The sequence below is a fragment of the Cervus elaphus genome, chromosome 30 (assembly GCF_910594005.1).
Source record: "Cervus elaphus chromosome 30, mCerEla1.1, whole genome shotgun sequence".
Lineage (NCBI taxonomy): Eukaryota > Metazoa > Chordata > Mammalia > Artiodactyla > Cervidae > Cervus > Cervus elaphus.
In genome coordinates, this window is record NC_057844.1 from 8,164,090 (window position 1) to 8,236,178 (window position 72,089).

The following is a 72,089-nucleotide window of genomic DNA, read 5'->3' on the forward strand; positions in this document are numbered from 1 at the left end:
CAATAAGGCTGTAAGATGACTAACTATTTTGAAATACTAGCTCACCTATTTTTTTTTAATATTTGACATTCCACACACACACACACACACACACACTAACAATATACATTGCCATTATTGTTAAATTTTAACACTGTTGGATAAAACAAGCTTAGCTTCTTACTAACATGCCCCAGAGTATTTATACTGAGAGACACCCACTGCTCCAAATACATAGCAATGAGGGAAGAAAATATGAAAAGTAGAAAACAAGAAGACATAACTAACTTTAAATATACCAAAACAACTTTATGAAAGGAAAAATCACAATCAGCAAATGTTGCATGGTACTGACCTCTGGTTAATAAATAGGCAGTGGTAGCAGACAATATGACTCCCCAGGGAAAAGGAAGAAGGACTATCCACATAAGATTAGGAAATGAAAGGCAGGAGTGAAGTTTTTCTTGTGATGAAAAACTGTTGGAAAGTTAACAATATACTGACTTAGGTTAAGAGTGCATCAAAAAATATGGGCCAAAGGAGATAACAAAGAAAGACAGTCAGGAGACCAGTACGGGAGTCATTCTGTGCATTCTTCTCATGCAGTATCTGCAGAATCATCCACATCCCTGGAAAGCAGGGACCTGGTTCTATGTTACCATCTAGGAATTGTGGGACAGGAGCGATGGCAAAACTGCTAGCTAGGGGAGAGTGTATAGAAAATGGGAAAGGAGGATGGTGTTGAAGCAAGGAGGAGAGAGAAACTCCCAATCAAAACTGGGTTTGCAAGTAAACATTTACTACTCAGTAAACAAAAAAATTAAAAATGCTACTATGAAAGACAGGAATGAATCAATAACGTGAATGATATTTTGATACATAAACAATGTATTTATATGTGATTAATTAAACTGTTTATATTTTCAAAGAGAAAATATGACATCTTGAGATTAATTTTAACCAAACAGTAATTTTGAGAAAGAAAAAAAAAATGGAAATTGAGAAGACAAAATTAGACATAAATCCATAAGAACAAATTAGACATTTGGAAAACAAAAATTAAAATAAAAAAGAAATGGCATCTATTTTTAAATTCTTTGCTTGATACTATCAAAGATTCAAATAGTAAATTGCAGGAGTAAAATTAGAAATTTGCAAATTTCTGTGATAACTATTTGATGAAAAAAAAATGAAGATGATTTAAACATTCATGTTAACCAGCTGGAACATTTTTTGTTAACCTATTTGAACACTGTGAAGTTCATTTGGACATTGCACCTGAATATGTATATAAACACTTCATCCCTGCCTGTTGCTTTGTACTCAGGAATATCTATCCTTCTCTCTCTATGGCCCCATCTCTTTCTCTCTCCTTCTCTCAAACATCTGCCTTTATGTTGGCTTATGTACTTTCCATTCTACTGATGATTGGGGTTTTAGGGATAGATTTTGACAAGTTTCAAGACTACTTTTCTTTTCTTTTCTTTTTTTTTAATTTGTAATCCTAAAGCAAGAGAGAAACCTTTCTTTGTCATTATCTCTAAATCATGTTACATGAAAGGTTTGGTTTTCTGTTTCTGTTTTTTAGATGTTTTACGTGACCACCTCTTGTAAGTAACATCCTGTCCCTCCTGCAGGTCTATTGAATAGACCAAAACACCGCATTGCCAATGAACACACAATGCAGGACTCTTCAAGGCACCAGGGATACAGCAGTGAACCCACAAACAGAGAAATAAATACCATGCATTATGTAACTATTCATATTTGTCTCTCTGAATACATTCCTTATTACTGTTGCTGCTGCTGCTAAGTCGCTTCAGTCGTGTCTGACCCTGTGTGACCCCATAGACAGCAGCCCACTAGGTTCCCCCATCCCTGGGATTCTCCAGACAAGAACACTGGAGTGGGTTGCCATTTCCTTCTCCAATGCATGAAAGTGAAAAGTGAAAGTGAAGTCGCTCATTCCTGTCCGACTCTTCGCGACCCCATGGACTGCAGCCCACCAGGCTCCTCCGTCCATGGGATTTTCCAGGCAAGAGAACTGGAGTGGGGTGCCATTGCCTTCTCCATTCCCTACTACTAGGCCAACCCAAACTTTATGGCTGACAGATTCGATCTGATACTATTTTTGATACTACTTTTTCACCACATGCTTAAGAAAGAAGCTTGCCTGTTTAAAAATAAAAAGTAAAATTTTACTGATGTACAGGAACCAAATATCTTTAGACTGATGGTAACCTGTTTTAAAAAATTATAGAAGTTTGCTTTTATAACCAGATCATAATCAAGAATTACTTCAGAAGCCATAATCAAGAATAACTATCAGTTATAAAATTATAAAATAGAGTTTCTAATATTAATAAGTTGTTCCTGTTAACTTATTAAGAGCATGTAAAATGTCTCTTTTGGCATTCTTTATTTTGTGTTAAAAGTATACATTTACATCAGACTCTCTCATAATCTGAAACATTTTGTATTTCTCTTTCCCACTTCATTGCACAGACTCTGACCTGTGGTATATAAGCCTAGAGTGTGTATATATATTTAGTGTATATGTGTGTGTATACATGTGTGTGTCTATATATATATATAAAGAAAGTATATACAAATGAACAACTGAATTAATGCCTCCGCAATTTATCTTTTTAATGGCATTTGTTTTGAAAATTCAATGGTGATCCTGTCCACCAAAACTTTTCAATTATTTCATTCTTTTCTTAAAATTATTTCATTATTTTCTGTATATGATTTAGTATTATTCCATATAAGAGGCAAAGAAGCAGTGAGAGAAACATAATCATCCATTCAACAAATTCAGGAGAAGTGAACTACTTGGTTAATCCAATTCATAATATATTTTAAGGATAGAAATATTGTCAAGGGCAGAACTATGTTTAAATTATTATCTAGGTATCTATAATCATTCTGAAATGGCAAATTCAAGTATTTATTCACATTAATTCAGTTTTCTTCTCTGTTAATTTTCTAATATGTACAGGTTAATGTGTAGTGTACATTCTCTATGTGTTGCTAAAATTTACTTATATAAAATAAATGCTATAAGATCTAGGATTTGAGAATTGATTCAAAATTATCCAGCAGGGCAAGCAAGTGATGACTGGAACACAGAGATAGAAACAGCTTGGTCATGGTTGGTGATTATCAAAGCTGGTTGATATTGTCATGGAACTTCTTTTTGCTACTTTCACTGCTTTTGTTAATGTTTGAGATTTTCCTTTAGAAGATATTAAAATATATCAACTCCTGATAATACTAAAAAATATTTGATATGTGCTGACATTGTTTTCCCTTTATATATCCAAATGTCTGAAAGAGATGTGGGTATGTCATGTTTTAGGCTCAGATATTTCTTTCCATATTTGTCCTAGTATATGGGCATTTTTCTGTCTTCAAATGCCTACAGAAGATTGAAGAATAGGGAAGACATGTTTAATTTTCTACACCTTTCAGTCTAGTTCGATTTGCCCACATGACTTTGTCTAGGACTTTAATGGAGTATAGTGAGGAACAGTGTTAGAAAAAGAGATTGAAATGACACACATCAATTTCTCACCCTGTCTGTCCAGAGTCCTTTTAAAAATAATAGCACAACACAGAAGATCTACAGGATGTGAGTTTAGGACAGATACAAAAGTAAAAGGGGACAGTGACATTTATTAGACGTTTGGAAAACACAAATTTTATTAGAGAAAAATTGACATTAAGTAAGGAGGAGAAAACTGACACTAGATCTTTAATTGAGAATATAAATGTAAAGCGTTACATTTTAAAGTGATATATACAGTCTCAGATTAAATCAAAATATGTTATTCCTCTAGAACTACTTGGTAATCTCTTTTCATTTTTGCATCTGCAATTTAATAACAGACAATGAATTCTCTGCAATAACTTCATATGTAATTTTTAAAAAATGATTGAGGAGTGTAATAGGAAGCTGTATGTATAAGGTTAAAATAGTAAATCTTCAAATTTTTAACTTACTAATACAAAACTTCATTCACAATTTACATATCCACTTAAAATTTTAATTTTAAATCCCAATACTGGAACCATGGAAATAAAGAGGGTGTAATAAATACAGGAACAAATACAGGAATAGAGAAACAGAAAAAAAGAAAAAAGAAAGTGTGTGTGTGTTATGACTTATTCAGAAGGTTACGTAAGATTAGATAAATGACCCTTTGCACTCTCTGCTTTTATTCTTGGATTATGAATTCAAAATTACTATGAAAATAGAGCTTTTGAAATGCTAAGAAGCTATTTCACCCAGATGAAGAATGTTTTATTTTCCCATCCAGATTCCAGTACAGTGTGCTTCATACACATTATGATTTACAAAGAAAATATAGAAACACGTAATTGTTCATAGCTAGATTTGCTTTATCCTATTTCATATATTTTATAGAATAAATATTAATTTCATATTTAAACACCAATATATGCAATTACAGCCTCTCCTGTGGCTCAGTGGTAAAGAATTCCCCTGCTATGCAAGAGATGCAGGAGATGCAGGTGATGCAGATTTGATCCTTGGCTCAAGAAGATCCCTTTGAGGAGAAAAAGACAACCCATTCCAGTATTCTTGCAGGGAAAATGCCATGGAGAGAGGAGCCTGGGGGGCCGCAGCCCATGGGGTCAGAGAGTCAGACATGACTGAGCCACTGAGTCCACATATACAATAACAGAAACTGAAATAAAAGGCAAATATGAAACATGAAAATTATTATAAAGCATAAAATCTATAATCATACAAATTAGTAATTTTGTTACACATATTCTACTTTTTGCTCCCCCAAAATGAGAGTTAAATTGTTTATTATTGTCAATTTATAAAATGGGAATCAATTCATATAGTGAATGAACACTCATTGACTGCTTCCTATACTAAATATTGCTCAAAGAAAAAACTAATTTTTTGGTCTTATGCAGCTTATATTTATATATAGTGGGGAAAGACAGATGGTCAATGTATAAACAAATGAAAAGTCACCATAAGATCAGGCAATTATTAGGTGCTTCAATGTCAGTGAAAGCATATGGGAGGAGACAGAGGGAGATGGAGAGCAAAGATTGTCATGTGTTGACAGACCTTAGATCAAAACCAGATGACTGTTGGCAATCTTGTATGGTTCAACCTTGCATATTATATTGAGAGTTCAGATAAAGCCTTTCTTAAGTGGTAAAAATTGAGCAGTTAAAGAACTGAAGGAGAGAGCAACAAGGATTTCTTTAGGCAATCATTCCAGATGGAGGGATCAACTGCAAGGTGCAGAGACCAGAGCAAGTATACTGTTGAGAAGCTAAATGTTCCTTGAATGGAATGAGAAACAAGAGTATGTGAGATGATGGCAAGAGATTCACAAGAACCTTTTAGAAATTTCTCTGTGAGAAATTTGAATTATTATTTTAACTAATAAAAAGACTTTGAGAACTTTTAAGTGGAGATGTGAGGTGATTAGTAACATGTATTTAAATAACGACAGTGTTTTTTATGTACTGAATAATGTAGAAGGAAAATAACAGAAACAGGTAATCAAAATATTCAGTTATCTTAGCTGTCCTGGTGACAGATGATGGTTAATGTAGAAGAGATAGGAACTGAGATGGAGAAAGATGCATGCTATAGATGGACCATATAGGCTGTACTGTTGAATGAAACATAAAAATGAGAGAAAGAGAAAAGTTATAGACGACTCCAAGTTTAGAGGTCTGAGCCACTGAGTGAGTGGAGTTAGCATTCAATGAATCAAGGAATATTACTTACAGAGCAGATTCAGGAGAAGGATAGGAAGTTAGATTTTTGCCCATGCTAAGTTTATACAAGTGTTGAGATCATGGAAGAAGTTGGAAATGAAAAGACAGATATGGGAAGAGTCATCTTTATCTAGATAATATTTGATATTATTGTCTTGGGTGAGTAGGTCTGGGATGTGAGTTCCACACAGATAATGGGCCTTGTGGCATGATAACATACAGAGATTAGAAAAATGAAGATTATGTAACAAAGTTTTCTTGAGAAACTAGAGAGCGATGAGGGAAGCAAAGAGAAGCTAGTTTGCTCAAATATAAAACTATGTATCGTTTGATATGTTCATATGAACACTTAGAAAAGATTAGATAACTATAGCATCAAGACTCAAATATTTTCCTTGAAACTTAAAAAAAAAAAAACACCTTATGTTTTGGAATGAAGTCATAAAAATTATGAATTTATGCATGTGTGTATGTGTGTGCATACGTGTGCATGATCAGCTGTGTCCAACTCTGTGACTCCATGGACTGTAGTACACCAGGCTCCTCTGTCCATGGAATTTTCCATGCAAGAATACTGAAGTAGTTGCCACTTCCTCCTCTAAATGATCTTCCCAACTCAGGGATCAAACCTGCGTCTCCTGTGTCTCCGGTAGGCAGACAGATTCTGTACCACTAAGTCACCTGGGAAGTCTTATGCATTTATACTTTTATTAAAATGTGACCTGATGCAGATTATCATTCAATAGGGCTAAATGTTATCATGTGTAGAATGGCACAAACGACAGAGACAGTAATCTATTACACAACATTTTGAATCGATCTAGTAAATGGATTATTTTATTCTACATTGGTTCTCCACCTGTTTATTCTTAGTCCCAGCTGTGATATATGATAATAGAAATAAGTTTGCTTGGGCTTCCTCTCACTCATCCTCTTTTTCTACAAATTTTAACATACTCTACTTAGAGGTATTGTACCTCCAAGTCTTCATCAGCTAACAAACATGGTTCAAATATATGAGCTTAGACTATTCTTTTCTCTACTTATCTTTGCTAATTCTTAACTTACTTAACATATGTGACTTAATATTAATGAATGTAAGAGCAAAAGGAAATTATTGAATGGCTAGCCTAACCATGTTGAAGTTAAAAAGAAGAGATTTAAGAACAGAATACTGAGAAATGATTCTCAGTTTCTTGATTTGGATGACAAGCACATTTGGTGGTACTCCTGTATATCTTTTCTGTGATTTGTGTAATTGCAGCTATGTCCCAGATTTGCTATTTATTTATCATTTTTGAATCTGTGTGACAAAGTGGTGAAAAGACAGCTAATTTGGATATAAGACCTAAATAAGAGGTATTGTTTGCCTCATGCAAGCTATGTGATCTTGTTTACCTTGGACTTTGTTGAGTGGAGTAAGCCTCAGTTTTCTTCAATAGGAAAATGAGGACAATTAGGCAGAATTATATCTGCCTTTAAAACTTTATGTAAGGGTATGTAAACGTGGTTGATAGACGCTAAAAAATTTTAAAAAAAATTCTTTTCATAGAATTTAGGAAACATGTTTGCATTTCAGTCTCATGTTTTGTCACTTGAATATCTGATTTCATATAATAACAAGCTAAATTCCAGTAAGATTCTATTTGAATTTGATTAGGAAAAACATGACTTCTTTCTAGGTAGGTATGCATTTCTTCATAGTAAGTCATTGCCTAGAGTAGCATTTTGCAGATCCCATAATGATATGTCTGAAAGCCTGTATTGAAACTACCACTTTTGTTTTTATGTTTCTAATTTATAAAGCATATAAAGTGCAGGTGAATTTATTCCAATGTGTTTTATTATTTGAGAGTATAATAGGCTTCTTTTACACATATGAGGACTCTGAGAAGAGCCATTAAAGGATTGTGCTAACTTTATGATAATAAAAATAACCCATAAAGCAAAGTAAATAGAAAAACTGCATGTATTTAAGTGATTCAAGTATATACTCATGTTCCTTTGAAATACTGGATAAGTTTAAAATGAGTTGTTTTGGTTTTGCTTCCTAACATTAGAAAAATCTCTTCAAAATGTCAACCAATTGTTTTACAATCGGAAAAAGAAAACGGTGAATATGAAAGGATATACTGAAAAATAACTGAAAACTAATGTATAATTTGCTACTGATAAACATCATGAATGTAATGGATAATTTAAAATCAATGATTTTATTTTTCTGAGTTTGTGCATATTGGATACTATGTTGTCTTACTCCCAGATCTAGATCTTTCCATATAAAATATCTCTATCAGAACTCCATTAACTTAAATGAACATAGTAAATACTTATGCAGAAAGATTAAACATATAAAGTAAATGTCAATTCTCTTAAAAAAGAAATTAATATTTTTCCTTTTAGATAGAATCATACTTCTGAATTTTGGAGGTCATTGAAGAGTTACAATTATATTTGTGGCAACTGTGAAAACTAGAGACAGTTCTAAAAGAAGGACTTTATTTCTTTTAGGCAAATTAACAGAGGTAATTCTTGAAGAGAAATGACCTGTATTGTTTTTATCTTTGATGCATAATGGTAAAGAAAAGAGTGAGTTGGTACCTTGATGTGATTTCAGTCATGCACATATTTATAAACTGTTCGTACTTCTGTATTAATATTGTATGTATTCTAAATAGAACTCATAAAAAGGGAAAGGTGAAATAAGGATTATAATTTGTAATTATTATTTCACATTTAATTTATTTTATTTGAGTACCATCATACAATGATATATTAATTTTTGAAAATCTGAATTTAATTCTTTGTGATACATCAATCAATTCCTTCTATATTTAATTTTAATGGTGATCAAACCTAAAAATGATACACAGATTCAAAGATGCAAATTAAACAGCACATTTCTGAAAAAAGGAAAATATTAAAAACATATTTTCAGCATTCTTCTGCAGTAACGGACTTGTTTTGAAAGCAGTTCAACTCTTTTTATTGTCTTCTTTAGCTTAAAAGTACATATTGCTCAACCCTTTTTAAAAAATCTGCTAAGTAGTCTATACTGACAGTGAGTTATTATCACTAAAGAAGTCAGCACATTTGGAAATGTCTTTCTATAAAATTAAATAGCTCAAGCTTAAGTTCAATATGATATAGCCAGTGAACTTCCACAGAAAAGCTCTTCAGGGACACTACCTAATATATCACTGATATTGTAAGCAATCTATTTTAATTTCTCATTTTTATTAGTGCAACCATACCAATTATATAAAATATATTATAAAACACAGTTCAAATTTCCATGATGTACTAGAAAACAAAAAAAATGAGCAAAGTCTTATTCCTTGTAGATTTGCTATTCCTTTATGAAAGTAGTGCAATATGGCAGTTAGGGTTACGGTTAGAAGAAAAGATTAGTCAGTGAAAAAAGCTGTGATAAGAATTATGGAAAATAAAACACAAAGAGAACAAAAGAGAGATTTAAAAATGAATAGATCTTTAATGACACATAGCACTTCAAATGATCCTATTTATATTGAATTTATTGAATTGCTATTCCTAAAGGATGGAAACATGAGAACAATAACATCAAATATTAAAAACATATCAAAATGTATATGCATATATACAAAATATTTGAAGGTATAATGGCTGAACATGTTCCAGATTCTCAGAGAACAATAAACCCTGAGATTCATGAAGGTCAGTAAGATCCAATCATAGGAAATGTGAGTAAAACTAACCGCAAGCACATCTTAATTGAATTGTTTATAAAACAGTGGAAATGTATGAAGAGAAAAATGTTAAAAGTAGACAGGGTGGGGGGGGAATAAGTAAAGAGAAATAAAAATATAGATGACAGCATCTTTACCGGAAAATATGCACATGAGAAAGAAACGGAGCAATGACTCAGTGCTGAAAAAGATTTGAAAAATAATATCTAGTGAAATATCTTTCACAGATAAAGATAGAGAAAATTTCAGACATATGAAAGCAACTTTTATCACTAATGAAGAGTCTGGCTCCACAACAATATCATCTATGTGATTTTTCAAATCTGACTATACGTTCTTGTCTTACAGGCTTATTCAGGGAAACCTACCCATGACCTGGCCTTTCATAATCTAAGCATTTATAAAATATATGTCCTTTTTTTAAGCTTTCAAACACTTGCCTTGTTCAAGAGTTAACTTAGAACAAAGCCTAAACTTTTTTTCCTAACTTCAGTTTTCCCCTCCTTGAACACATCCTCTGCCTTTGCAGTCAGAAAGTTTAAAGTATAATTTTGATTTTACATGCCCTCTACTAAAGACACTTCAGCAATTTCCCATTGTTTACAGAATCCCTAAAGTTATAATATGCAATTCAGGACACCCACTATACCACCTTTCTTTTTACTTATTTATTTATTTGTCATTTACTTATATTAGTTGGAGGCTAATTACTTTACAATATTGTAGTGGTTTTTGTCATACCTTGATATGAATGAGCCATTAAGATATCCTTCCACTGTGGTCTCACACTTACCTCTCCCTACACATCAGGGTACTGCAGATCCTGGCATACAACATACTATGCTACACCCCTATGCCTTTAACTATGCACTTCCTTCTGCCAAGAATACTCCCAAATATTTTTGTCCCCTTACCAGGCACAACTAATTTCAAGCTTCACTCTTCTTTGAAAATCTTGACTAAATACTATCCTTTTGTATTATTACATACTTATTCTTGCTTCACCATTAGTGGGGTATTGATCAAATTGCCTGTCAGTATTTACTTCCTAAAGGACATCACACTTTCTGAATTTGGAAAATATACTTACAGTTTTTTGTTTTTGTTTTTTCCCCCCTCTGCTCCTGGAGTATAATAAACACTCAATAATGTGCTTTTGATATAAACTGATCCTTACTACTGGCAAGAAACTCTGCTAGCTGGACATGTAGAAGTAACAGGTCAGCCTGTGTTGATTAGAGGATGAACATACTATCTCAGGAAAACACAGTTTTAAATATATTATAAAAATAGTGAAAGTCGCTCAGTTGTATCTGACTCTTTGCAACCTCATGGACAAAAAAGACCATAGACATCTCCAGGTCAGAATACTGGAGCTGTTCCTTTCTCCAGGGGATCTTCCCAACCCAGGGATTGAACCCAGGTATCCCACATTGCATGTGGATTCTTTACAAGCTGAACCACCAGGAAAGCCCTGAATAGTTTAAGTGTGATTCAGGACACAGCTTTGGAGCAACATCTAATTTGGGAAGTTGGTGGTGGCCATCGGATATTTGCATTTTTGCGGCTGTAACAGTGTGATAGGCCAGGAAGAGTTGTCCTTACACTAACTGAGACGCAGCTACAGGGCCACCACTTTCATTTGCACAAGTTGTGGTATCTTTCAAACGACTACAGTGATGTTAGACTATCGTTATTTTGGTTAATATCTTAAGAGCAGTTATTTTTATTATATCAAATAACAAGATAAGGAGAAGCTTGAGGTTAGCTGTCACTAACAGGGGCTATAATCAACCTGCAATTACTAGAAAAAGATTATTATAAAGGACACATCTATATCAGTCAGAGAGGAGACCTATCACAGGAAATAAACTATGCACTTGCAAATCACATTGTTCTTCCATTATACCTGGTTCTCACAGCTGATTAGAAGAAGACAAATGAACTAGAAAATGTTAAGCTTGTTATTTTTTTCACATTGAGTAAGGTCATGGGTTGCTTAAGTGAATGTTTTCCTTGATGAGTAGTCTAAAAAAGAGTTAGCTGAGGAAACAAGCTTACTATGGAGCTGATATCAACAAAGAACCAATGAAACCTATACCCAGGTTAGATAAAACAAGGCCCTCAACACAAAAACACACAGGCCCTTTGATGCCAGAAGATAGTATTCCATTTAACATTCTGTTTAAAGTCCATGGAAAACTGGAGATGATAATAACAGAATTTTTGTATTAAAATAATGCTTTAACATTGTTAAATTATAATAAAGCCTTCAATTTAATAATAACTGAGTAAGCACAACTCATCATCATTATCATCATCAATACTGTTAAGAAATAATTAATTTCCAATGAAGTGTAAGGAAATCAGTCCTGAATATTCATTGGAAGGACTGATGCTGAAGCTGAGACTACAATACTTCAGCCATCTGATGCGAAGAACTGACTCATTTGAAAAGACCCTAATGCTGGGAAAGATTGAAGGTGGGAGGAAAAGGGGAGGGCAGAGGATGAGATGGCTGGATAGCATCACCAATTCAATGGATGTGAGTTTGAGTAAACTCCAGGAATTGATGATGGACAGGGAGATCTGGTGTGCTGCAGTCCATGGGGTTGCAAAGAGTAGGACACGACTGAGCGACTGAAACGAACAGGAGTGTAAGAAAACAGCTAAATAATATCATTTTTATAATTTTCTATTAAGATAGTAGTTTATTGAAAATTGTACAGAGATTGGAGTGATAGGTGGCTAATGTCCCTGATCTAGCACTTACATTAGTAAATAAATATCATATGAAAAATCTATTAACTTTTGCAAAACCCCATTTTGTCTATTGAAAAATATGAATAATAATGTCTATCATATGTTTCCCAAAGCTTATTATGTGTTTTACATACACATACAGAATATAAAGTGTTTTATTTTTTCTGTGGTATTTACATAGTCTTTATGCTCTGAAGTCTGTGCTTAAATATGAAAGGAAAATAAAATATGCAACAGCTAAATTATGAGGTAAATATTATACATATTAAAAACTCAAGAATGTGCAATTGCTAAAGATAAAGTTCTTACAGTTATTAAAATTAGACTATGGGGACACAAAGAGATAATTGTGGTTCATCATCACTTGTCTAACTATATATCTCAGAATATAACTCAACTGCTGACCTTTGGTCAGAAGCCTGCAATCCTCACACTTCATTCTGAATTGAAATTTATAAATTTCGATAAGCCAACTTTTATTATTAGTCCTATTGTTTAAATTTAGGCTGGGTCATGGTGATCACAAGTTGCTGCCATCTGGCAGCTGTGTGCCAGCCTTTGTGAAATAAGTTTTTCATCAGATTCAAGTTCTAAGTGGGCAGATGGTCACTGAAAAATGACCATGATGTTTGTAACTAATTGATATCGTTTCTGGGAGACTCAGTTAAGAAACCAAGTCTTAGATGAATACTGAGACTGAACTCACTAGCCTAGAAAAAGATAGCAGCTGTAGATAAGAAAATCTAGATCTGAGACTCTGCAGAGAGTTGAGAAAAGCAGCTTCTTTGAGTAAGGCTTTTCTATATACATACATACCACATGCTCACTTGTACTATTATTATAGTAGTAACTAGTAATAAATCAAAAGTAAACACTTTTTTCCATCTTTCTAAATGAAATATATTAAAATTATAGTTAAACTAATTTAATGATAATCTGTTTTGTCAAAGTTGTTTTTTTTACTTTAGCCTTACCAGCAATCCCCAAACTTTTTGGCACCAGGGAGTGATTTCATGAAAGACAATTTTTCCAAGGACAAGGGTGGGGGGATGATTTTATGGTGATTCAAGTGCATTATATTTAATGTGCACTTTATTTCTAATCTCGTGCCACGCACTGATCTGACGGGGTCCGCGGCTCGGAGGTTGGGGCCCCGTGCATCACACGTTCGTTAAATACTAAGTCATAGTTAAATAAACTTCTTTTTTTCCGCTTCAATCCTTTGGTATCCTTGTCAATTAACCACTCTATTGTCAACACTGAGTTTGTAATAGCTTTATAAGAAGAACACCTTCTGGAAAATTCCTTGATGGTCCTGTACAGAGGTTAGGATTCAATGCTTTCACTGCCCGGCCTGGATTCAAATCTTGACCAGGAGCTAAGATTTCACAAGCTGCTTAGTACAGCCAAAAATAAAAAGAAGAAGAAGAAGAAGAATACCTTCTGTAATACCACATAGACGCTAAATCAAATTTAGTGCATAATTTTTCTGTCATCACAATTTTGTCTATAATCATTTACCTAGAGAACACACCTTAGTCTGTTTTCTATTTAGCATTAAGAGATTTTTAACATAGAAAAAGAAGCGGCTTACATATAAGAAATGATTATGGAGCCAAATTTCACATGATGTTTCTGAATAGTAAAACTTCTATACTCCTCAGGAGAATTATAACATTTAGGAAAAATAATCTTACTTTACTGTAACTTATAGTATTTCTCTAACTTAAAGACAGTTATTTTATCTTACAAATTGACATAGCAAGATGTTTTACAACTAAATATATTTAAATATAATCTAGGCACACATAGTTTTATTTTAAACTCTCCATATACTACATATACTATAATACATCAATTTTTAAAAGCTGAAAAACATACAGAAATTACCATTGGTGAAATAATGGGCATTATAGATCTTCCACTGAGATTTTCTGGTTTCTCAAATAACTGAAAAATATTGGTAAAATAATATGAACATCAAGTGCCGTAATAATGCTATTGAATCATCAGGGGTTTTAGTTTCATTACCACTAATAAACTTCAGAAAAAAAAATGTACACACACACACATATATATATATATATAGATGTTGTTCTTGATCTGTCCCTAAGTCACGTCTGAATCCATGGACTGCAACACGCCAGGCTCCTCTTTTCTTTATCTCCCGCAGTTTGCTCAGGTCCATGTCCATTGAGTCGGTGATGCCATCCAACCATCTCATTCTCTGCTGCCCCTTCCCCTTTTGCCTTCAATCTTTCCCAGCATCAGTCTTTTACAATGAGTCAGCTCTTCTCATCAGGTGGTGAAAGTATTGGAACTTCATCATCAGTCCTTCCAATGAATATTCAGGGTTGATTTATTTTAGGATTGACTGTCTTGATCTTCTTGCAGTCCAAGGGACTTTCAAGAGTCTATTCCAGCACCACAATCCAAAAGCATCCATTCTCTGATGCCCAGCCTTCTTTATGGTCCAATTCTTACATAGCTTTGATTATAAGAACTATTTTGTCAGCAAAGTTATGTCTTTGCTTTCTAGTATTCTGTCTAGTTTGTCATAGCTTTTCTTCCAAGGAGCAAATGTCTTTTAATTTCATGGCTGCAGTCACTGTCTGCAGTGGTTTTGGAGCCCAAGAAAATGAAATTTGCCACTGCTTCCACCTTTTCCCCTTCTATTTCCTGTGAAGTAATGGACTGAGATATCATATTAGTTTTTTGAGTATTGAGTTTTAACCAGCTTTTTTCACTCTCCTCTTTCACCCTCATCAAGAGGCTCTTTAGTTCCCCTTCACTTTCTATTAGAGGGGATCATCTGCATATCAGAGTTGTTGATATTTCTCCCAGAAGTCTTGATTCCAGCTTATGATTCATCCATATGTGTAAACTATAAGCATTCTAATATTTCATGTAGCATTATAATCTTTGTACTCCATAATTGACTGCAATTTCAACTGAAATAAGAGTCTGCTACTACAAGAAGTACACTCTAGCATCAAACAAAGTTTTAAATAAACTGAAGTTACATTATAGTAGCTACCATAACCCCAGTATCTCCTGTGTCAATAAAAGTTAAGAAAACTGAGATAATTATGGTATACCACCCTAATGGCAGAAAGCAAAGAGAAACTAAAGAGTCTCTTGATAAAAGTGAAAGAAGAGAAGAAAAGTTGGCTTAAAATTCAACGTTCAAAAAATGAAGATCATGGCATTCAGTCCCATCACTTCATGGCAAATAGATGGGGAAAAATGCAAACAGTGAGAATCTTTATTTTTGGTGGGGGGGAGGTCTCCAAAATCACTGCAGATGGTGACTGCAACCTTGAAATTAAAAGACTTTGCTCCTTGGAAGAAAAGCTATGACCAACCTAGACAGCATATTAAAAAGCAGAGGCATTACTTTGCCAACAAAGATCCATCTAGTCAAAGCTATGGTTTTTCCAGTAGTCAGGTATGTATGTGAGAGTTGGACTATAAAGAAAGATGAGCACTGAAGAGCTGTGCTTTTGAACTGTGGTGTTAGAGAAGGCTCTTGAGAGTCCCTTGGGCTGTAAGGAGATCCAATCAGTCAATCCTAAAAGAAATCAATTCTGAATATTCATTGGAAGGACTGATGCTGACGCTGAAACTCCAATACTTTGGCCACCTGATGCAAAGAACAGACTCACTGGAAAAGCCCCTGGTGCTGGGAAAGATTGAAGGCAGGAGGAGAAGGGGATGAGATGGTTGGATGGCATCACCAACTTGATGGACATGAATTTGAATGAGCTCCAGGAGTTGGAGCTGGCATGCTGCAGTCCATGGGGTCACAAAGAGTCAGAAATGACTGAATGACTGAACTGAACTGATGGTATTCACTTTTCATCGGACATAATGCTAGGTGTTTTATATATATAGAAACATTTATTGCTAATAACTAAAGATCAAGTTTCATTTTATCATAGTCATTAAAAATGACAGAGATATTAAGCAAATATCCCAAATCAGACAGTTAGTGGAAGCAAAGTTTAGCCTAGAAAGGAGCCCGTTTTCAAGGCAAAGTTCCTTCCCCAGGAACTTTGTTCTATATAACAACTCCAACACTTTCTACAAGTAGGCTGCCAAAGAATTATTGAAAGTTTGTTTTCAGTTAAGAAACAAACAAAAAAAGAATCCATTACACATTTATAGGACAATTATAAATCAATATCTCTCATGAATGCAAATGTAAAAACTTTCAATCAAATATTAGTGAATTTGAAACACCATGTATAAAAGAATTACACACCCTGAATAAGAGGAGTTTATTTCAGGTATGCAAAACTGGATCTCGATCAACTTTAAAAAAAAACTTTGAAAATACAACAAGTTGATGAATATAACACAAGAGAAACAGATTCACCGGTATAGAGAACAAACAAACAGATGGGTGTGAAGGGCAGTAACAGGAATGGGAGGGTGGGAGGTGCAAAGTACTGGCTGTAAGACAGGCTCAAGGTGTATTGTACAACTTGGGGAATATAGTCAGCATTGTGTAATAACTGTAAGTGGAAAAATTCTTTAAAACTGTATAAACAGCTTTTAAATTGTGAAAAAGATAACTAGCTAAATAAAAATCAATCAATATCATCCACCATATGAAATAGGAAAACTCATATGATATTATAAATTGGATCAGAAAAAAAAGAAAAAAATTTTTTACAAAATACAGTGCCATTTTTAATAAAAACTCCTAGCAAATTAGGCATATATGGGGACATCCTTAACCTGCTGATGAAGTACTATAAAAACTGTTATAGCTAACTTCATACTTAATGGTGAGAAATAGACACTTTTCCTTTAAGATCAAGAAAAATGAAAATGTCTTGCTCTTGGCACCCCTTTCAACATCACATTGAAAAAAATCAAAACAGTACTGAAGAAGCATAACATTAGAGAACTGATACTGTTTCAAGATTTACTCTAGGACTATATTAATCAAGACAACTTGATATTGGTGAGAAAGCAGACATATTGTCCAAATAAATAGAACAGGGAAACTATAAGAGAAATATAATAAATATAATAAACTTAAATTTTTGCAAAAGAGTAAAGATAATTCAATGGGGAAAGGATAATCTTTTCAAGAAATCATGCTGGGGAAACTGGACACCATTTTCATTTTAGCAAAAATGAAATCTCCATATAGACCATATTTCTTAAACAAAAAGTAACTCATAATAGATTTAGAGCTAAATGAAAATGTGAAACTATAAAATTTCAAGAATAAAGAATAGAAAAAAAATCCATGTGACCTCCATTTGAGGATACATTTTAAAACACAAGAATAAAATGATATTATTTATGAAAAAATTTATAATATGATTTTATTAAAATAAAAAAAAATCATGCTTCCATCAGAACATTTTAATCCAAAATAACAAAAACCCTTAAGACTCAACCATTTGAAAACAAGCAACTCACTTTAAAAACGGGGGAAAAATACAAACTGTTGCCTCACCCAAAAAATATACAAACAAGAAATAAGCAAAGACATGCTCAATAAGCTTTTTTTTCATTAGTGAAGTTTGAAAAGAATAAAATTTGATTTATGTTAAAATAGTTAAATTAAAATAATGAGATACTGCTACACTCTATTCATAGAATCAAAGTCCAGATTCTAACTACATTAACTGCTAGTGAGGATCCAGGGAAACAGGAATTCTTATTATGGAAATTCAAGCAGAGAAGCCATTTTGTAACAGAATCTATCATTTATCCCAAAGTTAAACATACTCTTTGCCCGTCATCCAGCAAAATGTTCTCTTAGCTAGATTTTAAAACCCATATCTACACAGAAACCTGCACATAAATATTTTATATAAATTTTATTCAGAATTATTCAAATCAAAACACTAAAGATATCTGCCAATAGGTAAATAAAGTTAGTGAATGCATGCAGTAGAATATTATTCAGCAATAAAAATAAATTCATTTTCAAGTAACAAAAAGATGTGAATGAATCATAAGTGTATAGCTCCAGGTGAAAGAAGCCAGTCTGAGAGTCACCTATTGTGTGATTAAAGTAATATGAAGCTTTGGGAAATGATAAGCAATAGAGACGGTAAACAGGTTAGTGGCTGCCAAAGGGCAGTGAATAGATGGAGCACAAGGGTTATGTTTAGGGTGGTGAGAACATTTTATACAGTACTATAATGGTAAGTACAAGGCATTAAACACTAATCAAAATTCAGAGAACTTCACAGCATGTACAGTAATTTTAAAACATGAAAACTAATAAAAATATCAGGTAGGAATCCAGCAGGATCTCAGAATGGAAGGTAGAATCTGACAAAGGAATCTAAATATGTTAAAAATGTGTGAAACAACTTCACTGAAGGGAATGGCCAAATAAAGCACTAAATTATAGAAATGTCAAAGTGATTGGAGTCTGTAAAGCCAAAGTAAAAGGACCTGTAGAAAAGCACCGAGTCTCATTGAAAAAGTCTGCCCTCCATACTGTGGGGATAGAAGGTAATAGTTCTGAAACTACTATATATGCATGATGGAGCCAAGAGTTAGTCACTCACTCATGTCTGACTCTGCAATCCCATGAAGTGTAGCCTGCCAGGCTCCTCTGTGCATGGGATCTTCCAGGCCCGAATACTGAAGTGACTTGCCATTCCCTTCTCCAAGGGATCTTTCGACTCAGGTATCGAACCTGGGCCACCTGCATTATGGGCAAATTCTTGACCCTCTAAGCCACCAGGGAAGCCCTAGTCTATGATGGAGCTGAATGATTAAGTAAATAAGTGGACATGTTGTGATTAAGATTTTTCACTGTTGGAGTGGAATGTTACAAGTAAGTTACAGAATGAAGTTAGAATAAACCATATGGTAAAGAATCATAAATCCATATTAAGTGCAATAATGATACAGATGAATACATATAAAACATTAATAGATATGTCTAAACACACAGGATAAACACAGGTTAGAATATAGACATGTATTTCTATGTTTTGTCAATTGAAGGGCCTTGAAACAGCAACATTCTATTAGCCTTGAGAATTTCTATCATCCAGACATGTGTTTTTAATACCATTTATCTTTAAAAGAAATGGATGGTCCTAGGACCGTAGCAGGAAATAAACAAATGAGCATAGTACATTGTCTAATACAAGAACATACTCAAAAAAACACATCTTAAAACTCCTTATATTAAAGGGGTTACATTAAAGTGATACAGAAACCAATCAATTAGTCCCAATATGAACTCTGAATGACTTGAGTGATAAAATAAAATTGTATGGTATTATAACTCAAAGTATCATATAAATATCATGAGTCCACACTGACATCAACAACTGATTAAACAAATAAATAACTGAGAGTGAAAAAACAAATCCCCCTTAGAGAAGAATTCCAAATATTTTATGTATATAGTGAAAGTGTTTTTATCTCAGTTGTGTCCAACTTTGTGCAACACCATGGACTGTAGCCTGTCAGGCTCCTCTGTCCATGGGATTTTTCAGGCAAAACTCCTGGAGTGGGTTGCCATTTCCTCCTCCAGAGGATCTTAATAACCCAGGAATCAAACCCAAGCCTGGCTTTTGAGGCAGATTCTTTATATTCTGAACCTGTGTATACTCTACCATTAAATGGTGAAGCATAATTTCCTACTCCTTAAGTGTCGACTGTGCATACTGACTTTCTTCGAGTATAGGATGGAAAATTAGTAAACGGCAGTAAGTTTACAGTAGTAAAAGTTAACAAGCACTACCTATACCAGGTAATTAACGTTTAGAGTGAATTATTTGGGGACTGTGCTCCCTTGTAATTTACTCCATGATTATCCTCTCCAATATCTGTTGCCCCAGTCTAGTAATAGAAAAAAAAAAAAAAAAAGCAAAATCCAATTGAAAAACAGTCTGCAAAAGAACTATCATGTTAGTACTTCTCAATGTGTTTCTGTTGGATCATAGAAAAAGCAAGAAAATTCCATGAAAACATCTACTTCTTCATTGACTATGCCAAAAGTTTTGACTGTGTGTATCACAACAACAAACTGGAAAATCATTCAAGAGATGGGTATTCCAGACCACCTTATCTGCTCCCAGAGAAACCTGTATGCAGGTCAAGAAGCAACAGTTAGAAACGTACGTGGAACAAGGGACTGGTTCCAGATTGGGCAAGGAGTACATCAAGGCTGTATATTGACACCCTGATTATTTAATGTATATGCAGAGTACATTATGTGAAATGCCAGGCTAGATGAAGCACAAGCTGGAATCAAGATTGCTGGGAGAAATATCAACGACTTCACATATGCAGATGACACCACCCTGATAGCAGAAAGCCAAGAGAAACTAAAAGCCTTACGATGAAGGTAAACAGGAGACTGAAAAAGCTGGGTTGAAACTCTCCATTCAAGAAATGAAGATCATGGCATCTGGTCCCATCACTTCATGGCAAATAGATGGGGAAAAATGCAAACAGTTGAAAGACTTTATTTTCTTGGGCTCCAAAATCACTGCAGATGGTGACTGCAGCCATAAAGCAAAAAGACCCTTGCTCCTTGGAAGAAAATCTGTGACCAACCTAGACAGCATATTAAAAAGTAGAGATATTATTTCCCAACAAGGTCTGTGTAGTCAGAGCTATGGTTTTTCCATTAGTCATGTGTGGATGTGAAGTTTGTACCATAAAGAAGGCTGAGCCCTGAAAAATTGACACTTTTGACCTGTGGTGTTGGAGAAGACTCTTGAGAGTCCCTTGGACTGCAAGGAGATCAAACTTCTCAATCCTAAAAATAATTCAATCCTGAATATTCATTGGAAGGACTGATGCTGAGGCTGAAACTTCAATGCTTTCGCCACCTGATGCAAAAAACTGACTCACTGAAAAAGACCTTGATGCTGGGAAGATTGAAGGCAGGAGGAGAAGGAGACGACAGAGGATGAGATGGTTGGATGGCATCACCAACTCAATGGATATGAGTTTCAGCAAGCTTTGGGAATGGTGATGGACAGGGAAGCCTGGCGTGTGTCCTTGGGGTTGCAAAGAGTCAGACATGACTGAGCGACTGAGTAACAACAGTACTTCTGTAAAGTCAAGGTCATTACAAACAGGAAACATCAGAGAAACCATCACAGAGAACTTTCCTGATGATGCATGAATAATAAATGAAGTGTGTTAACCTCAATGGGATCTTGAAACAGATAAAGACATTAGGGGAAAAAACAAGAGTCTGAAGAATGAATCAGCTTCAGTTGGTAACAGTTATCAAATTTTTATTCACTAGCAGAACAAAAGTATCATGCCAAGGAAAGATGCTAAAAATAAGGGAGACTGGATATGGGAATGCATCAAATCTGTGTTATCTTTGGAATAATTTTATAAATTTAAAACTGTTCTCAGTTCAGTCACTCAGTCATGTCCAACTCTTTGCGACCCCATGAAGCACAGCACGCCAGGCCTCCCTGTCCATCACCAACTCCAGGAGTTTACCCAAACCCATGTCCATTGAGTCGGTGATGCCATCCAACCATCTCATCTTCTGTCATCCCCTTCTCCTCCTGCCTTCAATCCCTCCCAGCATCAGGGTCTTTTCAAATGAGTCAGCTCTTCGTATCAGGTGGCCAAGTATTGGAGCTTCAGCTTCAGCATCAGTCCTTCCAATGAACACCCAGGACTGATCTCCTTTAGCATGGACTGGATGGATCTCCTTGCAGTCCAAGGGACTCTCAAGAGTCTTCTCCAACACCACAGTTCAAAAGCATCAATTCTTTGGTGCTCAGCTTTCTTTATAGTCCAACTCTCACATCTATACATGACTAGGGGAAAAACCATAGCCTTGACTAGATGGATCTTTGTTGAGAAAGTAATGTCTCTGCTTTTTAACATGCTGTCTAGGTTGGTGATAACTTTCCTTCCAATAAAACTGTTTATAAAAGTATTAACATAAATGTCAAAATATTTTAATGTGCTGCTATTAAATATCAATATATAAATGTAAGATATTATTATAGAAATAATTTAGATGTTTAAAATTTTGTATAAGAAAATAAAGCAAAATATGCTTCTACTGAATTAAAGTGGTTTATGTGCACTTTAATTTTAGAAGGAAAGTGATATACATATACATAACCTCTGAAATCAAATGCAGAACATAATTATTTATTTGATATCTCTATTCCATTAATAATCTTTTCCAGGTTTCCATCACTGCATTACCCACATTTGCTTTGTATTGTATATATGTGTGTATTGCTTTAACTAGTATATGATATTCTTTTCTTAATTTATTTTTAATTGGAGGAAAATTAATTTATAATATTGTGTTTGTTTCTGGCATATATCGACATGAATCAGCCATAGGTATATATATATGTGTGTGTGTGTCCTCCCTCTTAAACCTTTCTCCTAACTCCTAACCTATCCCACGCTCTAGGCTGTTGCAGAGCACCAGATCTGAGCTCCCCGTGTCACACACTGAATTTCCACCAGTCATCTCTTCTACATCTGGTGATGTATATGCTTCAATGCTACTCTCGCAATTCATCCCACCTTCTCCTTCCCCCACTGTCCACAAGTCTGTTCTTTGTGTATCCTTTGATGCCCTGCAAATAGGTTCATCAGTACCATCTTTCTGGATTATATATATATATACATTTTTTTTTCTCTTTCTGACTTAGTTCACTCTATTTAATAAGCTCTAGTTTCATTCACCTCATTAGAAATGACTCAAGATCTAAGAAGGATGTATTTTCAAACCTTACATTTCATTACTTAACATAATACAAAGCTTGTTGCTCAAGCAATATTTATTGAAAACATAACCAAATAAATGTAAAAGAATGGATTTTATAAGCCTGTAGCATAGAAGTACAATCAAAACATAAGCAGATATGATTATAGAATAGTTTAAATTATGAACCAATTATCTTTCATTGTAAATATCAAAAATATAACTTAATGTCTGTCATCTTATTAAATATCATATAGGATTTAAATTAGATTTTAAAACTTTATTTAAGAAAATAGATATAAATTTCAAATGAGTTAAAATGATTTACATACACATTAATTTTAGAGAGAAAAAACAAGATAAAATGTGACATGTATCTAAACTCTCAAATAGAATACAGAATATAGCTATATATGTATCTCATATGCTTCTTCCATTAATAATAAATGGAATAAATCAAACTGTCAATTTTTAAATGCTTAAGAAATTGAGATCAAGAAGAGAGCATAGCATATATTCATAAAATAGGTGTGTGCATCATATTTGTATATAAAGTATTAAATGTTTTATGTCTTTCAAAAAGCTACATGTATAAACACATAGTATTTTCTCTAGAGTTCATTTATTTTTGATGCAAAAACCAGTGGAAAAGATTCTATCAGTATTGATAAATCGAGATTTGTGTCATATAAAAATATATTTTTATATCCATTCTTGCAAGTAACACAATGACAACTTTTATAAGACAATTTTTACAGATTTTTAGCATATAGGTGTATTATATTACTTCAAAGTACCATTCAGCCAAAACTATTTATCCAAAAGTCCATATGAATTGGACTAATCATTTGCTTTACATAAGTTGGGTGAATGTAGCAATAGATCTTAGAATATAAGGAAAAATGGCTGGACTTAACATTTTATGTAATCTTCTCTTAATACCAGTTCTCTCGGTATTGCTTTTGAAAGGCATGAAGTTCAGTTCAGTAGCTCACTCGTGTCTGGCTCTTTGCAACTCCACGGACTGCAGCACGCCAGGCTTTCATCCATCACCAACACCTGGATCTTGCTCAAACTCATATCCATCGAGTTGGTGATGTCATCCAACCATCTCATCCTCTGTCTTCCCCTTCTCTTCCTGCCTTCATTCTTGCCCAGCATCAGGGTCTTTTCCAATGACTCCTTTCTTCAAATCAGGTGGCCAAAATATGGGAGCTACAGCTTCAGCATCAGTCTTTCCAATGAATTTCCAGGACTGATGTCCTTAAGGATGGACTGGCTTGATTTCCTTGTAGTCCAAGGGACTCTCAAGAGTCTTTTCAAACACCACAGTTCAAAAGCATCAGTTCTTTGGTGCTCAACTTTATGGTCCAACTCTCACATCCATATATGACTACTGGAAAAGCCATGGCTTTGACTAGATGGGCCTTTGTCAGTAAAGTATTGTCCTTGCTTTTTAATGTGTTCTCTAGACGGTCATAGCTTCTCTTCCAAGGAGTAAGTGTCTTTTAATTTCATGGCTGCAGTCACCATCTGGAGTAATTTTGGAGCCCAAGAAAATAAAGCCTGTCACTGTTTGCATTTTTCTCCATCAATTTTCCATGAAGTGATGGGACTGGATGCCATGATCTTCATTTTTTGAATGTTGAGTTTTAAGCCAGCTTTTTCACGCTCCTCTTTTCTTTTTTCATCAAGAGACTTTTTAGTTCCTCTTAGCTTTTGTCCATAAAGCTTGTGTCATTTGGATGCCTGAGGTGAGGTTATTGATATTTCTCCCTGGAATCTTGATTCCAGCTTGTGCTTCATCCATCCAGGCATTTCACATGATGTACTCAGCATAAAAGTTAAATAAACAGGGTAACAATATACAGCCTTGACAGACTCCTTTCCAAATATTGAACCAGCCTGTTTTTCTAAGCCAGGTCTAACTGCTTCCTGACCTGTATACAGCTTTCTCAAGAAGCAGGTAAGGGAGTGTGGTCTGGTATGCTCATCTCTTTAAGAATTTTCCAGTTTGTTGTGATTCACACAGTCAATGGCTTTGCTGGTCAATGAAGCAGAAGTAGATGTTTTTTTTCTGAAACTCTCTTGTTTTTTCAATGATCCAGCAAATGTTGGCAATTAGATCTCTGGTTCCTCTGCCTTTTCTAAATCCAGCTTCAACATCTGGAAATTCTTGGTTCAAGTACTGTTGAGGTCTCACTTGGAGAATTTTGAGCATTACTTAGCTAGAGTGTGAGATGAGTGCAATTGTGCAGTAGTTTGAGCATTCTTTGGCATTGCCTTTCTTTGGGATTGGAATGAAAACTGACCTTTTCCAGTCCTGTGGCCACTGCTGAGTTTTCCAAATTTGCTAGCATATTGAGTGCATCACTTTCACAGCATCAACTTTTAATATTTGAAATAGCTCAGTTGTAATTCCATAACCTCCACTAGCTTTGTTCATAGTGGTGCTTCCTAAGACTCACTTGACTCCTCATTCCAGGATGTCTGGCTCTAGTTTAGTGATCATACCATCATGGTTATCTTGGCCATGAAGATCTTTGTATAGTCCTGTGTATTCTTGCCACCTCTTCTTAATATCTTCTGCTTCTGTTAGGTCCACACCATTTCTGTCCTTTATTGAGCCCATCTTTGCATGAAATGTTCCCTTGGAATCTCTAATTTTCTTGATGAGATTGCTAGTCTTTCCCATTCTATTGTTTTCTTCTATTTCTTTGCATTGATCACTGAGAAAAGCTTTGTTTTATCTTCTTGCTACTCTTTAGAACTCTGCATTCAGATGGGTGTATCTTTCCTTTTCTCCTTTGCCTTTAGTTTGAAAGTCATTGGGAGATAACAATTTAGAGAATATAAACCTAACAAGTCCTATAATAAAATTAGTCTATGTTGTCCTTTCATAGAATGAACAATGAACTTATATGAAGTTGATAATCTTCTTGTAAAAATTAAAGAGTAATAAAAGACATATATCTACTTAGAAATAGATAAATGTTGTGAATATTAAATTTTTATCCAAACATGTTTGCATGTTTACTTACAATTAAGACACATGGAATGCTAATACCTTTGATTTCTATGTCATAGAGCATGGAGAAAAGAATTTATTCTGGAAGTATAAGACGACATGTATAATTAAAAAATAAAATCAGATGTTAATAACTGATACTAAAGTTTTCATAAAACATAAATCTGTAAACAATGTAATGTTCCATGGTACTCTTTAAATAAAAGAATTTGAAAAATATTGATCTAGGTAAGGAAATAATAAGTGCTATTATTATATAATTTACATGTGTATACATGTATAAGTGTATATGGTGTTATTAACCATAACCGTACATAACCCGTGTTGATGGGCACCTGACAAAAATTATGACTTTGATTTCTAAATAGTAGAGATCCACTTGTGGATGCTATTCTATTAAAGAAGAATGCTGGTGGTCTAAGAAGAAATGATTCTTTGAAAGTCATCTATACATAACTATTTTTCGGGTACATCATATGATCAATTCATCTTAAAGCTGTAGCAAATTTTCAGGAATTTATGACAAAAATAAGGACTGCACTTTCATTTCTATTTTAACCCTCTGTAAATGCTCTCTGATTTTTTTGCAAGAGAAAATTGCTTCCAACTCTGATTCTTGCAATCAGATTTCTGTCTCTGTTAATGGGATACCATCATTCTTAAGACTCAATCGGTAGCTTGATTGGCACACTTGAATTATCCTTCCCACATGCACAATCAGAGAGGCCACGAGTGAGATTTTTATTGTCTTCCTGTGATGTGCAATGTAAAACTGCTTTTAGAGCTTTTTTGTCACTATTGTGTGTTTGTCTCTGCTTCCCACTGGATTAGAGGCTCTATCAGATGATATCATATCTAATTACATTTCTTCTGGGTACTTGGCACAAGATCTGCCAATTTTACTTTCTCAATAACTATTTGTTGAATAAAAACAAGTCCTTATGTCTTGTGAACTCCAATTCATTAATCTATTTAAAACCCATTTGCCTCTCTCCACTCCTGTTATAGCCTCCTCCATGACTCTGCACTTCTAGGCTTAGTTCTTTCCAGTCTCTTCTCTTATTTCTCTGTATTGCAGCTAGAGTGTTTTTTCTAGCCAGTATCACTAGCTTCCACCCCAACAGATAAGAGCCCTCCGTGGATCACCCGTGCTCTTGGGATACAATTCACTTTTCCTTTTTTTTCTTCCTACCCCAATCTATCATCATTCACCTTGCCTCCTAGCTAACATTACTAGTTTCATCTTTTCACACCTAATATTTCACTTCTACACCCCAGACATATGAACCACCTTTATGTCCTTGAGCATGCCCCCCAGTTATTTACCTCTAAAGCTTGCACTCCCTTTTCTGTTTGAAACACTCTTTCCTTAATCTGTTCCAGGTTAACACCGAACCATTCTACGTGTCTCAGGTTAGAGATATGAGAATAAGTGCAGATGCAAGAAAATATTATGGAAAGGACATTTAGTTTGCTTCTCTGTCCTAACTATTGCAAAGAGTGCTGCAGAGGACATAGGGGTGCATGTCATCTCTTCAAATTATTCTTTTCTCCACGTATAGGACCAGGAGTGGAATTGTTGAATCTTGTGGTAGCTCTATTTTCAGTTTTTTAAAGAACATGCATACAGTTTTTCATAGTGGTTCTACCCATTTATATACCCACCAACAGTGTAGGAAGGTTCCCTTTCTCCACACTCTCTCCAGTATTTATTGTTTGTAGATTTTTTTAATGATGGCCATTCTGATGGGTGGGAGGGGATACCATATTTTTGATTTGCATTTCTCTAATAATTAGTAATATTGAGCATCTTTTCATCTGTATTTTAACCATCTGTTTGTCTTCTTAGGAAAAATGTCTATTTAGCTCTTCCACATATTTTTGATTGAAGTGTTGTTATTTTTTTTTTTATATAGAGCTATCTTTTGAGCTATATTTTATATTGAGCTTAATAAACATATAAAATATATTTTATATTGAATTATATTTATATTAAGCTGTTTGCATATTTTGGAGATTAACCCCCTGTCATTTGCTTTGTTTTCAAATATTTTCTCCTATTCTGAGGGTTGTCTTTTTCTGTTTGTTTGTTGATGGTTTTCTTTTGCTATGTAAAAGCTTTTAAATTTAATTAGATCCCATTTGTTTACTTTGGTTTTTATTTCCATTATAGTAGGTGGTGGATCAAAAAAGATCTTGCCATAATCTTTTAACTAAATTTTTGTTTATTATATTGGAATATAGTTCATTTACAACATTGCATTATATTTACAACAGACATACTGTTCGGTGGCTAGGTTATGTCTGACTCTTTGTGACCCCATGGACTGCAGCATGCCAGCCTTCCCTGTCCTTGACTACCTCCCAGAGTTTGCTCAAACTCATGTCCATCGAGTCAGTGATGGCATCCAACCATTACATCTACTGCCGCCCCCTTCTCCTCCCACCTTCAATCTTTCCTAGAATCAGGGTCTTTCCCAGTGAGTCAGTTCTCATCAGGTGACCAAAGAATTAGAGCTTCAGCTTCAGCATCAGTCCTTCCAATGATTATTCAAGGTTGATTTCCTTTAGGATTGCCTGACTTTATCACCTTTCTGTCCAAATAACTCTCAAGAGTATATACATACATCCATTCTATTCCAGATTATTTTCCCATTTAGGTTATTGCAGAATATTGAATAGGGTTACTTGGGCTATACAGTGAGTTCTCCTTGGCTATCTGTCTTATACATAGTACTGTAGGATGGGCTGGTATATGGAGGCAGTGGTGACCACCCCCCTTGCACACCTCTCAACAGTGGAGTTTCTTTCCTGGGTAGGCCATGCTTCCTCTAGGGGCATTCCCAGCCACAAAACCCCTAATTCCTTTCTACTCTGCTGTATCCATGCAGCCAACAGAGGTCCCTCACTGATCCACTCTCTTAACTCCATGCTTTAGGACTCAACCCTTGTCAGTATTGGTGGATTTCCATCTCAGAAAGGGGACCCAGAGTTGATTCCCAAGGAGACTTTGGGGTGGGTGGTGCGGACACTGGGGTCCATGCGGGCGGAGGAATACTTGGCTTGAGGGGCAGGCAAGTCGGCTCTGATGGCTTCCCCTCCCAGTGCCCTTGGAGACAGATGGTGGGAAAGGGGTTGCGATTGTACTGCACCTAGCATCGACACCTTGTTTCTATGGCGTTCCAGGCTTTTCCCACAAACTTTCTTACTTGTGGAGCTCCTTACTCCAGTTCCATTAGGAACAGTTCCACCAGGAACAGTTCTACCAAGGAACAGTTGTTCCTTCCCTGGATCGGTGCTCCCAACCTCACTTTTCAGCAACCAGTCCACCTCCACAACAGGAGACGTAGGCTGGGATGTGCAGGGCTGCAGCACAGACAATGTGTTCAATTTTCACTTTGTCCTGCCTTCAAAAGACCATCAGCTGTGTTATCCGTTGCTCTCCTGGAAATCTTTTTCTGTCGCAGCTGATTTCCCCACAATCAGGGTGTTATTATGTTGGGCTTTTTTGTTTGTTTGTTTGTTTGAGTGAGGGAGGGAGCTTTCTTCATCGTCAGCTTCCTGCCGGGTTGCTGGTCCTTTTTCTGATTCCTCTTTTCTTTATTTCATCCTGTCTGGTTGCAAAGGGATTTTTCTTGTCTTTTAGGTGTCTGAAGTCCTCAGCTAGTGTTCAGCAAGAGCTCTGTGAGAAATATTCCATTTGTAGATGCATTCTTGATGAAGTGATGAGGAGAGATGAATTCCTCATCCTCCTCTTCTGCCATCTTGAATGTGATTTATGTCAAACAGTGTTCTGTCTATGTTTTCCTCTAAGAATTTAAAGTATGCAGTCTTATATTTAGGTCTTTAATCCATTTTGAGTTTTGTGTATCATGTCAGGGAGTGTTCCAATTTCATTCATTAGCATGCAGCTGTCCAGTTTTCTCATCACTGTTTATTGAAGAGACTCTCTATTCTCCATCGTATGTTTTTGTCTTGTTCTTATAGGTTAGGTGACCACACACTTGTGAATTTACCTCTGAACCTTCTATCCTGTTCCCCTGAGGCATGAGTAAAGAAGTTGTGGTACATATAAACAATGGAATATTAGTCAGCCATAAAAAATAAACGCCATCTGTAGCAACAAGAATGGACCTAGAAATTGCCATACTGAGTGAAGTAAGTGCGACAGAGAAAGACAAATATATGGTATCACTTATATGTGGAATCTAAGATGAACTTACTTACCAAACAGAAATAGATTTGCAGGTGCAAAAACCAAACTTATGGATACCAGAGAGTAAGGGGGGGGGGGCGGTAAATTGGGAGATTGAGATGGACATATACTCACCACAATATGTAAAGTAGATAACTAATATAGCACAGGAAACTCTACCCAATACTCTGTAATGGCCCATATGGGAAAATAATCAAAAAGAGTGAATATTTCTATATGTATAACTGGTTCGTTTTGCTGTACACCTGAAACTAACAAAACATTTTAAATCAAATATACTCCATTTTTTCTAAAGAGTGAAAAAAAATGATATAAAAAGGAAAGAAAGAATTTCAGGTTTCTGGTTCCTCATGTAAGGCACTTGGAAGTCATCTCTCCATCTGTTCAAGCAAGTCAAAACTGAATCAACTGAAAAATGAACAACATTTTGGGTATCTGTAAGATAAAAGAGGACAGAGAAAACTGCTGTCCCTAAGACTGTCCAGACAAGTGAATACCAGGAGTCACAGATTTGGATATGTTTCCTCCTCTATTGTCTTAAAGTCCTGTGTAACTGTCCTTAAATGCTTAGAATTCACCAAGGATGTAGTGGAGTGGAGACTTCGTTGTTTAACATTTTCAGAAAGAGGTCCAAAGGTGCAAATTCCAGGTGTAGAATTAAGTACTTGGAAATCTCTGGCAGTCCAGTGGTTAAGACCTGGACTCTGACTGCCATGGATCTGGGTTCTATCCCTAGTTGGGGAACAAAGATACCATATGTTTCATGGTGCAAGAAAAAAAAAAAAAATGAAGTACTCTGAATGTAATGTATTCAGTTTAGTTCAGTCGCTCAGTCATGTCCAACTCCTTGTGACCCCATGAACCACAGCACGCCAGGCCTCCCTGTCCATCACCAACTCCTGGAATCCACCCAACCCATGTCCATTGAGTCAGTGATACCATCCAACCATCTCATCCTCTGTAGTCCCCTTCTCCTCCTGCCCCCAAATCCCTCCCAGCATCAGGGTCTTTTCCAATGAGTCAGTTATTTGCATCAGGTGGCCAAGTATTGGAGTTTCAGCTTCAGAATCAGTCCTTCTAATGAACACCCAGGACTGATCTTTTTAGCATGGACTGGTTGGATCTCCTTGTAGTGTAAGGGACTCTCAAGAGTCTTCTCCAACACTGCAGTTCAAAAGCATCAATTCTTTGGCAATCAGCTTTCTTAATAATCCAACTCTCACATCCATACACCACTGGAAAAACCATAGCCTTGACTAGACAGACCTTTGTTGGCAAAGTAATGTCTCTGCTTTTTAATATGCTGTCTGGGTTGGTCATAACTTTCCTTCCAAGATTTAGGCGTCCTTTAATTTCATGGCTGCAATCACCATCTGCAGTGATTTTGGAGCCCAGAAAAATAAAGTCAGCCACTGTTTCCACTGTCTCCCCCATCTATTTGCCATGAAGGGATGGGACTGGATGCCATGATCTTTGTATTCTGAATGTTGAGCTTTAAGACAACTTTTTCACTCTCTTCTCTCACTTTCATCAAGAGGCTCTTTAGTTCTTCTTCACTTTCTGCCATAAAGGTGGTGTCATCTGCATATCTGAGGTTATTGATATTTCTCCCGCAATCTTGATTCCACCTTGTGCTTCCTCCAGCCCAATATTTCTTATGACGTACTCTGCCTATAGGTTAAATAAGTAGGCTGACATTATACAGCCTTGACGTGCTCCTTTTCCTATTTGGAACCAATCTGTTGTTCCATGTCTTGTTAACTGTTGCTTCCTGACCTGCATATAGGTTTCTTAAGAGGCAGGTCAAGTGGTCTGGTATTCCCATTTCTTTAAGAATTCTCCACAGTTTATTGTGATCCACACAGTCAAAGGCTTTGTCATAGTCAATAAAATAGAAATAGATGTTTTTCTGGAACTCTCTTGCTTTTTCGAAGATCCAGAGGATGTTGGCAATTTGATCTCTGGTTCCTCTGCCTTTTCTAAAACCAGCTTGAACATCTAGAAGTTCACAGTTCACATAATGCTGAAGCCTGACTTGGAGAATTTTGAGCATTACTTTACTAGTGTGTGAGATGAGTGCAGTTGTGCAGTAGTTTGAACATTCTTTGGGATTGCCTTTCTTTGGGATTGGAATGAAAACTGACCTTTCCCAGTCCCATGGCCTCTGCTGAGTTTTCCAAATTTGCTGGCATATTGAGTGCAGCACTTTCACAGCATCATCTTTCAGGATTTGTAATAGTTCAACTGGAAATCCATCACCTCCACTAGCTTTGTTCATAGTGATGCTTCTTAAGGCCCACTTGACTTCACATTCCAGGATGTCTGGCTCTAGGTAAGTGATCATACCATCGTGATTATCTGGGTGTGAAGGACGTTATGTATAATATAATGATTATTAACACGGCTCTACGGTATACAGGAAATTTATTGAGTAAATCCTAAGAGTACTCATCATAAGAAAATGTTTTTTTCTTCTTTCCTGTTGTCTTAGTATTTATATGTCATAGTATATGTTAATTTACTGTTATATCATTGTACAGTATATGTAAGTCAAATCATTGTACTGTACACATGAAACTTACAGAGATGCTTTATGTCAATTATTCTATCTTTTCATGTGTATACTTATTAATAATATTGATTTCTTATTGTTTAACTTTGTATGGTGTATTTTTCAAAGAATCGTTGGATTTCATCTAATTTGGTGAATTTATTTTCATAATGTTGCTCATAATAAGTATTTACTATGCTTTCAATGTCTAAGATCAGTAATGGTACCTTGTTCATTCTTTTACACTGATTGTGTTCTTTCTTTTTCTTATTGTATTTGGTAAACATTTGTCAATTGCAATTGTCTTTTCAAAGAACCAATATTGTTTTATTGATATTCTATATTATTTTTTGTTTTGTATTTCACTGATTTCCTTGTTAAACCATTAAACTGCTCTTTCTGTTTCATTTTCTCTGGGTTTCTCAGAGTTGGCAATTTGATCATCTTTAACTTCTCTTTGATTCTAATGTAAGTACTTAAATGTATACAAGTATAAATTTCACACTGCAGACTATTAGCAGCAAGCCACATACTTTGAATGTTTTATCCTATAAATAGAAATTAGATCATTCAGATATGTTGTTTAGATTTACTATATTTCTTCTATTTTTTTTTTTTTTTTTTTTTTTTTTACCAATTGTTCTCTTCTACTTTTGAGAAAAATTTGGTAAACTTTTACTGTATTTTTTAGTTTATTCATCTCTTTACTTTATGAACTTCATTGTGTATCTTTATGTTAATAGTTGCATATATATGCATGATTGCAATGTTTTTTTTTTTCAAAGTTTTGATAGTTTTACCAATTTGATTGTTCTTTATTTATCTCTGGTGATACTCCTTGTCTACTTAGTTGGACATAAAACACACCTGATTTTTTATGCCTAATTTGAGATTTAGCTATCTTCTTTCTTTCAACCAGTCGGTCTTTACATTTACAGTAAATCTAATATTAACAGGGCATAATAATAAAATACCTTTAAAAACTCCAAGGTAATAATCATTTCCTTATAACTAGTGTTTATTTACATATAATGTAATTGTGATGAAATTGGTTTTAAGTTTTTCATCTTGCTATTTGCTCTTCATGTGTCCTCTATTCTTTTGTGACTTCTTTTATTTTTTAGTATTTATTTATTTATATGGCTGTGCAGGCTCTTATTTGAAGCATGTGAGATTTAATTACCTGACCCGGGATCGAACTCTGGCCCCCTGCATTGGGAGTGCAGTATCTTAGACACTGGACCACCAGGGAAGTCCCCTTTGTGACTTCTATTGAGATGATCAAATATTTTTTAGGACTTCATGCAGTCTCTTCTATTAGCTTTATAATTATGCCTCTTTGTATATAACAGTGGTTACTTCAGACAGCATAATAAGTATTCTTAATTTATCACAGTCTACCTTGAATTAACATTGATTTATTTCATACATAATGTAAGAAATCACGTTATAATGTCATTTACTCACCTTCCTATTTCCCTCTTGCTTTATTATTTTTAATCATGAAAAATGTACTCCATTGCCAAAGTCAGAAGCAGGGGAATAAAAGCAATGAAGACATAGTAATGACATACATTTAGAAAAGTAGCTCTCTCTGCTGGATAGATGAAAAAAAGAGAACCATAGTCTTTATATTCAAATGCTTTAAAAATTATTAAAAATTTTGAATATATTTAAAAGACTAATGACAGAAAAATGGGTTATATATACTTTTAATTATATAGAGAAAATGACCAGTATGTATTAAATAATAAAATACATTGAAACAAATATGTATTTCATGTTTGAATATGCATAAAAAATATCTGGAAATATATACCAAACTATTAATTCCAATTACCATTAACAATAGACTGCCAATAAATTCTTTCAAAATAGAATTTCTCTATTTGCTGTTTTTGATTTGTTGTTTTTGATTTGACATTTAATTAATAAAAATGTATGAATTTTCAAAATTCAGTTCAGTTCAGTTCAATTCAGTCAATCACTCATGTTTGACTCTTTGCAACCCCTTGAACTGCAGCACGCCGGGCTTCCCTGTCCATCACCAACTCCTGGAGCTTGCTCAAACTCACCTCCATCCAGTTGATGATGCCATCCAAACATACCATCCTCTGTCATCCCGTTCTCCTCCCGCCTTCAATCTTTTCCAGCATCAGGAACTTTTCCAATGAGTTAGTTCTTCGCATTAGGTTGCCAAAGGATTAGAGTTTCAGCCTCAGCATCAGTTCTTCCAATGAATATTCAGGACTGATTTCCTTTAGGATGGACTGGTTGGATCTCCTTGCACTCCAATGAACTCTCAAGAGTCTTCTCCAGCACCACAGTTTAAAAGCATCAATTCTTTGGTGCTCAGCTTTCTTTATAGTCCAACTTTCATATCCATACATAGCTACTGGAAAAACCATAGCTTTGACTAGACGGGCCTTTGTCAGCAAAGTAATAGACATATATGAACTTTTAAAATTAGGGTTAAACCAAAAATAAATAGAACAATATGAAAGTACAAAAAAAATGACAGAAATAAAATCCAATCCAATCCAGAAATAAAATAAAATCCAACATATTTTAGGCTATGGATAGTTTTTTATTTTGCTTGCAGTCTGAGTATCTATTGAGTCAGTAAGGAGAAAGTATTGCAAAATATAAGAAATAGCTAATATCATGAAATTAAAAGATGCTTACTCCTTGGAAGCAAAGTTATGACAGCATATTGAAAAGCAGAGACATTACTTTGACAACAAAGGTCCATCTAGTCAAGGCTATGGTTTTTCCAATGGTCATGTATGGATGTGAGAGTTGGACTGTGAAGAAAGCTGAGTGCTGAAAAATTGATGCTTTTGAACTGTGATGTTGGAGAAGACTCTTGAGAGTTCCTTGGACTGCAAGGAGATCCAACCAGTCCGTGCTAAAAGAGACTAGTCCTGTGTGTTCATTGGAAGGACTGATGCTGAAGCTGAAACTCCAATACTTTGGCCACCTCATGTGAAGAATTGACTCATTGGAAAAGACCCTGATGCAGGAAGGGATTGGGGGCAGGAGGAGAAGGGGACGACAGAGGATGAGATGGCTGGATGGCATCACCGACTCGATGGGCATGAGTTTGAGTAAACTCCGGGAGTTGGTGATGGACAGGGAGGCCTGGCGTGCTGTGATTCATGGGGTCGCAAAGAGTCGGACATGACTGAGAAACTGACCTGAATTGAACTGAATATATTTGATAGTTATTTGTCCAGAAGGTTTCAGTGAGGAATGATATCCAGTTCACTGATCAATTCTAAATTTATACAACCCATCAGTTCTGTGACTGGAGGTAGGGGATATCAGAAAAATTATTTGTAAATTAATATGGGAAGAAGAAGAAAAATCAGGGAATTCTTATTTCATCACTCATTCTGAAAATGAGAAATATAGTTCATGTATGGAGGCTAAAGCTAATTTGATAGAGGATTTAATGAAATAGATAAAGATCTAGAATAATAAGGATGAAAATAAAATTAAAATAGGAAGCAGCAATGTCAATTACACATCCGGATTTCCACTTTTAAGTGAACTTATTTTTCTGTTGCATTCTCTAGACCCATGGAAGACATTGCTATTCTGTCTTCAAATTTGATGTTCAACATTTTCACATCTCTGTGTTTTCTCTTTCTTTTGCCTCTTTTTGTTTCTATCAGCTTCATCTTGGACATTTCATGCTAAAATCTCCCATTATGAATCTCCTACTTAAACTGTTATTGTTTTTGAGGGAAAAAAAAAAGGTAAAATTGAAACACTTTGGCCAAAGTAACAGCAAGACATCTGTGCATTTCCCCAAGAATATAGCTTGCACGTATTGTGAGTGATACAGCATGTATTGCTTGCTTACTTGCTTATTCTTTTAATGTTGTCGGAGAGTAGTCCTTTGAGCTTGCCTCAAATCAGATAAAAATATTATGACCAGCTACAACCAAGGCTTACTACTTGCCTCTCAAAGAATATAATAAAGTTATTTCTAGCATCTCTATTAAAAAACAGTTTGCGTCAGAGTGTGTAAAGCACGCTTACATCTCCCAGAAAATGTTGGAGGAAGAACTGTGAAAATTTGATAAAAACAAAAATAAACTCCACTAGCTTAATTAATTACTGCTAATGTTTTATTTTTTTTTAAGTTGAAGTCTAGTTGATTTACAAGGTTGTGTTTGTTTCTGGTGTACAGCAAAGTGATTCAGCTATATATATATTTCTATTGCTTCCACTATGGTTTATTACAAGATATTGAATATAGTTATCTGTGCTATACAGTAAGACCTTGCTGTTTAAGTATTTTATGTATAGTAATTTTTATCTGCTAATTCTCAACTCCTAATTTATCCCCCCTTCAACCCCTTTTTTCTTTGGTAACCATAAATTTATTTTCTATATCTATGAGTCTCTTTAGATTTTAAAACATTTATGACAATATATTAATATAAAATCTTTGCAAAAGCAAAACTTTTAGATTATTTGTTCAACCAGGTAATTGACCCTACGAATACCAGATTTCAGAACCAGATTCCCCTAGTTTTGCACTTCTACCTCAGTCCCAATTAAAACAATTGATTATGGATTTGGATTCATCAGTCTTAGATAGAACCTTAGAGGAAATTTCATTATTCTACATAATAACTCTCTAGTAATAATGATGATAATGACATTTCTCAAACAATAGTGCACTTAATTTATTTTAGCCGTATTGCCTTGTTTTTTTCTCCTTTTCTAACACAAATTACATAACCAATATTCTATTGATGACTAGTTTATATCAGAATAGTCATCTTCCTTTAATTTAATCAGAGAATATTTCAAGTAAACACACACCTTAAGTATTTAACATTAGGTATTCAATAGAGTTTTATCTTTTCTGTTCCTTTCAAATTCTAAATTTCCATCAAACATCTCAAAGAAAAAGTCACATTATTATTTTAAGGCCTGGGCACCCCATGTGTAAGCTGTTTAAAAATATGCATAGTAAGAAAGCCATTTTTGAAGTAATTTCATTATCAAACAATTCTGTCACTGAAAAAAAAAGTGTGTTCTTCAATCCCCATTATCTGCTGTAGAGATCAAAACTATTTGCAAAGCTTTGTGATTCCAGCCATAAAGCCCTTAGAAATACTCTTGATTGGGATTGAGACAGCAACAGTTTTTTCTAGGAATGTGATAAAAACTGTGTGCAAGCCTTTCTTCTTTTTTTTTTTTTTACTATTTTTTAAGAAATAATATCATATTCTTCTTTTCTATTATGTTTACTGTCAACTGATATTTCTACTTATACTTTAGGTAAACCTAATTTTCTAGTATTTTGTTTGCTTTCCACATGAAATTACATCCAGTGAGTTTATATTTTACCAAATACAAAGAATCATATTCATAAACTATGCTTTATTCTTACTGCTAGCTTTGGACCCAAATTTCAGAGTACTGGATGTCTTTTATGTTTGAAACCATTATTCACCATTTTTGCACTGTTGCCATATATAAATAATCTGTGTTCCAATGTACTGAGAAATGTTAATGATGACAAATTTCATAGATAGACTTTCGAACTCCTTTACCAGAAGCAATCCTAAAATATGTCTTTTAATAAATCCTTGATCTGGATTACCCTGGAAGTTGTCACTCGGTATCTTGAATACACAGACACTGCTAATTAGAGTCAATATTGGTGTTAGACACAGTTTGCACTAGGTGTGCATAGCAGAGTGAACTTGTATAGTAAATCCTAGAGAGGCTGTCAGTACAAACACCAGTGAGCAAGTTTGGAAGAATGAGGATGAACCAACTCTTGTTCTATTGCAATGGACTATAGTTTTGTGATAGTGGCTGAGAACCAGGGATTCTGAGAAGAGCTTAACAGTACCATGACAGGTATGGAATAGTGTCAGTTGTTAATATTTCCAGGTATTTGGAAGTATACAGCTTTACTCAATGAAACTACTATTTTGTTGAGAACATGTGGAAAAACTTAGGTCTGTATTAGGTGACCTGATCTATCGATTAGACAACAATAAACTATAATCTTTTTAAAATGTCTATGCCCAATGGTCAGATCTACATTTAGATACAATCTTACAATTTTAATATAAGAATAATGAATGCATTTTTAAAATTGAGATGAAATTCACATAACATAAAATTATTTTAAAATTTAAAATTCAATGACATTCACAATGTATACAAGCAACACCAGATAACTTTAAAAAACATTTTTATTGCTCTTAAAAAAACAGATATTAAATAATCACTTCTTATATGCACCTACTCAAATGCACCTGGCAACCATCAAATGATTTTTGTCTCTATGGATTTACCTATTCTAGATATTTCATACAAATGGAATTATATGACATGTGACCTTTTGAGTTTTTTTTTTTTTTTCCATGATGCTTTTAAGGCTTTTCTCCATTGTAACATGTATTAAGACTCCATTCATGTGTATAGCAGTTTAATATTCCATTGTATGGACATACTAAATTTAATTATCCATGATCTATTGTGAGACATTTTAGTTGTTTCCAACTTTCAAATGTTGTAAATAAGTTTCTATTACCAATAGTCAATATGTTTTGGTTTGAACATATATTTAATTATTTGGGATGGGAAAAGGAAAGTGAAGTCACTCAGTCGTGTCCGACTCTTTGCGACCCCGTGGACTGTAGCCTATCAGGCTCCTCCGTTCATGGGATTTTCCAGGCAGGGGTACTGGAGTGGGTTGCCATTTCCTTCTCCTTCTTATTTGGGGTATATATAAATAATAGAATGCTTGGTCCTGTTATTACTCTTTTACTTTATTTATTAATAAGTTTACTTATTAACTTTTTGAGGAACCACAAAACATTCTTCCACAATGAGTATGCTATTTTTATTCCTACCATCAATGTATTCAATACAAGGCTCCTAATTTCTCCATACGCATGCCAACACTTATTATTTTTTTAAATGCGTTATTGTTATTATAGTCATTCTAGTGGGTAGTTTTGTAGGCTTGATTCTGCTCTTTGGGCCTTTCAGGTTCTTTTAACTATTATCTCTTCTTTCTGTTCTTTGACTGGATATGTTCAGGGTCCTCCTAGGGATTTTCTAGTTTACTATAGCTGCTATATTTTATCTTAGTGGACAGCGAATAGTTCACCTGACTCACAATATTTTCAGAAGACGCCCGCCATCTTCAAAGCTGCCATCCTGCTCTAATAGATTTCTAAATTAAGTGAAACAAAGAGAAGCACTTTATATCATCCCTAAGGTATCTCCTAAACAGGTTAAAAGAGATAAGCACAATTCTTTGATAATAAGGTTTTCACTTTTCTCTCCACAACAATTAATGAGAACTCTACACTGGGAACAGGGTTTGCCTCCTTCAAGACAGCTTGAGACAAGGATGGTGGTGGTATAAGAACAAGTAAAAATATCACAAAGTTTCCTAATGTTTTTAAGTTATCATTTTCTGATTAACATTCTCTTGGTCGCTATTACCTTTGACTATTTTCCGAGTTCCTGAAAGTTAATTTTGAGAGTTACTGCTTGACTGTTCAGTTGTACATGAAGAATCATGACTTTGGAGCTACCTATATCACCATTTTCACTGACATTCATCACACCACACATGCATTTTAAAAGTGCATTCAAAAAATGGTAAACTATAATCACTATTGGTGTATTTCCTTTAATGCATTTGTTTAAAAATATACATGTTGAAAGCAAAAAGAATTATCAAGAAAATGTTATTCTCTATTTTGCAATTATTTCAAAATCTACCTATGGAAATGTAATTGCATATATATATACAAATATATACATATCATGAACCACTCCAATCTTTTCAACCTCTTGTTTTTTTAAAGCACACACAAATGTATTATTATTATTTTTTCATGTAAGTATACATTAAATCAATATACTTTTTTGATTTTGCTGTTTCTCACCTCCAATATTTTCTCCATTCTGCTGTTTAGAATATTTAAACATGTGTATTTGGAAGTTCTAAACATTTCTAATCTACCTTCAGTTTCAGACATTTATCATTGAAATAAAAATTATTTCCCAAAGAAAATGAGTCATTCAATTTTATCTAGAAAGCATTTAGTTCAATAGCTATTCTATCAGAATTTGAGCCAGTTATTGGGAATGAAATGAGGAATGAAGCATGCCCTTGAAGAAGTTCATAATTAAGCAGTATATGGGGAAATAAATCGATGTGAGCCTTTACTGGTCTCTGGGAGAAAAACTCTGGAACTTATAATCTTGGATAATCTTCAACAGCCAAACTCAAATATTTTCCTATTTTGTTTGTATTATATAATGCAGAAAAATTCTGACTCCATTTAATATGAATTTCCACTTCCTAAACATCACTATTTTATTGGAGTTTTGCAAATTAGCAAATAGGGCAGTATATTAAAATCAGGAGCCTAGCAGAAAAGCAGAATGAAATCTAATGTGATGTATTTAATATTTTAATGATGTAAAGTAACTAGCCTCCAACTAAAACAAATAAATGGAAAAAAAAATAAAATAAAACCCTGGGCTGGGGAAAAAAAAAAAAAAAGATGTTTTATATTAAAACATGTGGCAAAAAAAAACTAGATTCACCAGGCAGCTATAACAATAAACTAACCAATCAAATACATTGTGATTTTTACTTTCAAGTGGGAAAAAAAAATAGCACTCTTTTTATAGCCTTTAAATAAGTACAATGCACTGTCTGGTTCTAGGTATAAAGTTTGGAAATAGCAAAATATGATTTCATTTTAGAGAGCTATTTATAATAGAAGAAGTTAAGGAACTAGGATGAAACAAAATTATGGGTAAACATTCCAAATCCTTTGCTTCAATTCATATCCACTAGTTATATGATTATCCTTACCACCTTTTAAAAAATCATTTAAAATCACTTTTTAAAAATATTTGGAATCATAATTCCAAAATATAGATGTTGACATCAAATATACTTAATTCATGCAAGTTCTAATTCTGAGTACACCTCTTGAATTGTATTTATTTTCTTTATAACTATACTATAGCAATATAAAGCAAACAATCAGCAAGAGAAAGTTTAAACTTATTTTGAACTTTTAAACTTACATTTTCTCTATTACCAAATCTCCTGTTTTTCCTCTACTACCACCCCTGAAATCACAACCCTTTATATTATTTTCCCATGTAGTTATTCTTTGAAATAATTAGTTTTCTATATAGTACATGGCTGATAACATGACATAATGTAGCTTGTCAAGTGCCAAATAATTCTCTAAACCATCCAAGCATTAGAAGGAAATTAAATCATTCACCTAGATATAACTTATATAAGTCAAGCTCAATAATTCACCAAATAAATTTACGGTGTTAACGAAGGCCATGTATAAAGTACATATAGTAATTTTTGTTACTCTATCAACATTAATAGGAGAAGGCAATGGCACCCCACTCCAGTACTCTCGCCTGGAAAATCCCGTGGACGGAGGAGCCTGGTAGGCTGCAGTCCATGGGGTCACAAAGAGTAGGACACGACTGAACAACTTCACTTTCACTTTTCACTTGCATGCATTGGAGAAGGAAATGGCAACCCACTCCAGTACTCTCGCCTGGAAAATCCCAGGGAGCAGGGAGCCTGGTGAACTGCCATTTACGGAGTCGCATAGAGTCGGACACTACTGAAGGGACTTAGCAGCAGCAGCAGCAGTAACATTAATAGAGATCAGATATTTAAGTTAGGATAAGTATTCAACAAAAGAAAAAAAAAATTCTTGTATAAACCCAAGGTTTCAGCTTTTGTCACTAATTTATATACTTTATTAGTCTATGATTAGTGTGTTACCATTAGCCATTGATTCCCCCTCATTTAAATGAACGTTGTTTTTTAGAACAGTTTTACTTTCACAGAAAATTGAGCTTAAAAGTACAAGTTTCCCATATATCACCACGTAGCTACACACACACATAAAAAAGTGTGCAAACTCTCTTACTATCATCATTTATACTGCTTGTATGAGATGTTGATAGTGAGGAAGGCTTTGCATGTATGGGGGCTAGGTACTTGGGAACTTGATTCTGATGCAGCTTTATTTATGTACAGATAAGTAATCTCTTATCTACAACAACTACTACATAAATTAACAGAAGCTTTAAAAGTAAGTTTGGTCCCATTTACAGTTTCTTCTTTTTCTTTTTGTAAAAGTAAACACTTTTCCATACTTATTTATGATTTATGAAATTTTTGTTCAAGAGTATATGATAAAAGTGACTTTTTAAAAATTATCTTTATTACATTTCATTTTTTAAATTTTTTTCAATAAAGTGTTTTTTAAAATCTGGAACACTAATATGAAAGTGATATTCAATTACTATGCTGTTGTTCAGTTGCTGATGTTTAGATTAAAAACATTTTCTTCATAAATAAATATTTATCTTTGAAGATGTCCAGTCATCTTAAACACATTTGCTGTTGTTCAGTCACTCAGTCATGTCCAGCTATTTGCAATCCCATGGACTGCAGTGCACCAGGCTTTCATGTCCATCACCAAAACCCAGAGCTTGTTTAAATTCATCTCCATCAAGGCAGTGATGCCATCCAACTATTTCATCCTCTTTCATCCCCTTCTCCTGCCTTCAATCTTTCCTAGCATCAGGGTCATTTCCAATCAGTCAGTCCTTCATATCAGGGGCCAAAGTAATAGAGCTTCAGCTTCAGCATCAGTCCTTCTAATGAATATTCAGGACTGATTTCCTTTAAAATTGACTGGTTTGATCTCCTTGCTGTTCAAGGGACTCTCAAGAGTCTTCTTCAGCACCACTGTTAGAAAGCATCAATTCTTTGGCACTCAGCCTTCTTCATGGTCCAATTCTCACATCCGTATATGACTACTGGAAAAACCATAGCCTTGACTAGATGGACCTTTGTCAGCAAAGTGATGTCTCTGCTTTTTAATATGCTGTCACTATTTGTCACAGCTTTTTTTTCCCAAGGAGCAAGAGTTCCCTGGTGGCTCAGACGGTAAAGCATCTGCCTACAGTGTGGGAGACCCGGGTTCAATTTCTGGGTCGGGAAGATCTCCTGGATAAGGAAATGGCAACCCACTCCAGTACTCTTGCCTGGAAAATCCCATGGACAGAGAAGCCTGGTAAGCAACAGTCCGTGGGGTCACAAAGAGTCAGACACGACTGAGCGACTTTAACTTTAAGCATCTTTTAATTGCATAGCTGCAGTTACCACCTACAGTGGTTTTGGAGCCCAAGAAATAAAGTCTGCAACTATTTCCATTTTTTCCCCATCTATTTGCCATGAAGTGATGGGACTAGATGCCATATTAGTTTATTGAAAGTTGAGTTTTAAGCCAGCTTTTTCACTCTTGCCTTTCACCTCCTTCAAGAGGCTCTTAAATACATAAGTAAATTCATATCTTATACAGCAATTATATATATATATATATATTTGCCAAAGAGACAGACATATGTCTTTTATGAGCAATTTTTAAATTTCATTTTATGTTATAATTTTTTACTTAGAGTTAGAATATAATGCTTTCTTTGGATTGTAGAATGCTTGTCTATAAAATAGACATAAAATGTGCAATAAGTTTTTGCTTTAACAATATATTGATGTCTTTTACAACAGAATAAAGTAAGTTGAGGTACATTTTTATCTCATTTAGTGTTTAGTACTAAGGTAATACATACTCTTTTATCTATACTTTATTATTTAATTTAGCAACCAAAGTTATTTTAATTATCATATAATTTATACATCAAAATTCAATGCTTTGAATAGAAAATTTCCACTGAATTTAGCACTGATAATATTTATTTCTGTCAGAAAACCATTCTTGCTCAATTTGTTCATTTTGCTTTTGAGTTGAAGGCTTATCCACATTTGCCTTTGTATGAGATTGTTAACAGAAATATATTTGAACATTTTACTAAGACAAATACAATATTTTTTTGTAAATGTTCATGAGGAAGAAATGTCTATCTCTGTAAGGGTGCAGAATGAATATGATTATTTCAATCTGGTTAAATCAGATTGTGATAAGAGTGTGTGTGGGAGTAGGTTTTTTTTTTTTTTTTCCCCCTAATAACCATTGAATTTCATTATTAACATGATGGTGAAGAAATCATTATTGTATAATTTTATTGACTCTTTTTTGTGTTCAATATTTGTTGACAATCTATGCACCAAATTCATCCTTAAAGATTTTGCTATTAAACTGTTTAAAATATTTAGATGATATTAAATGTTACCAAAATTTCAAGATATTGTGCATTTCAATTTTTATTTATTCTTTCATTCAACAAATTTTCAGTTGGCATCTGCTGTGTTCCAGGCACTTTTCTAACAGCTGGAAATACAAGAATGACCAAAAGAAAAATGAGTACAGATTCAGGGTATTTATTTTTAGAGGTGGGATCTGCAAAATAAGCACCAAAATAATAAAGCAAGTTAGCCAGTGACATGAGTGAATGAGAGAAATAAATCAGGGAAACACAGGTAGTCATGAGCAATTGGGGTGTTTGGTCGTCACTTTTGTTACTGGATCCAGATTAGATTGCATGAGAAGAGGTAATATTTAAGTAAATAACTAATATTTAAGTAAGACATTTAAGTAAGACCTGCAAGAGTTCCTGAAATCTGAACATGCTGGCAATGTTAGAGAAAAACGCAAAAAGGCAACTGTTGTGCTCACCGAGTGGAAGATTATTAGGAAAATAACTCTGAGGGACAATTGGTTAGATAGAAGAGGACAAAATAGGTCATTGTAAATAGTTTGTCTTTTACTATGAGTGAAATGGAACACATGGCATGAATATGAGGAGAAAAACAACATGATCTGTCTAAAGTTACTAAGATTGCTTTGACTGATGTGCTGAAAATAAGCATGCAGTAGACACAGAAGTAAAAACAAGAAGAAAGGTTAGGAGGATATTTCAATAACTCTGAAAAGAAATGATTGTGACCCACACAAGCACAGTGTGGGTATGTTCCATGGGTTAATTATTTTTTTTTTTTCTGAGAATCAGTTAAACAACATTTTATAAGGAGATACATCTATATAATATTGCATTTTATACTAGCATTTGTACATATATAAATACTAATATAACACATTTACATATAAATAATTGAAATTTACTTTTAAGGTGAATAAATCTTATGACATAAGAATAGAATCTCTTTTCATATAGTGTGGTTATAATTTTAAAATTACTACTGGTCTTATTCTGTCTCTAGACCATTCTTATCTCATACTAGTGTGCTGTAATAAACTACATATCTTATTTCTAATTATATTTCTAAGATGAAGATAAATTATGTGTGGATGTCATTTTTAAACAAGACCATAAAATTCAGTTTCTGCTTATGTAATTGCTGCTGCTGTTTGCTGTTGCTTGGTCACTGAGTCGTGTCTGACTCTTTTGCAAACCTATGTACTGTAGCCTCCCAAGCTCCTCTGTCCATGGGATTTCTCAGGCAAGAGTACTGGAGTGGGTTGTCATTTCCTTTTTGAGATGTTCTTTTGAATCAAGGGATCAAACCTATGTCTCCTGCATTGGCAAGCAGATTCTTTACCACTGAACTATCAGATACACAATGTAATTATTAAAAATCAAATATAATTTTCATCAGTGTTATGCATAAGACAGATTTGGCTCTGTCAATATCTTATGAAGACTAATGGCTTTTTAAATGATTCTATTACTTCATATAAACTATGCTCTTTTTAGGTATTTTCTATAGGCTTTTGGGAAAGGATGTATACTTTCCATTGCTTTAGGAAAGTGACTTCCTTTTATTTTTAGGATATCTATAGTCAGAAGTTTGAAGGTAGATGACTCTTCCTCTTTATGGAATATGTTTGATGACAAGTTGTCAGTTTGGTACTACTCCTCCCACTCAATGTCAGTGAAATTGTTTTCTGTAACATCCTCCCTATATTGTTCGAAGTGAGACTTGACCAAAAAAAGGATACCAGCAAGATTTAGAAGGCAGAAAGGAAACAAAAATCCTTCCTCTTGATAGGTTGTGATACACAGACACAATCATAAATTGGGGCAAGTTCACAATATTTCCTCCTGCTTGCATTAGAGCTGAGCAGTGTCCCCTGGAAGAGGAAATGGTAACTCACTCCAGTATTCTTGCCTGGGAAATCCCGTGGACAGAGGAGCCTGGCGGGCTACAGTCCACGATGTCACCACAAAAGAGTCGGGTATGAATTAGCAGCTAAGCAACAACAGCACAAAGCCCATCACCTAAAATTATAAAAGTGACACTTCACCTAGAGGTAGTGGCCTTCACAGAGGAAGGAGCTTTCTTAAAGGTGATTTCTCTCTTTCAATTATTTTTAAAAATTTTATTGCAATATAGTTGATTTATAATGTTATGTTAGTTTCAGGTGGCCATTGACAGATGAATGGATGAACATGATGTGGTAAATATATATATACACACACACACATACATATATATATATATATATATATATATATATATATATACATACATATGTATGTATGTCTACAATGAAAACTTACTCAGCCATAAAAAGTAATGAAATAATGCCATTTGCAGCAACATAGATGGACCTCAAGGTTACTAAACTAAGTGAAGCAAGTCACACAAAGATATGTATATGATATTGCTTATATGTGGAATTAAAAAAAAATGATACAAATAAACTTAGTTACATAACAGGAAAAGACTCACAGACATAGAAACCAAACTCTGGTTACCAAAGGGGAACAAGAAAGAGGGATACATTAGGCGTTTAAAATTAACATACTCATACTACCAAATATAAAATATATAGCCAATAATGACTTATATGTAACTATGCTCAATATCTTGCAATAACCTCTAATGGAAGAGAATGTAAAAGTGGTTTCTTAAAACTTTCTTAAAAGTTCTAGATATTCACAAACTAACTTTCACGGTTCCATTTCAGCTTCCAGATATACAAGGTTTCTCAGACTTTCCTACAAGTTCCACTTTATCCACCACTGCTGATGCTTCAGGCAGATCTAGTGACTTTCAGTTCAATTCACCTCACTCCCTTTCCAAAGTTTCACTTGCCAGCTCCTTCTACATTTTCGTTAAGGGCTCATTTCCACACTGGGACAACATTCTACTGATTGCTACACAGGAATATATATTCCATCTTACTGAATCAGCTTGTGGGAGAAGTTCTTTTAATCATTTTAAACTCTATATTGTGCAGACAATAGAAGAATGTGTGGAAAGTATATGGGAATTCATCTAAATTTATAGAAAAGAAAACTGGCCACTTATTGTCCTTCAAGACATCTCTTATCCACGTGTGATTCAAAGTGCTTATATGGGAATAAAATAAATAACACTGAATAGAGATGAAGAGGAAATTGCTGTTTTAACAACATAAAATGTCATATATTGACTGGCATGTATACTAATACCTATTGTTAACATTTTTTGAGTTAACATGGATAACATTTAATGTTAACATGTTAACATTTTTGAGTTAGGCATGAGAATTAAAACTTTTCACAAGTCAATATAGTGAGTAAAAGTCACATTCTCATTACAAGTGAAGAGATTAAGGCTGGAGATGTTAAGTTCAAAGAGATGCTGCAAAATATGAGTCCAAATTGAATTATTTTACAATTGAAGATGTTATACACCTATATAGTGAACACTTTATGAGAGAAAAACACCTGTAACTCAGAGGAAAACATAAACTTTCGGTAGCTTTGAATCATTCCCTTTACTATTTTTAGTTGAATAATTGGGCACCATTATCTCCTAGATTAATATAATACATTTAGGTTGACAAAGATGTTGAATGTGCAAAATAACCCGTATAACATAGAGGATATATTTATTTTTGAAGTCAAGGCCACTCATATAGTTCTCAGACTTTCTGTCTAGAAAATGGGCAGAAATGAAAAATATTGTGATATATAGAGAATCATCAGTCTTAAGATCAGTGCACATTTTCTTTTCCTGATAGAATTGAACCTGAGAGACTTAGGTGAAAAGAGTAACCAAGTAAGTTCTTCTTTGTCCTAGACTTATTAACCGAGATTTAGATCCTCTCATTACGGTGTTCACATTATCACTTAAAGTGATAAACTATAGAATCTAGTGACTCTGAAGGAGCTATAAAATTCTAAATTTGCCCAATTTGTAGAATGAAATTATCACTAGCAGTAAGAGACTTTGTTTCATTCACTAAATCATACAAATAAAAATTACTAATTATTGACACTCAAAAGAAATGGTCTTCTGTCATATTTATTGGTTAATTAAAGACTAAATGAACATTTCTACACTTATCCTTAAGGAAGCGTCATTGACCTAATACCATAAAGTAAGATATTTATAGTTCTATAGATAAATACAGTGGTATTATCTATATAATCATAACTTGTACTTATGTCTAACCTTAAAAAATACTTTTACAGTTAAAAATTGAAGATGTAATGAAGTAATTCTGAGAGATTCACTTGATAATTAGCCTACAAAGCTATATAAAGGCATATGATTAATGACTTAGACAATTTCCTTTCTTCAGGAAATAAAATATAGTATTAATATGCATGTGTCTAAGTCATTTTGACTAGAATAATATGCTAATAAAATAAACCAGATTAAAAAGAAATATGAGTATAGCTTTAAAATAAACTGTGAACAGTGGCACAAATGCAAAAAAAGTATTTTAAAATATATTTAAGATGCAGTTACTTATTTATTCCTATCATGACCATATGTGCATTTAATTCCATACATACATCAGGCCTTCACTCTGCTTTCTTTGGTGCCACACCTAAGCTTTTGAGTGATGCTTACATTAACCCCTTGATCATATAGGCTAGTTCTAGGACAAAGCAATCGTCTTGAATTGCAGAAAAGTCCTTATTGCTACTTGAAAGCTATTTTGCTTTTCCTTCATCTAAATGCTCTACCTATTTACTCATTAGATAGTCAAAATCTTCTCTATTCCCTTTAAGTAATCCATCCATCCTACTTTATTATCACACTATTAGATGGCCTTATCTCCTGGCCATTAAGTGTAAACTGTTTCCAAGTATTGACCTTTTCTACAGACTTATGTACATGTGTACACATTCTTAGTATTGCCTCTTTAGTCTCAGATATGTTAGATTCTCTTCCTGTTAAACAAACAGCTTCTAATCCTAAAATCTGGTGCTCACCTCCTGCTATCACAAGCAGAAATTTGACTTGCATAGTTATTTTGTCTTTCTCCTGTGTCTTCAACTTCTCCTTGTCTGGTAACCGTTTCATTCCCTTATATACACAGATATCTTCTAATTCATAAGTTTTTCCCATCATTTGATTCTTATTTCCCCCATCTTTTCTCATCACTGATTCCACTATGCATATTTCAAAAAGAAATGTACAAAGACAAAATATTTTGAAAAAAATAATATACATACAAAATAGAATATAATATATATGTTTATGTAAATTTGTTCAATGAAGAAACCAATGGAATGGGAGATAGCAAGTACTATAAATTATGATTTAAGAAAAATCCTGAAATAAAAGATTACATATGCTGTATATTTAAGCAGTATCTTATAATTGGATAAAACTTACCCAGAAGGGCAATAGTTTAAAATACAATGATAAAATTTTTGAATTTTAAAATAAAATCAACTTTTCTTTCGTCTCCAGCAAAAAAATCAAGAAGCCAATGATTTTATATTTATCAACAATATAAAAGCTACAGACAGTCTCTAATAATGAAACTTGAATCTTATAAAGATTCAAGAAGTCAGGGAATAATGAGTTATTCTGAAAAATGTAAAATGAAATTTGCTTTTAATGATCAGACAGAGATATATCAACATAAAAATGAAGGTTAAAAAATAAATACATATTTACTTACAGAACTACCATAAAATTGCATGAATTTTGAAATAGAGTTGACTCTTAGTCTCAGGTATACATATGAATAATAGGCACTAAAATATTTATCTTTGATGTTACCCTTTGCAAAAACAAAGTAATAAATGACTATAGTTAGAGAAAAGTGCATTTTTTTTTTATCCAAAACACATACCTTTGGCAAATCTAGTACTTATTTCAGAACAATTTAAAATCTCTGGTAGTTTATAATCATTTGCTACACAGTTATCCACCTTAAACTCTTTATCTTTCAAAATGTTTAAGCTACTAATTTGTAAGACAAATCAATATATTTTCCCCTAATAAGTTATGAAATGAGACCTAGGGTTTAATATTTCTTCTCTGATTGTTCAATAGATTTGAGAAAGGATGAGAAAATATGCAAAATTTTTAACATCTCAACATATTTCTGTTGTACAAAATTATCTTCTTCATTATTTCTGAACTGCTTCAATTGTAATCAGCAACCATATTTACAGCAACAAAAATTAGTGCTTTATTTCTTAATGCAATAGAGTAGCTATGCTATTAAAGGTAATTGTAGTCTATTGAAACATTAAATATAACTTGCAGGTCACACAAAAATAAACAAAAACCTGTTTTCATCGTAATTATTGGTCATTAGAATATTTCTCTAAAATTTAAATTGAACTTCAAATTATAATTTAAAATAATTATTCTTAACAGTTTATTTTATTTTATTATTTAAGAGTAAAGCAATTATCCTCCAATTAAAAACAGAAAAACTATGGCTAACTGCATTAAAAATCTCTAAAAAAAATATAGTGCTGTGAAATGTAATCACTTTCAAACTTTAACTATTCTACACACACACACAGGAATAGTGCATGTAAAAACTGGTGAAATAGAAGTAAGGTCTATCCCCCTGTTAATTGCATTGTACCAGTATGAATTTTCTGGTTTTGCTTGTTTTTCGGTTGCCCAGTCGTGTCTGACTCTGAGCACGACAGGCCTCCTTGTCCCTTACCATTTCTTGGAGTTTGCCCAAGTTTAGATCCATTGCATCGGTGATGCCATCCAGGGATCTCATTCTCTGACACCCTCTTCTCCTTCTGCCCTCAATGTTTCCCAGCATCAAGGACTTATCCAGAGAGTCAGCTGTTTACATCATATGACCAAAATACTGGAGCTTCAGCATCAGTCCTTCCAATGAGTATTCAGGGTTGATTTCTCTAAAGATTGACTGGTTTGATCTCCTTGCTGTCCAAGGGACTTTCAGGAGTCTTCTCCAGCACCACAGTTCAAATTCATCAATTTTTTGGCATTCTCCCTTTTTTATGGTGCAGCTTTCACAACCATAGGTGACCATTGGGAAGACCACAGCCTTGACTATACAGAGCTTTATTGGCAGAGTAACACCCCTGCTTTTAAACACACTGTCTAGGTTTGTCATAGCTTTCCAACCATGAAGCAATCATCTTCTGATTTTATTGCTGCACTCGCCATCCACAGTGATTTTAGAGCCCAAGAAGAAGAAATGTGTCACTGTTTCCACATTGCCCCCTTCTATTTGCCATGAAGTAGTGGGAGCGGATGCCATAATCTTATTATTATTATTCTTTTTTTTTAGTATTTAGCTTTAAGCCTGCTTTTTTCACTGTCCTTCACCTTCATCAAGAGGCTCTTTAGTTCCTCTTTCCTTTTTGCCATTAGAGTGATATCATCCACATATTTGAGGTTGTTTATGTTTCTCCTGCTTAGCTTGTTACCACTTGTAACTCAACCAGCCTGGTTTTGGTACTATACAATAATTAGCTAAGATATTACCTTTAGTAGAAAGTAGGTAAAGGATGAAAGACACCTCTCTGCACCGTTTCCACAACTTCTTCTGCGTCTATAATTGTGCCAAAATTAAAAGTTAAAAAGTAAACTAAAATTACTATAATTATCATAGCTATCTAAGTTACAAGAAAAAAAAAATATTTGAAAAACTACAATGTTCCCTTAGGGCCATAGCAATTCATTCATTTTTTAACTGTCAATTTTTTCACAAAATCTTTTTGAACAAGAAAGAATAACTACATTCTTGGAGTGGGGCACTGTTTTCACTTTAGTGCAGTCATATTGAAATTTGACTCTTTGCAGGTAAAGTTGACTTAGCATCAGTGAACCCAGCAGTTTGAAGCTTGAAGCTTTTTTTGCAGCAGGAACACTTGAACCTGATGTAACAGTGTACTTTGACGCCAGAGGCTCCACAGATCAGAAAACAGTCCTTCGGTGACCTGCAGACTCGCCTCCATGAGCGATGACGCGGCTGGAAGATCAGCAGAGGAAAGGCATTTCCGGGAGGGCCCCGTCTCCTTCCTCTCCTGCCCCTTGCTCTTGTCTTTTAAGTGTCAAAATGAGAGGGCAGGTCGTCTGGTTTCACTTGAATGATCCTGACCCATCAGTTCAGGTCAAGGCGAAACGATTCTTCGGTGCGGTGATTGTTGTGATTGACTCCCAGGAAATGTCGTTGGGCAGAATGCCCTGTGTCCTATGCAAACGTGTGCTTCCGTAGGCAGAACATCTTCACAGGAAACCGTCACTCTCGTAGGTTGTTAAGATTAGGCAGGGAGAACAGTTCCTTTCACCTGGTTACTATTGGGGATGTATCCAGTTTTGGGGACTGCAGAGGAATCTTTAGCCAGCCACGCCCTGAAATAGGTGTCCACCTGCACCTGCCTAATGCCTGGGTTTCTGACCACCTGTCCATGTCCCAGCAGGTACTGAAGAGGGCTCTTCCTCTTTTTTTTTTTAAGATTAATACCACTTATGAAAATAAAAAGAAAAATTTATATCATATTCTAATATTTTACATAAAATAACATGATCACATAAAAAATAACTGAAAATGTAACAGACTGGTATGACAAAATCTTATAAGGAGCAATTTTTTAAAGACAACTTTTTTGCCCATCTAAATTTAGGGAAAGTTTACATACATATATACATATATATATATATATATACACACACACACATATATATATAAAACAAATATAGTTCATAAGATCATATGAGCTAAATAATTAACTTTCTTAATCCATTGGGAAATTTAATATTATTTCATAATATATCACATTTCTTTATTGTTCTATGTGTTTTGTAGATTTAAGCTATTATTTTGATTTTATCTTCCAGTTTAACAAAGGAAAAACACCTTATTTGGCTTAACAAATTTATAAATAGAAGATATAAATCTGAAGTATTTAATATTTTTAATTTTCCTTGTGCTTAAAAAGTATTCACCATATTCTAAAAAATGATCTATCTATTGAGAGAGAAATCAGTCTTATCACTTTTTAACTTCTGATGATGGAAGTTTTTGTTTTTCTGAATACCAATATTCATTCACTCTTCCAATACATCAGTTCTTTAGAAAGTAGATTTGTAAATATGATTTGCAGGATGAACTTCATATTATATAAATAGAAAGTAAAATATTATTTTGATTATACTATTTGCAATGTCCCCTTCATTTCCTCAGTTGAGTTTTCATTATGAGATTTAATGAGGTGTTGCTATTGAATATAGTTCTTTACCTTACAAAACAATCAGTGTGTTTTGTTTCTAATTTCATTAACGATAAGCCTCTCAATTCAAATAGTCATTTAAGTATAATGTAAAAATAATATTCAATTTATCTTATAACATGATCCCTGTACTTAATTTTAATATTAATTGAGAGTGAATATTGGAATGCAAACCTTTGGGAATACTGGCACAAGTAACATATATTGGCTATTAGATATTAAAGGGAAAGGAAATAACTTCTAATTTCTTATGAGTGATATGAGTTAAGCACTCATATTGTGTTTCAATCACATAATCTCTATATATTTTCTCACCAAAACACAATTGAGCTGGTAACACTTGTCCTGTCTAGATCATAAAGGATTAAATGTGAATGTGATAACCTCAGAGACAAATTTAAAATTACTTTTATTTCAATTATATTCATGTGACAGAATCTATGTGAGAATTTATAAAAGAAGAAATCACAAGAGGACAAACAACTGAACATTCTAGATGTCAAGCACTGAGTAGGTATGATGTTTCTAAAAAGCTTGTACTTTAGAATAAGGACTAATGCACAAGTGAAAAAAAAAATAGAACCATTTCCTTAAATTCTTTAATTTAGAATGGTTCCTTTAATCATTCTTTCTCTAGTGACTTGATTGCTATTTTCATTGCTATTGATGAATGTATATTTTATATGCACATTGTGTATGCAAATATTGATAGGTTAGAACTCTGCTTGTATTTCCAATTCTCGGTCTCATTTCAAAGCTTTCAATTTTTAACAACTGAATTTACAACTTTCAATTTAACAACTGAATTTGGGAGATTTATAATCTCCCAATCTTTTACACTTCTTAAACCCATAAGCTCCATTTAAAACATAATTGTTGATTTTTCTTATTTTAATATATCAAACATTAAAAAGCAGAGACATTACTTTGCCAACAAAGGTCCATCTAGTCAAAGCTATGGTTTTTCTAGTAGTCATGTATGGATGTGAGAGTTGGACTTTAAAGAAAGCTGTCCACCAAAGAATTGATGCTTTTGAACTGCAGTGTTGGAGAAGACTCTTGAGAGTCCCTTGGACAGCAAGGCGATCCAACCAGTCCATCCTGAAGGAAATCCGTCCTGAAAATTCATTGGAAGGACTGATGCTGAAGCTGAAACTCCAATACTTTGGCCACCTCATGTGAAGAACTGACTCACTGGAAAAAATCCCTGATGCTGGGAAAGATTGAGGGCAGGAGGAGAAGGGGAGGACAGAGGATGAGATGGCTGGATGGCATCACTGACTCAATGGACATGAGTTTGAGCAAACTCTGGGAGTTGGCGATAGACAGGGAGGCCTGGCGTGCTGCAGTTCATGGGGTCGTAAAGAGTCGGACATGACTGAGTGACTGAACTGAACTGAAGCCTAAAACTGTTTTAAATAATTAGTTTTAATATTTAAAAAAAATCAAACATCATGCTGCCAGAAAAGTTCATACTAGATCATGAGAATGACCAAGAAACAAGGATAATTTATTGCAATGTTTCTATGCATTTTTGTTTCTGTATACATAATATGCCTACTGGAAATATGTATAATAAAAATCAAAATCCTATTTCTAACTTGTGTTTGTGATTATAAATAATTATGCAGAAATTATAAATGCAGATGCAAAATAAGACATGAAAATAATATTACCATCCTGATTAACATATTTTATAATGTTTAAAAATAGAGATACAATTTACAACAACATATTTACATTGGAAATGTTATTTCCTAGCCTACTTTTAATCCTAAAATTAGTTGCTAATGTTTTGTACAAGTATTATATATATGTACAATATATATATAACCTCACAAAAATTTTAGAATAACTACATACTAATCTGTAGTATAGATATATTGTGTTTATTCAACCAAACATCAAATTAACCAAGTAAAATACTAGTAAACATTTGGAAATCTTATTTAGCCCAATCATAATAGAAAGTACACTTAAAACTTGAATTACTGCTAATATACTTCTTCTGCCTTTGATAAATTTTTAAAGTGAATTAAGTGTCTCCCTTGTTAGATCTTCTATAATTTGGTTTGAATTTAGAAATATGTATTTTTAATTTGATTTTATCTACCTTCATAGAAATTTAGCCAGTAAGTATTGACATAATATAACAGATAATGATGTGTGCTAAAATGTATAGTGATGATAATTTCTGTCCTGCTTCTCCATCTATGAAATGTTTTATATACATTATGTGATTTCATCACTCATGTCATATTAAAAATAGTTATTCCACAAGTTGATATGTTTATAAAGATTATGATTTTTATTTGCTAAAATAGGGAATATTTTCTGACATTAAGATAAAAAGAAAGCAGCAACAACAGATTCACTTCCTTTTAAATCTGTTATTTGCCTCTGTACAACACGGGGTTTCTCAAAGAAGAAACTACAATACTTGTTAAAATAAAATGACCTTATCTAGAAAAGTTAAATTCAATATGTTATATAACATAAAAATCATATATTATTTACTTCACTATATGCTAAAGCCATAAAAATATAAGTTTCTATGCTTAAATTCACCTGAGAAGAAATAAAAAAAAAAGTTTTGATCTCATCTTAAGGAAATAAGAAAATTTAGAGAAAATCTCAGAGTTGGGGGTTTGAAGATGGGCATTGACAAAAACAAGTTTGTCAAAGCTGGGGGAGTCAACATGGCCCTGTAAACGAATGAACTAAGATTTGACAGGTAGGCGTGGCGGGTAGGCGACATGGAGCAATGAATGGGAGCCTGAAAGATTTATCACTTTCACTCAGTGAAACACGACTGAAGATAGTTTTTGTTCATTCATTTTTGTGTTATAATTGTTCTTATAACTCAGGGAAGCATCAATCCATTTGGAAAGCTTGAAACATTTTCAGTTGCCTATAAACAGACCACCTTGGTGAGCACTGAGCATTAGCACAAACAAGGTAATAGGATATTTTCACCTTCTTCTTACTTAGTTACATTTTTAAAGATGGAAAAAAAAATGACTGGAGATAATTATCTCTCACAATATAGCATTGTATAAGATGCTATATATTTACGTATATATATACAACACACACACACACATATATACATATATAGTATAGGATGCAGGAAAAGATTTGTGTGTACGCTCAGTCATGTCTGATTATTTGCAACCCCGTGGACTGTAGCCTTTCAGGCTCCTCTGTCAATGGGATATCCCAAGGAAGACTACTAGAGTGAGTTGCCATTACCTCCTCCAGGTCATCTCCCTGACTCAGGGATCAAACTCGTGTCTACTGCGTCTACTGTATTAGCAGGTAGATCCTCTGCTTCTGTGTCCCCTGGGAAGTCCAAGAGAAGATACAGATGAAGTATATTTACGTTTTCATGCTTTGACCCACATTCATACATATGTGATGGGCTTATTTGTTTTTTCTGTTACTTTAACAGAGTGATTGTGATGGGATTATTTTTCCCCCACATTGAGAAATTCTGGAGTGATTTCTATAGGAGCAGGAGCATCATCTAACCACCCCCCAACCCCCACCCCAGCACTGGAAACTATCGTTAATTTAACCAGTTTTAAAGGACTTTTTTTTTCCCCCTTCCTTTTATCATTTCTACAGATGTCAACAAAAAAAGATGTTTCAGCTTTTCACGCATCAACTGCGTGCTCAACACGTTGTCATTACAGCTGGTGACACTGTGAATACCTGAAGAGCAAAGCTGAATACAAATCACATCTAAGGATCCACGTTTATTAAAATGATTTCATCAGTATTTTCTTCTTTATTTTACCAGAGAACTCCTTCTATTGTTCAGAAGAAAAAAAAAAATCTGACAGGGTAGATAATAACAATCACAAGCCAGTGTTCCAGAAAGTCACTTCTTTAAGCTTCTAAGAGAAGACCTGCCTTTCTAGAAAACAAAGTTGCTGTTGGCTTGTGTACCTTGGAAGATAGGTATGCCCTTGTGGTTTAGACCTCAGGAGTTGAGAGTTTATCTCAAGAGAAACAGTTTACAAGTGCTTTGACCTGGTGTGATTGCATTTGCACATGTTTGCATGCCTTTTTATCTCATTGATTTTTCACAATTAGCCTCAGGATTCGTTTGACTTGTAAAAGTCCTGAACTAAAAAGTTCCTCTTGAAATAACAATATCTTTGTGTTTTTCCTCTTGTCTTAAAGACTAGATTATCCCCCACTACCATTCATTAAAGATTAATGAGCAGTAATTAATTATTAATTACTGGGAAGAAAGATTACATGCATTTGCCTTGGGCTTGACAAGCTGTCAAGGACTTCTGCCAAGGCTGCCAGACTCAGCAAGTTCCAGAGAAGGTGTGACGCTGAAACTGAAAGTTAAGTGACATTTTTAAGAACTGGGGGAAAAGCATGCGAGCAACAACAACAGAAAATTTCCCTTTAAGTTTCTCTTTGTCTTTTGCACGTGAAAAATAACAGAAGGATAATGTAGTTTTTTTCACTGCTTAAAAGTCCTATTAACTGCATATCATGTAATCATTTCTTGCAATAGTGCCCCCCAAAAAGAGATTCCTAAGAGTAATGATCAAAGAAAGGATAATTAATTATCCTTATTTTAATAAATAGAATATTTGTAGTAAATGTTTCTGCAAATAAAAATAATGCATTTAAAGCTATATTTAAAAATGAAAAATCTCAAGCACATTGATGAGAAGTGTGTCTGAGACTCAGAATCAAGGATCGAGTGCATTACTCACACTTTAAATTTTAATTTCTATATTCAAGATCTGCTCAGCTGAATAGAAAATGAGGTATTTTGCTATTCTGAGTATGCAGAGTTCAGCCTAACTGAAAGACATTTAATGACAATAAAATGTGTATCTTTGATTTGAAAAAGATTATTTTGAACTATATTTAATATCATTTAATATCATTGTGAGGAAATCTGTACAGATGACGGCTAAACATTGTAGTGCACTCTTGTTTATGTCACCTTAGCATAAGAGATGTTTTACTATTAATTGCAAATTTTTACCATTTAAAATATTTCACAAATCAATTTTTCTAAAATAAGTTAATTCCTGTATTTACTAAGTTCACCATATAGTTGATATACTGTCTATTTTCTTATTCTCAAATAAAGATAGGGACAGATTAACATTTAAGCTTCTGTCACACAGTAAAAGTCATAAAGAATATTTTAACATATTACAAGTGTTTTATGCTCATGGACCATTTGTATTATAAAAAATGGGAAATAATGTTAAAAGTCCCAGGAAGACCAATCATAAGTAACTATGAATTTTCTCTAATAAGGTGTATGTGTTATATTTAAATGTGTATATAGTGTATAGTTAAATGTGTATATAGCATATTATTTTTATCAATGTGGGCAAAATAAGCATATAGTCACAGTTTTTCAGGAGAAAAATTCAGTTAAACTTGCATAAAAATATTATGCCAATTTTTTGACATACCCAATAATTTCTAGAACAAAGTCATCAAAACTTCTGCTTATCAGTTTCTCCCATTAAACTTGCACATTTAAGTTATGCTTCTGCAACACCATAGCTTTTTCTACCCTTGGAATAGTATTTTCTACTATTCCATTGTTTTTATATTTTAAGTCTCCTTCTTCTCCTGCCCTTATATATAATAATATAATAATGAATATAATTAAACTTATAATGAGTTAGTATGAAAGATTTCATTTTCTGGGATCCTTACACATTGTGTCTTGTGTAGAAGTTAAAAGGCTGACTATTTTGAGCAAAACTGGCTTAACCAACTGCGACATGCTGAAACAAAGAACAAATTCTTGAGATCCTGGCTTGCCCTGACACTCCTGTTTCAGAACTGCTATAACCAAATGATGACATTTTTGTGGAGACACAGAAATATGAGATAATTTTCAGAAGCTCTTGTATCAAAAAGTGATCACAACGTGTCTCTCTGATCTGGTTAAGGTCTCTTTGTCTTTCAAAATTAAGAACTGAGAAATATATTTCTTATATTTATTCTAATTGGGTACTGATAAGATCTGGACACCATTGGTAAAACTGAGAGTCTTAGGTACTGACATTGGTCTTTCAATTACTTACTGCCTACCAGGCATTACATCTTTGTGTGTGAGAAAAAAAGTTTACCTTCCTGAATGTCTTTGAAGATTTTGAAAACTGACTTTACATAGAGGAGGATTTTCAAATTTCAGCACTATTGATATTTTGGGCTGGATAATTCTTTGTTAGGGAAGTTGTCTTGCACAATGGAAGATGTTTAAGGGCATCTCCGGCCCGTACCTTCTAGATGACAATAGTAACCTACCTGGCCACTCCTCAGTTCTGCTAATGTTTGCAGCTAATACTTCTTCAGCCAAATAGCCCTCGGAGGAGGATTTGGGGCAAAACAACCCCCAGTTGAAAAACATCGAAGTAGTATAATAGACTTGTAGCTTTACCACTGTGTTTACTGTAGCTTGTTTGAAGAATATTTCAAATTCTAGAGTCTGAGCACTGCAAAGTTCCAGAGTGAGTGAGAGATAAAATCTAAGAAATCTACAACTCCTTTATGACAAATGTGACAAATGGAGGAAATTCATGCAAAAACATTGGGAAACTATCCATATTTTCTGTTTACAATTGTTTATTATCTTTTTCTTACAGGTGTAGTACACATATACATTCTGTCTATGTTGAAATTGCTGCCAGATCTCTGCTTGTCTATAAGAAGAAAAAATTTTACTAGTTTCTCAAGAAAGCAGAGTAATTAGCCAATTACAATGGGATATTTATAATTGCAACCATATGTAACTGTGGACAGATTTGAGTGACATTTTTGGAAATTACTTATTCATTCAAATATGTCATTCCTGCATACCACAGAAACAAATTATCTTAAATTGAAAGACTGTTCAATATAAAAAAGAAAAAAATACAAATGGGTACCAAGGTAGCAACTAGAAGTAATAAAATGGGCTATATTTCTGTAAAATAATTTTAATGATTAATAAATGAAGATTTATATACGGATATAAATGTAATGAGGGACAGAAATGTAATAATCTGGATACAATATATAGTATATTAAAACTGATGAATTTTGGATGAATAAAACTGAATTGAAAAGTTTGTTTTTCTTGAATATTATCAGAATTTAAAATAAAGTATTACTTTATTAAGTGAACTTAATTTTATATCAGATTTTGAGATTATTTCCTAATAAAACCCTAAATGTGTTGAATTTTCTATTGGTTTCCTCCATTGACTTCATGGGTCAGAGAAATTATCAGTGTTTCCACAAAATATTTAAAGTCATTGGAATGTAAATATATGTGTTCAGATAAACTGACTTATAAAAGGTCAATGTTTGTATCAAACTGATTATTTCTGGTTAACCACTTCAAGAGCTGTTTTTGGAAAAATTTGTCATAGTTATTTTTGTGACAAACATATAGTAGAATCATGTTGTACTAAAATGTAAACTTAAATACAATATCCTAGATTCTTTAATTGCTTTAAGATCTTGTAAGGATGTTTGAAATGAGTTAATTAATAAATCATCTTTTGTTTGATAAAAAACATTTAAACTAACTTAAAGTCATAAAAAGATAAGAATAAGAGATCAGGGAGAAGGATCTTCACTTGGTTTTTTAGATAGGACACATATAAAAATGAGTTTCTTTATACTACTAAAATAAGGTCAATTCTATTTTGAAATTAACTTTGGAAGCTTTAAATAATATTGCCTTCTAGCTATATATGTTTGCATGTATTTGTATATATAAATATACCTATAAATATGTACTTGTATTTGTATTTGTACTATACTAATAATGCTGAAGCTGAAACTCCAATACTTTGGCCACCTCATGCGAAGAGTTGACTCATTGGAAAAGACCCTGATGCTGGGAGGGATTGGGGGCAGGAGGAGAAGAGGACGACAGAGGATGAGATGGCTGGATAGCATCACCGACTCGATGGACATGAGTTTGAGTAAACTCCGGGAGTTGGTGATGGACAGGGAGGCCTGGCCTGCTGCAATTCATGGGATCGCAAAGAGTCAGATACGACTGAGCGACTGAACTGAACTGAACTGAATGAATGTATATTCTTACCATCTCCTACTTGACCACATCCAATTTTCCCTGATTCATGGACCTATTCATGGACCATTCTAGGTTCCTATACAACAGGAATCGGATTTTACTTTCATCACCAGACACATCCATAACTGAGCGTCCTATCCACTTTGGCCCAGCTACTTCATTCATTCTGGGGCTATTGGCAATTCTCTATCCTAGTAGCACACTGGGCACCTTCAGACCTGTGGGGTTCATCTTTTGGTGTCATATATTTTTTGCCTTTTATACTGTTCATGCTGCTGCTGCTGCTGCTGCTAAGTAAGTCACTTCAGTCGTGTCCAACTCTGTGCTACCCCATAGATGGCAGCCCATCAGGCTCCACCATCCCTGGGATTCTCCAGGCAAGAACATGAGTGGGTTGCCATTTCCTTCTCCAGTGCATGAAAGTGAAAAGTGAAAGTGAAGTCGCTCAGTCGTGTCCGACTCTTAGTGACCCCATGGACTGTTCACGAGGTGAACTGCACACTGGGGGTGGTTTGTCATTCTCTCCTCCAGTGGGTCACATTTGGTCTGAACTCTCTGCTATGACCCATCCACCTCGGGTGGCCCTGCACAACATGACTCATAGCTTCATTGAATTACTCAAGCCCCCTCACCACCAGAAGGCAGTGATCCAAGAAGGGGTACCTGAGTCAGTTGCCATGCCCTCCTCCAGGGGGTCTTCCCAACCCAGGGATTGAACCCAGGTCTCCATCATTTTAGAGAGATTATTTATCATCTGAGTCACCAAGGGAGACCAAGAATACTGGAATACTATCCTTTCTCCAGGGAAACTTCCTGACCCAGGAATCGAACTGGGCTCTCCTGCATTGCAGGCAGATCCTTTACCAGCTGAGGAACCAGGGAAGCTCCCTGGTATGTCAGCAAATCTGGAAGACCCAGCAGTGGCCACAGGACTGGAAAAGGTCAATCCTCATCCCGATCCGGAAGAAGGGTAGTACCAAAGAATGTACTATCAGACAACTGCACTAAATTCCCATGCTAGTAAGGCCATGCTTAAAATGTAGCACGCTAGGCTTCAGCATTATGCAGACCAAGAACTTCCAGATGTCCAAGCAGGGTTTGGAAAAGAAAGAGGAACTAGAGATTTAAGTTGTCAACATTTGCTGCATTATAGAGAAAGCAAGGGAATTTCAGGAAAATATCTATCTCTGTTTCATTGACTATGCTAAAGCCTTTGACTGTGGATTATGACAAACTGTGGAAAACTCAGAGAGATGAGAATACCAGACCATCTTACCTGTCTTTTAAGTAAGCTGTATGCAGGTCAAAAAGCAACAGTTAGAACCCTGTATGGAATCACTGATTAGTTCAAGATAAAGGAGTACAACAGATCTGTCTGCATTCATCCTGTTTATTTAACCTATACACCGAGCACATCATGAATTATAAGCTGGAATCAAGATAGGTGGGAGAAATATCAACAACCTCAGATATGAAGATGATACCACTCTAATGGCAGAAAGCAAAGAGAACTAAAGGGTATCTTGAAGAGGGAGATGGAGGAGAGTGAAAAAATCAGCTTCAGACTAAATATTAAAAAAAAAAAAAAAAAAAAACCTAAGATCATGCCATCCAGCCCCATCACTGCATGCAAAGAGAAAGACAAAAGGTGGAAGAGGGACAGATTTCCTCTTCTTGGGCTCCAAAATCACTGCATGGTGACTGCAGCCATGAAATCAAGAAACTATTGCTTCTTGGTAGGAAAGTGATGACAAACTTAGACAGTGTTGAAAACCAGAGACATTACTCTGCCAATGGAGGTCTGTAGAGTCAAGACTATGGTCTTTCCAGTGGTCATGTTTGGTTGTGACAGCTGGATCCTAAAAAAGGCAGAGCAATAAAGAATTGATGCCTTCAAAAAATTGGTACTGGAGAAGATTCCCGAAAGTTCCTTGGACAGTAAGGAGATTAAACCGGACAGTCTTAACGGAGATTAACCCTGGATTTTCACTGGAAGGACTGATGCTGAAGCTGAAGCTTTGGTATGTTGTTCATCTGACACAAACAAGCGACTCATTGGAAAAGTCCCTGATGCTGGGAAAGATTGAGGGCAGAAGGAGAAGAGGGCATCAGAGGATGAGATGCCTGGATGGCATCACAGAAACAATGAACATGAACTTGGGCAAACTCCAGGAGATGGTGAGGGTCACGAGGGCTACCGTGCTGCAGTTCATGGGGTGACAAACAGTCAGACATCACTGGTCGACTGACCAACAACATTTGTGTATGTTTACAACACACATGTAAAAGCTTTTTGAAGCTAATAATTTAACAAATTGTATGTGTAATAGAAGATGTGTAGTTTGATTCTGGCTTTGAATATTTAATCTACTGCTAATAAGTGCTAGTGAAGCATTATCATCGTTTCATTGAAATACCAGCTCACAACTTTTAGGATAGCCACTACCAAAAACATGACAGCAAGCGACAAATTTTGGCAAGGACATGAAGAAATTGGAACCCATATGCACTGCTGTTGGGAATGGAAAATGGTGTAGCTGCTATGGAAAACAGCATGGTGGTTCCTCAAAAATTAAAAAGAAAATTATTAACATCATGTCATCCAGCAATCTCACTTATGAATGTACACCAAAAAAAATTGAAGCAAGGTTGTTAAGAAATATTTGTACACCCATGATGATAGCAGCATTATTCACAGTAGCTAAGTGTCCACAACAGATGAATGGATGAACACAAAATGATGTTTTAATTCAATAGAACATTAAAAGAAATGAAACTATGACACACACTATCACATATATGAACTTGTAGAAAGTAGGCTAAGTGAGTTAAGCCATTCACAAGAGTACAAACCCTTTATGAATCCACTTACATGAGGTATCTAGAGTGGTCAAATTCATAGAAGCAAAAGGTTGAATGGCGATTGCCAGGGGCTGGTAGTAGCTGAGAATGGGTGGTTCTTATTTAATGGGCATGAGTTTCCAATTTGCAAGATGAAACATGTCTAGCTATCTATTCCACAACTACATAAATTTATTCAACACTACTGAACAATGCTTACCTGGTAGCTCAGATGGTAAAGCGTCTGCCTACAATGTGGGAGACCCGGCTTCGATCCCTGGGTCGGGAAGATCCCCTGGGAATGAAATGGCAACTCACTGCAGTACTCTTGCCTGGAAAACCCCATGGACCAAGGAGCCTGGTAGGCTACAGTCCATGGGGTAGCAAAGAGTCAGACAGGACTGAGCGACCTCACTTTCACTTTCATTGAACAATGCACTTATAATCATTGTGGTGGTAAATTTTGTTATGTATATTTTATCACAATATTTTAAAAAGTAATTATTTACCGTCTGTATAATCTTCCCAGATAGGAGAATTTGCTTTTCTCATTATAATATCTTATTCCAAAAGCTTGATGACTTTAAGTTTATATTTATCATGTTTTCAAAGTACTTTTTGAAAAACATGAATAGAAGTTTCTCAAGTCTGCAGGAGCTGATGTTGTTTTAAAGAGGTTACCAAGCCAAACCACTCACCAGCACTCCACCCTTTCTGTTCTGAGATGGGGGTACTTTTAACAACAAAAGTAAAAGTAATTTTTTGTTCTCCCAAATGTGCAGAACATGAAGGGCTTGCTTTTTAATTTGTAAACCTTTGCTTGGTATGCAGAAGCAAGAGGAAAATTAGAAAGATACGGGTATAGTTTCAAATTCTTAATTATCCATACTGCTTATTTAAGCCATGATGGAATAAAAGTTATCAGAAAAAAATAAACTCATCCTATAAAGTACATCAATTTTATATCAAAAAAAGAAACAAAAAGCGATGTTAAAAAGAATATATTGCTTTAACTAACAGACCCAGGAGATTTTGTAAGGGCCTCACTGTATCCATTGATCAAATAATTTAAAAATTGTGATTTATTATACCACACAGAAGTCTACTTTCCTCTAAACTGATATTAATTAAGAGTTGGTCTGAAAAACGTAATAACAACCAGTCACTTTTTTTTTTTTTTGTCTTATAAACAGGTTGTTTCTGTTTCCCTGTTATGTTGCGTCGCTTTACCTTCTGACTCAGGGTGTCCAGGGTGAGGGGATAGAAATAGAGAATTTCAGAGAAAAGTACTATAACAAGTGTCCTTTATTATTTATACTACAAAAAACAGATTCCTGGTATCTGCCATACCTAGGCTAGGCTGCTTGCCAGTAACTCAATAGGCAAGTGTCAGTAGAAAGTTACGCTGTTTTAATCAGAAAAGTTGGCAACCTAGGGTGGTGGTGGACTCATGTCCATAGACCAACTACAAACAGCATGCTCAGTGAGGATAGTTTTTAAAGAAAAATTCGGTGGGTGGGGAGAATCTCAGTGAATCATCAAGGCGGGAGGTTGGGTTCTGCATCCTTCTCTGCAGTGTGCAGTTTCTTCAGATGTTATCTTGCCCAACTGTTCTGGCTGCAGGATTGCTTAGGGGGCTGTGGGGATAGAAAGCTAGTCATTGTTTAACTGCTTAATTCTTCATCCTTCTTTTATCTAGGAAAAGTATCAACAATTTAGACAAGGCAGGGTGACATCCGGGAGAGCATTAAGTCGGGAATTAGTTTCAAGTTGCTTAGTGAGCTCATTCCTATAATTAGACTCTTCAAAGGTTAAAGGAAAACAGAAATGGACAAACTGGAAAGGAGCTAAAAAACAGTTTTTAGTATAAGCTGATTAATATTGCCACCAACTGTATTACTGAAGTAACTAACTAAGTCACGACCTCTAGGACTCTTCTCTGAAAACAGATGAGTTTAAGAAAGCAGAACCAAGATACAAGATCCATTGCATTTGGATTAATCATACATGAGTTAGTGAGATTCTTTAAGGAAATGGTCTATGATCATTTATTTAAAAATACACATTTTTTGCTACAAAGTATAATTTTCATTTTATATATATATATATATATATATTTTTTTTTTTTTCTTCCCCCCAGAAGCTAGTTTTTTCTTCTATCTTCAAGGCCTCAGCTCCTTACACAGGGCTTCAGGAGAGGTTGTGGGACAGCACCTTAAGATGAAAGTTGAGATGGGAGTTGGTTCTTGGTTACCTTGCTTTGAAAGACACAATTGATGCAGTAAGATAGCATTGCAGGCAGTTTGGGAGGCACACAGATTTTAGTGATACTCATTTTGGAATAGTCCTAATGCCTGTGGCCTCTAAAATGTTTCAATTGATGAATTTCTTAATGGCCTTTCTTTGGGCACATAGAAGCACTTTTTGGCATGACTGTTGTTATGTTTTTTTTTTCCTCATCTTGAAAGCAAAGACCCAAGGAAAGATGAGATAGGTTTGTAATACGCTAATCCCTAATGAACATTTGGGGGAAAATATTTAGTGTCTATCTTCTACCTCAATTTAACAGATAATAGAAACAGAAACCTTGAGTAAAATCTTCTTTGGATACCATCCAATTTTAACAAATATCTTAAGATTCATGGAAAATGTCTTTGGAAAATCTTAAGATTATAAAAGAAAAATGTCTAAGGACATAAAGAAATGAGTGTATAGAATTGATTTACTGGCCTTATTTGTATTCTTGGACTTGCCTGGTGGCTCAGATGGTAAAAAGTCTGCCTGCAAGCTAGAGACCTGGGGTCAATCCCTGGGATGGGAAGATCCCCTGGAGGAGGGTATGGCAACCCACTCCAGTATTCTTGCCTGGAGAATTCCATGGACAGAGGAGCCTGGCAAGCTACAGTCCATGGGGTCACAAAGAGTTGGACATGTCTGAGCGACTAAGCACAGCACTGAGTAGTGACCAGTAAAATACACAAAGCTTTTTCTCAGGCCCTTTATTTTCATGAGCATAGAGTTATTTACATATGTTTAAAGGACAAATCCTCATTTCTACCACCATGCTCTATTGTTTACCAAGCCGCAGCCTTAGAGGTGGTAATAAAATTAATTCAGTTCAGTTCAGTCACTCAGTCCTGTCCGACTCTTTGCGACCCCATGAACCGCAGCACACCAGGCCTCCCTGTTCATCGTCAACTCCTGGAGTTACCCAAACCCATGTCCATTGAGTTGGTGATGCCATCCAACCATCTCATTCTCTGTCGTCCCCTTCTCCTCCTGCCCCAATCCCTCCCAGCATCAGGGTCTTTTCCAATGAGCCAGTTCTTCGCATCAGGTGGCCAAAGTATTGGAGCTTCAGCTTCAACATCAGTCCTTCCAATGAACACCCAGGACTGATCTCCTTTAGGATGGACTGGTTGGATCTCCTTGCAGTCCAAGGGACTCTCAAGAGTCTTCTCCAACACCACAGTTCAAAAGCATCAATTCTTCGGTGCTCAGCTTTCTTTATAGTCCAACTCTCACATCCATACATGACCACTGGAGAAACCATAGCCTTGACTAGACAGACCTTTGTTGACAAAGTAATGTTTCTGCTTTTTAATATGCTGTCTAAGTTGGTCATAACTTTCCTTCCAAGAAGTAAAGCGTCTTTTAATTTCATGGCTGCAATCACCATCTGCAGTGATTTTGGAGCCCAGAAAAAAAGTCAGCCACTGTTTCCACTGTTTCCCCATCTATTTGCCATGAAGTTATGGGACCAGATGCCATGATCTTAGTTTTCTGAATGTTGAGCTTTAAGCCAACTTTTTCACTCTCTTCTTTCAGTTTCATCAAGAGGCTCTTTAGTTCTTCTTCACTTTCTGCTATAAGGGTGGTGTCATCTGCATATGTGAGGTTATTGATATTTCTCCTGGCAATCTTGATTCCAGCTTGTGCTTCCTCCAGCCCAGCGTTTCTCATGATGTACTCTGCATATAAGTTAAATAAGCAGGGTGACAATATACAGCCTTGACACACTCCTTTTCCTATTTGGAACCAGTCTGTTGTTCCATGTCCAGTTCTAACTGTTGCTTCCTGACCTGCATAAATTTTTATTTTAAAAATAGAAAATTAATTATGGCTTTTTAAATCCACAAGATAGGTGTTAACCTTGTATCTTTCTTATCCCATGACTTTATACTTACTGACAATATAACGCATATTAACACAACTTTTTCATCTGTGGAAATGAGTTGATCTGATACAATAGAAGAAGCAGAATATACTGCTTAAATTCACAAACTGCCTTAAGTAACCACTGCTGAGTTAGTGTAATATCAGTTTTTATGCAAATATTTTTTAAATGAATCTATATCTAATTTTCATTACCTATGAAATTCGGGTGAAGGAATGGTAAACAAGTCAAAAAATGTTTAAATGATCTTAGCACAAGAGCACAACAAACTGGAAAATGTTTAAGAGTGTTTAAGATAACAGTGTGTTTAAGATAACAGGTTTCACTGTTGAGGATAAATGAAATTTAATGCAAAAAAAGACAAATATGTAAATGTGACTTTTTATCATTATGTAGCATTTTCTATTAAGCCCGGTAAGGGCCACCTGATTCTCAGGAAATGTAACTTTGGGTATTATAGGGTATGTGTTTTAAACTATATAGAGAGATTAATTTAAGAGAGCTTGTAAGTACATTTACTCTTTTTGTTTTTTTACTGTCTAATACAAAAGATATTATATGAGCCCATCAGGCTTCCCTGTCCGCGGAATTCTCCAGGCAGGAATACTGGAGTGATTAGCCGTTCTCTTCTCCAGAGTATCTTCCTGACCCAGGGACTGAACCCTGTTCTTCCACACTGCAGGCAGATTCTTTACAGTCTGAGCCACCAGAGAAGCCTAATATAGAAGATACCAAGACATTAGGTTTTTGTCGTCCATTGCAAATTTTCCAGCTTTGTGTCTAAATCAGCTTTGGAAGATTGTTATACATCTAGTCTTTCCCATTTCTACACACTTTGAAAGGAAGTCACTCTTTGTGACGTACTCTCTTCCAGGGAGTTCTATTAGCACACAGACTGGAAGACAGAGATAGTGTTTTTTCCTGGAGTAAAATGAAAGAGATTGTTTTGAAAAGTAGTGATGTGTCCCTCTGCAGCAAAGGAGGATGATTACAGACCACTATCAAAAGATGGGCAATCTTTATATTCAAAATTCTCTGTCATGCAACCCACTGTATGGATCTAAGACTGGCCATAATGTGCCCCTCAGCTTGGCTAAACTTTAGACAGTCTTATTCCAGACTCTAGGCCTCTGATTTTCCATTTTACGAGAGTTTGTTTTAGAACACTTACTGTAAATTCTTTCTTTGCCCCATTGAGATATAAATCTTCTAGTCTTTTGCCAGGCTTACTACCGTCTTTCTCAAGGACCTAGGAATGGTCCTTTGACATGGAATCATCAGAAAGTTGAAAGCCCTAGCTCCCCAGTCTCTGTGGAGGGGTAGAAAGCTGACTTATAAATGTGCCAGTTAACAAGCACAGTTGACCTCATCATATTGCCACCTCCAGGGTAATGTATTGTAGTACTTTTCCACTAACCTACTACAACACTTAAAAACTCTAGTTCCTTTTCTTTCAATGCAGTTGAGTTCAATCTTTCTCCCTTATTGCAATAGACTTGCTCTTTTCTCTAACACCCCTTCTTGGGATTGGGTACAGAGGTTATTCTGGCTCCTCAAGAAGGATGACAAAGAAGAAATCCTCTGGCTCACTTATGGAGATTGTGCCTAGAACACACTTTATACCCCTTTTGCAATCATCTTGAATAAAGCCTGCACTGCCTGCTCAACCTACGGAGTACTGTTTTTCTTTGACACATCCAAATCCCATCATATTGCCCATCATCTGTGTCCCCTGTCTTTTCCCGGGAGTCTCATGTGTTCTACAAGCATCCATAATACTGTAGCAAAACTAAGTTGTTAGCTTGCAAGTAAGACACAATTATTACACTCTTTACAGTTCTTGAAACTAGAAATCCTATTTCAGCATTTCTCTCCACACTGACTATGTAAGTCCGAGTTCCTTATATCCAGTTTTAATGAGCTCTGCCATCCTGCTAGTTCCCTCGTTAATGAGTTAAATGTGACATTGACACATGCCTATTATCTATTTGCATGACAGTGAGAATTTTAACAATTTGAGAACTGTGCTCTTCTTGTAGTGTTAATATGCCAATGTGCACCTATCATTTTCAATGACCTGGTTTGCATAAGGAGATATCTTAAAACGGTATAGTTTAGATGCCATAGGATGAGGTATGGGAGAAACTCAGTTTCATAACTTCCTCAGTCTGTTCACTTGCAGGAGTCAAATTCACATAAGATATTTCACCATGCCTCATCTGTCTGCAAGTAGTAATCTCCTACTGCTGTTATTAAATATTAAAAAGTCATAAAATTATTCCTCTTATACTAAGTGATGTACTTGATTTTTAGTTCTTAAAACATTTTACTAAATGCCTTTTTGTGTGTATGTTCCATGATTAGGCAACAACTAGTCTCTGACTATCTACTATGCACTGAGCTCTTCACTGAGATACAGTAATAAATAAGAAAAGTGTAAGTTAAAGGATTTTTAAAATATATTGATGTTTCCATTAGGTAAGGAGTCCAGAGATGTGTTTTAAAATGTAAATAATGAAGGACAAAAATAAATTTTCTTTAATATAACTTAGCATGTCTGGCAGGGATTCCAAGTGGCAAACACTGGCATAAAAAAGAGCATAGTCAGGATGGAAACTTTGTTTTGTTAAAAAAAAAAAGCATAGAAAAAAGTTAATACCAATACTGCACAATCTCTTCCAAAAAATAGAAATAGAGGAAACAATTCCTAAATCATTCTAAGAGGCCAGTATTACCCTAATATTAAAATCAAATAGAGGTATTACAGGAAAGAAAAACTAC